Raw genomic sequence first — 70,986 nt, forward strand, 5'->3', positions numbered from 1 at the left:
CAACCCTCAAAATCAGGAAATTGACATTGACAGAGTTTTACCATTGAAACCTTAGATCCCGTTCAAGTTGTCCCAAGGATTTAGTCTGGAGTCATACATTGCATTCAGTTTATGTGTCTTTAGTCCTCACTAATCTAGAACATTCCTCAGCCTTCTCTTGAATGTTGTGCCCTTGACACTTTCTGAAGATGAGAGGCCATTGACTTTAGGGAATGTTCCCACATCTGGGTTTGTTCATGTTTGATCTTTATTAGATCCAGGTCATATGTCTTTGGCAGAACTATCACAGTGCCAATGCTGTGTTTTTCTTGAATCTTCCCAAGCGGTATCTGAATTTGATTTGTGCCATTATTGGTCATGTTAACTTTGAATCCTTGAGTATGGTGCTGTCTGCCAGCCTTCTCCACTGTAAAGCTGGGTTTTCCCCCCTTGGATTAAATATGCTTGGAGAAAGCACTTTGAAGTTATGGGAATGTCTCCTGTCTCTATAAGCTTTCAGTGATGAATGAATGAATGAATTTATATCAGGATGAACTGATATTTTCCTGTTATACTCAATGAGACGGACTATGTTACTATCATTACTTATTTTGATGCCCAAATTATCACTGATTTGATTGGCTATAGAAAGTAACATAGATGTAAAGTGAATGTTGTATGTCCGTGTGTGTACGTATTCTCAAACCTTGTCATCTGGGAGATTCTGGGAGCAGGGACACCCCGATAGTTATAAGCACCAAGCATTGGCTCCAGTTGTGGTAATTTCTTTTCTTTCTTTTTTTTTTTTTTAAGATTTTATTTATTATTTATCAGAGAGAGAGTGCACAGGCATGCGGACTGGCAGGCAGAAGGAGGAGGAGAGGCAGTCTCCCTGCTGAACAAGGAGCCCGAAGTGGGACTTGATCCCAGGACGGTGGGATCATGACCCGAGCCAAAGGCAGACACTTAACTGACTGAGCCACCCAAGCATCCTTCCGGTTGTGATCATTTCCATATCTGTTTATATATTTAAAATAATGAAGTCACAGTGATATCTTTAATTGATATGCAGCGTCCATCTAGTTTCCCCTTTCTCAACAGTGAGAAACCGGGCTCCTAGTATTTTTTTTTTTTAAGATTTTATTTATTTACTGGAGAGAGACAGAGAGAACATGAGCAGAGAGAGGAAGAAGCAGACTCCCCACTGAGTGGAGAGCCTGATGGGGGGCTTGATCCCAGGACCCTGAGATCATGACTTGAACTGAAGGCAGAGGCTTAATCGACTGAGCCACCCAGGAGCCCCCGTACTTTGGATATACTTACTTATTGATCAGTGATTCAGTAAGTAACAAATCTGTCATCACTGTCAGCCTCCTCTCCTCTCCTCACGGGTGCATTCCTTACCCCACCTGGGTTTCAACACCTGTGCTGGGCCACATACCCACCTACCTCCCCCTCAGCTGACACCCAATGCTAAGCGCCCCGCTTTTCCACAAGCGGTGGCTCTCTTGAGATCTGGCACACTGCCCTGAGGCCACCCTTCCTCCCAGCCTGCGACTCCTGGATGGCCACGCTCCTTATCCTGCTGGGACTTTGACACCCCAAACGGGGACCATCCCTCAGTGTGGATGTCCTCCTCAACCCATGCTTGTCAGAAAGGCTCTTGGTAATACGCCCCATTATTTATAAATTCTTCCTATGCTTATTTGCATATCTATCATGCAATTCCAAAAGCAACCATCATCCTACAGGCGAAGCACCTCGGTGGAGCCATCCCTTTCCGCTCGGCAGTTCTCTCCCTTTGTGGGTACCTTATTCACCCGTCATCTTTTGGTTTGCTCAAGGTGTCCCCCTGCTTGTTCAGGGCCCAGAGGTTTCTGCCACCCCTACTGTGGCAGGTGGAAGGTAGAGGTATTGGGAAGGGTGGGGTCAGGGGGAGAGTGCTGACTTGGGGTGTCCTTACATAGCTTTGTGGCCTCTCAAATACAATAGTCCCCCAATCTTCTATTGACTGACCCCTCATTTTCCCTGTTCCAGAAGGTGGCATCTTGATTCCACTCAGTTGCCCAAGACAGAAACCTGGGAGTCATTCTTAATTCCTCACTCTCCCTAACTTCTCTACCCAATTCTTCACAATTTTCCCTACAGCGTCTACCTAAGATCTGTCCCTTTACCTCCACATCTCGTTGGACTCCGGTAACAGCCAACCGACTGGTCTCCTTCCACTCTGTCCTCGGTATAGCAGCTAAGTTCTCTTTCAGAAATGTACAGAAGACCATGTCATTCTGAGGTTTCAATTCCTTTCTTTGGGTTCCCACTGCATTACATGAATAATCGAATCTCATTACCCTGGTCTGAGTCTTGTCGCTTCTCTCCAATGTCATTGGCTTCATTGTATTTCTCCCCATGGCACCCGGGGAGTGATACCTGGGGTCACTACTGGGTGAACACCTGGGTTCAGCTACTCCAGATACCAATTTGTTTCATTCTGGATATAGAGCAAGCTCTCTCCAGTCTCTGGGTTTTTAGAAGGTGTTCCCCCAATGGATGGGGACACTTCCCCTCACCCCCGCTGCACAGCTTTTCTCGTGGGTCATAATGATAAGTGAACTTATTTTCTTGTCCATTGTGTCTCATCACAGTCCTACGTGGATTGATCTCCATATGGGCAGAGAGCTGTCCGTTTTCCTCACCAGTGTATTCTAGATGCTGAGCACATAATAGATGCTTAATATGTATTTTTAGAAGGTGTGGTGAAATGGTACTGTGAAATACTGTCACTTCCTCTCTCCCCCCCACAAATACATCTTTGATTTAATTTTTAATTTTTAAATTTAAATTCTATTAATTAACATGTACAGTATTATTAGTTTCGGAGATAGACGTCAGTGATTCATCAGTTGCATGTAACACCCAGTGAAGACACCATCAGGTGTCTTCCTTCATGCCCGTCACCCCATTACCCCATCCCCCACCCAGCTCCGCTCCAGCAACCCTCAGTTTGTTTCCTATGCTTAAGAGTTTCTTACGGTTTGTCTCCCTTTCTGATTTCATCTTTATTTTTTCCTCCCTTCCCCTGTGATCCCTGTTTTGTTTCTTCAATTCCACATATGAGTGAGATCATATGATAATCTCTGATTCAGATTGACTTACTTTGCTTAGCATAACACACTTTAATTCCATTCACAACATTGCAAATGGCAAGATTTTGGTTTTTTTTTTTTTTGATTGCTGAGTAGTATTCCATTGTACACACACACACACACACACACACACACACCATATCTGATTTATCCATTCATCTGTTAATGGATATCTGGACTCTTCCCATACTTTGGCTGTTATAGACCTTGCTGCTATAAACATTGGGGAGCAGGTGCCCCTTCAGATCACTACATTTGTATCTTTTGGTTAAATACCTAGTAGTGAAATTGCTGGGTCATAGGGTAGCTCTATTTTCAACTTCTTGAGGAACCTCCATGCTGTTTTCCAGAGTGGCTGCACCAGCTTGTATTTCCACCAACAGTGAAAGAGGGTTCTTCATTTCTGCATCCTCTCCAACATCTGTCATAGCCTGCTTGTTAATTTTAGTCATTCTGACTGGTAGGAGGTGGTATCTCATTGTGGGTTTGATTGGTATTTCCTTAATATGGAGTGAGTTTGAGCATTTCTTCACATGTCTGTTGGCCATTTATATGTCTTCTGCCTTTTATTTTTTTACGATTTTATTTGTTTATTTAATGGAGAGAGAGAGAGTGTGTGTGTGCAAGCTGGGGGAGCTGGAAAGGGAGAAGGAGGCTCCCCACTGAGCAGGGAGCTCAACTTGGGGCTTGACCCAGGGATCATGAGAGAATTTACATTATCCCCTAGGAGTGAAAAAAGGGTGTGAGGTGTGAGAGAACTTCATGCAGAGGGAGTGCCAAGTGCTGGAGGGGAGGGGGGTGAGCTATGTGCTGTGAGTTAGTGTTCTGTACCTGCCACAGCTGTATGTTTATGCATTTGTGGGTTTGGAGTCTTGGAGATGGTGGACTCTGTGCCTGCTTTCTGGTGTGGCACAGGGACAAGAGCAGGGTCCTGGGTTGTCCAGCACGGGGCCAGCACGGTGGGGTTGCACAGCAAGGGGGACACGGGACTGCCCGACGTTGTCGAGCAAGGAGGCTTGAACAGTGCCCAGTGGGGTGAGGAAGTGGGAGCCACACAGAAAGGCCCTCTGCACTGGCATGAGGAAGACCCAGGGCTCCTGGAACAGAAGAGATTTGCATCTCCACTGAGGCCTAAGGAGATCTCCGCCCGCAACTGAAGACAGGAGGGAGTCACAGACTTTCATGGGCAGATGCCCACAGAGGACCAAACACCTTTTCCTCTGGGGCTACAAAGTTGCCTTCCACGGAACATTTAGAACGGGCCTTTGCTTCCTAGGCAGAAGGAGAGGGAAGGAAATGTTGCTATAACTAATTTTAAGCCTTCAGTGACTAAGTCTACAGTTCTTCCACTAGGCATCATGAGAGCTCAAGGTAGAGTGTAATCGAAATTCTATAAATACCAGAAACCATACCTTTTGTTTTGTTCACCCAGGTTTTGTGGCTTGAAATTGTTGTTCAGACTACGAATGAGTTAATGCCTGACACTTTTGCAGGCAGAAGACCTGTGCTCCCTGAGAGTCTCTCTCTTAGAAGCAACTCTTGCTATGCGTGTTGGATGGCTAAAGGGGATTAGATATACACCTGTGAGTTTTTTGTTTCCATGAATTTCTAATGTGTTCCCTCTATGATATGACATCTTTTGAATTCAGGAACGGTGCCTTCTACGTGATTCAGAAGTGTCCACAAAGTCTTATGTAGAGGTCTTCCAAAAAGGCATGGGATGCATTTCTTCATGTCTACTCGGCTTCCCTCGATGCTTTTATTCTTCTTTCCTCTGTCTTTGTCTTGGGGTTTCTTAGAGTTTCTTTTTGATTCTTCTTTTTCTAAAGGAAAAAAAAAAAGCAAAAAACCCCAAACAATAAATTTTACTCTGGTGTTGACAGCAGGAGGGGGTCTGAGGTGGTAGAAATGGAGACTCAGTTCAGCACTGACTGCGGACAGGCTGGTTTGGCTGCTGACACTGCCACGCTTGTGGATTGAGACTCGGTTTCCCCACACAGGACTCAGCAAACTCTGGCCAGTGCACAACGCTGCTCACTGTCTTCAGGTGCTACCTGTTTTCCTATGGCCTGTCAGCTAAGAAAGGTTTTTACATTTTTTAAAAGATTTTATTTATTTGACAGAGAGAGATGACAAGCAGGCAGAGAGGCAGGCAGAGAGAGAAGAGGAAGCAGGCTCCCCGCTGAGCAGAGAGCCCGATGCAGGGCTTGATCCCAGGACCCTGAGATCATGACCTGAGCCGAAGGCAGCGGCTTAACCCACTGAGCCACCCAGGCGCCCCGGTTTTTACATTTTTAAATGGCTGAAATGAAACAAAAAGAAAACACAGTATTTTGGGACTTGTGAGAATTACATGAAATTCGCATTTCAGGGCCTATAAATACGGTTCTATTGGAAAACAACCACTCTCATTTGTTTGCATACTGCCCGGGACCGTTTCCATGCTGGAATAGCGGAATTATGGGCTCTACTCTCTGGCCCTTTATAAAAACGTTTGTTCACCTCTGCTTTATCTAAAAAAAAAAAAGGTGGATAATGCCTCCTACATCAGAGGGTTGTTTTTGTGTGTGAGGATTAAATGAATACTAGAAATAAAATATGGGGTTGCACCTGGAATCCGCAGGTGCCTGAGAAATGATTCCCTTCCAGCAAGCCTGATAATTGAACCTTATCACATTCCGTAAAACAGTGACTTTTGCATTCGAGATGCTTCTGAAGCACGGCACAGAGCACTCGCTCAGCCAGATCCATGGACAAACGACATGTACTTTGTATTCTGCGTAGAAATACCTCTCCTTAATGAACCTCCCAGAAGTGCACAAGGATTAATTTAAACCTAAATGCTTCCCCATTAATTTGATAAGCCTCTAATACACAGTATACAAATTACACAGTGGAGTTTAATAATTTAGAAGTGTTGTATGGGCTGCAACACAATAGTTGGAAAAGGCAAGTTTGCTTGTAAAACGTTCCCGTGGGTCCGGGAGATGCCGGTTGCACTAGAAAGGGTTTCTACCCTGCCTTTCCAAGACAACTGTAGATTTCTGCATCCTCTCCCCAAGTATGTCCTGCGTATCAGAAGTTTTATGAGCATCCGGCCACTAGAGAGCACTTTGAGACTAACAAAGCTGAGGCCGGGCACCGGGTCCTCCATTTGAACCCCGTTCCTTGTCCCCCGTGGCGGTGGCTGGTGGCCGAGGGGCCCTGCGCTCGCTCGCTGCGCCATCTAGCTACCCCGATGACTTACAAAGGGCCATCAAGGCTGATGGATGCATTTTGTGAAGCTTAGTGACCCGTGGTAGTGATAATGAAGTATTCTGCAGCCCAGATAACATTTTATTCTGTCACTTTGGTTTTCTGCCTCTAGTGACATCACCTAATTTGGACCGCTTTATGGCGTATTTCTAAGGCGAGGGTTTTAGCCGGGGTCCCAGTTCCCTTCTTGCTCGGCCTCTTTTCTGTCAGATTGAATTTCTCTCAAAGAGAAAATATTGCTTGATATTGATTCCAGTGCATGAGATAATTTCAGGTTCTCACTCTGCAGCTCGTCCCAAGCCCTGTTTAAAATCTCGAAGAGGTTTTCCAAGGCTAAGAGGCGCTGTTCAAAAGAGCAGTTCTTAAATGTGTTTAAAAGACCCTTGGCTACATTTTCTGATGTCTCATCAGCAGTTTGCACTGATACACTTTCCATTGTTATTACAACTGAACCATATCATAGGGAGCTGTACCAGCAAGACCATCAAGTTTTCTAAAAAGCTATAAAGCTTTGATGTTTTCTGGCCTATTTCTTACTGTGCTCTTAAAAATGTTTAGCTGCTGCTGAGCCAAATGTGTACCTCTAAAGGCGTATGCAGTGAAAAACTCTTCAAGCGTCTCAGTGACGGCTGTAATATCTGTCTCTACAACGGGAGGAGGAGATTCTGTTTTCTGAGCATGGGGGGAGTTCTTTGTGGCTTGCAGCGTGAATGAATACCACCGACCTTCGGCTGTGCTTGGGCCCATCAGCGCTGGGGTCCGGCTGTGGAGACAGAAGAAGAATGTACTTTCTTGGCCACTGCTTATGAGCCTTCTGCAAAGCCATTGCATTCTGGTGTTATTGTTTGCATCAAAGAGCAATCAAAAAGCATTAGTTCTAGCCCCGTTTCCTAAACCCATTGAGGTGTTTATAAGGATCCGTGTGCAGGGGACTTCTTTGATGTTTGCAAAATTCTAAATAACGTTTCCCTCTTTTGAATGACACTCGGCTTTCAAGTAAAGCATATTTCTGCATGCGAAATGTCGGCTCTAATAATAACCTGCTTAATGCGCCACTGAAATCATTAATAGAATTTGCCACCGTTTTTTACAAAAAAGAAGTCCTTTGCTCTATCCGGGTGCCTGGCTTCAGGACCCCGGCTAGCACAGAGGCAGACTGTTGCAAACAAAAGGACCGCTTCGTAAGGAAATTACCCTCTAAAATATAAACTTGCTATCTCCCCTTTTGCCAACACATACTGTTTGCGAGACGAGCAAGGGAGGGGATAGGCTATTAACAAAGACTTTCAAGAGAAAGATTCCTCTGGGTTTCACAGGGAGCCATGAACATGACAACATAAAGGAGTGGAAGGCAAAGATAAGGCGTTCACACGGGGGTATAAGCATTATTGTGAAGATATTGTTGGTTCTCAGCAGCCAGACTTAGTTGTGAGTGATCTATATTTTTCCTGGATCCCGGCACCTGGCCCGGCCATCCTGGAAGGTCTTCCTCCCGTCGGCGCTGGTCTATTTCATGTGATGCTTTTTGTGGGGGATGAAAGAGAGTAGAACACTATCGAAGAGGTAATGTCGTCCCTGGGATTTCACCAAGGACTGAATTAAATAGTACAAAGCAGGAAGATTGTATGCTTTTGGGTACGGATCTATTTTTGTTTGCCTAAAGCTTCTTGGTTCTCGGGGGCTACGATTCTGTGGGTGACATATGCCCATTGGATGTGTGGTGAGTGCAAGGAGGTGACACTCACTCTTCCCCGTCTGGGCTTCCCTACAGCTCTAGGAGGAAATTCAGATTTCCTCAGATGGGATCTTTTCCCTCTGTTGCACAGGACGACAATTAGGGCCAGCTTTTCTGCTCAAGGGTGAGATGCAGATGCTTCTCTATGTCTGTGCAAACTCTCATTTTTTTTGGGGGGGGGGCATCTTGTGGATCTTGTACTTCTTCAAACAAACAAACAAACAAACAAACCCAAAATGGGTTATACACAGAATATTGTACTAGACGGAAGTAATATGGAAGGGAGCAGGGGTACCGCTGTGTCCCTAAACTACCTCACGAGTGGGCAGAAAGGGTTTTCCTGGAGGTGGAAGACACACACGACAATTCATGTCCGACCTGGGGACAGCTCTTTTATTGTTTCCTACCCACTGCTTCATCAGCGAATGTTGGTTAACCCGTTACGCGGTTTTTACCTCCTCTCTGGCAAACACTCAGAGAAACCTGGTTGAGCTTTTTATTTTTTTAGCAGAGTGTCTTCTATAGAGGCTCTCCACAACACCGGTGGTTTCATTCGTAGGCTCTAAGACGGGGGACGGATGTGTGGTGCAGAGGAAATCACGGCAGATCAGCTGTGTGAATGAGGGCATGCCAAGTCATCTTTCTAGGCCACTATTTCCTTATCTGTAAAAAGAAGGGGCTGGACTGCGTGATGGCCAAGGTCACTTCCAGCTCTGTCAATTCTATGTTTTTAAAAAATACTCGGATGCTGAAAGGAGAACATCTTCTTGGGTTTCCGGACAAAAGAGCCCAGGGTGTGCTCCTGCTTGACCTCCTACCACCTCCTGACTTTCTACTTTAATGAATCTGGGTTTATTCTTCAGTGAAATGGCTCGACTCCAGGAGCTCTCGGTGTGATTCTAACACCGTGTCTGTATTGATTTTTCTGCAGGCTAGTGGTTACTGTAACCACCAAACTATTCAATCTCTCTCCTCCTCACAAGGATGACTTCACGAGTGTCATTCTACTCCCTTTGTTTGATATTTAACTCAGTCCAGGGCTAAGCTGAAGACAGCATCACTATCAAACTCTCTCCAAACGCTTTGTGGTTGACAGCTCTCTACCTTTCTCACCTCTGGGTCATTGATCGAACACTCCAGCCGACCGAGGTTGATAAAAAATGGGACTTTTGGAGGACTCTGACCTTGCTCTTGCCATGTTGTTCTCTACCGTCTCCTGCATCAAAGCTTGGCATTTCTTACTGTGAACAGCGCTCATACTTATTCAGATAAGATAGGCTTTCTTCCTTATTTTGTTCGCAAGTACAGAAGATAAAGTTTCATCTCCTGGCCTTGATCTTTGTCATGGCTGGATCCTAGATGGCCCCTTGCATGTACCTGTACCTAGGGAGCTGCTGAGATGTTCATTTAATTCTTGCTTTCCCGTTTTAGAAGTTTACCCTCCATGAGCTCTCCGGTTAGCTGAGGGAAGACACACCATGCCATGCGGGTTATCATATAGCCATTGCCTCCCAAAATTAGTTCAACGGCAGCTTTCATTCACAATGGTTCTTGGCCACTCACCTTGTTACATTAGTTAGAACATACGTGACAAATTGAGCCATGACTTTGATGTCAATAAAGAATTCCACATCCAGCACCATAGTACCTTGCTGATTCCTTTTCAATAGAGTCCATGGTGACCCCCGAGCAGAGGGACAATTTAATGAGGTCGTTAATATTTCCATAAGACCAGAATCTGATAAATTCTCTTCTGGTAGGCACTTTTGCAGAACTAGCGTAAGTGACTGTTCCACACGAAGCATTATCTTTTCTTGTACAACACTGAAAGCTTACATGCTGCTTGACAAATTTGAATTTTAAAAAGTAAGAATGATTGGCACTTGGTAACTTACACAGAAATATAAAGTGGTACAAGAAAATTGCCCATTTCTTTTAGATTTACATTTTATGTATTTTTTTTTCTTTTAAGAAGTGATAAGACATGTAATTTCCATCAACTTCAACCAGTTATGTATGAAAGAGGCTACAAGTTCAGCTCTGTAGAGGAAAAGCAAGTCGTGGGGAGAGCTGACATAACCACGAAAAAGCAGACAGCCTTCCCAGCTGCCTTTTATTCTTGTTCTAGAGATGGTTATTTGCAGGGTAAGACCAAAATCCTAAGACTGAGATACTACATGACTTGAAAACAATTCTGCTTGCCCTTGCTTCCTGATCTACCAGCCCCAAGATGTCGTTTACCGAATGTCTTCCCAGGTCCATTAAATGTAAGGAGAAAAAGGAAGCAGATAATGAGGTATAACTAGAGTTTATGGATGAAGACTTCTCTTTGTGTGTTGGATGCTCCAAAATTTTTGGCATAAGGCAATTATTGTCTGTTCCTTAATTTGATCAGCTAACATTTACTGACCTACAATCACAAAGCACTCAGCTCTGGGCATTTACCAAGTCAACGTCTCCTCCTTGAGCTTCATTATAATTTTGAAGATGTGTAGCAATAAAGATAATCGGGCACCAACTAAGAACAAAGATCTCATTTAGGAATCTTGAATTTTTAAACATTTAAAAAAAAAAGATTCTATTTATTTATCTGAAAGAGAGAAAGAAGGAGGGAGAGGAGTGCGAAAGAATCTCAAGCAGATTCTCTGCTCAGTGTGGAGCCCGATGAGGGACTCGATCCCGTGACCCCTGAGATCATGACCTGAGCTGACACCAAGAGTCAGATGCTCAACCAACGGAGCCACCCAGGTGCCCCAGGAATCTTGAAAAAAAAATTTTTTTTTGATGTTTCAATCTTCAGTCTTTATGTTTTCCATTGTGAACTGCTGACCTCATATTCTAACATACATACATACATATATATATATATATATATATATATTTATATATATATATTTTAAGATTTTATTTATTTATTTGACAGAGAGAGAGAGATCACAAGTAGCCAGAGAGGCAGGCAGAGAGAGAAGGAGAAGCAGGCTTCCCACTGAGCAGAGAGCCCAATGCGGGGCTCTATCCCAGGACCCTGAGATCATGACCTGAGCTGAAGGCAGAGGCTTTACCCACTGAGCCACCCAGACACCCCTAAAAAAAAAAAAAAAAAAAAATATATATATATATATATATATATATATATATATTGACAAGAACACATATGTCAGTTCTTTTCTAGAATTTTCATTGATTCCTTTTGTGGTTTACCAGGTATTCCGGTCATCCCCGTACTTAAGGTTTATACAGTTCTCTCTAGTTTGGACTGCTTCGTAGAAATATAAACAATTATTCATCTGAAACACAGAAACCTTGGTGCTTTGCCTCTAAGTGTGGTTGTGGAGCTATGAAAAGCAATTTTTGACCCAGGTGACTATTGGATTAAGAACCAAGATATTCCAACAGGAGACTTTGATCATAACATTTTGTGTTCACAAAATTCAGCATTTGTTTGGGTGGGTAGTGGGGGGTAAGTCCTGTGAGGGCCAGGGCTGGCTTATCTTGTTCAATGTTGGTATTCGCAGCACTGAGCATGGAGAGTATTAAAAAATGATTGAATGACTTTGTAGATGAGGACACAAACACCCTGAGAATGTGAGTGTCTTCTGAAGGTCCTTTGGGTAGTGAGAAATGGAGCTAGAGTTCAAACTCTGGTTTGAGTCCAAGTGTGCCCTTCTCCCATGACAACCCCTGACGCATACACGGGCTGCTCCCCAGGCGCCCTGGCTGTTTCCGGGCTGCAGGTCACACCCTTTCCTGGGCAAGGGGTAAGCGGTATCGTGGTAGAGCAGACGTCCACGGATGCCATCAGAGCCCATTGGAGGGAACCCCCAAAGAATCTCACCTTGACTTTAAATTTTTTTTTTTCATTGGAATCCCCCCACCTTCAAGGTCCTATAATATATTCCAGGTTATGCTACAGGTGAGGCATAGATATAACCCACAGTCTCATAAGCCGAGGAGCCAGGCCCAAACTGGACGATGGTCCTTCCAGAGTCTGCCTGTGTTCACCCCTAGGGGAAGCCCCCCTCCCCTTGCTCTTGATTGGCTGAAAACGGAGTGAGCCTCTGCGTCTGTGGTAGGTGGACAAAGATCCTCAGTTATGAACCAAAATACAAGGTATTAGCAAGAGAGACTTAACACTTACACTCACACTTGGAGTTACAAGGTGTTAATGAGTAAGAAAACCATAGAATGCATTTTTCTTCCTCCCCGGCTGCCCGGGTTGGCTGTGGGAGCCGAATAATGGAAACCTCAGGCTCTGAGACTATGAATCAGGAGGGTTTCCTGTGTTATGAATGATGTCATCTCGTAAGATGAGAGACTTGCCGTGAAACGCAGGAACATTCAGGATAATGTGTTTGCAGCAAGCAGGATCTTGAATTTATTGCCAAGGGGAGTGTGTGAGCTGACCAAAATGGAGAATGATGAGAAGTAACTAAATTATGTATGACAGTCTTTACAGAGCAGAGGAAGGAAGAAAGCTTAATGATGTTGTGGTTGAAGGACCAGCAGCAACTGGTGATGTATTGGCTGGAGATTGGTAAGAAGAGAAATGGATCTATGAAGACTCAAAGACTATAGATGAGTGTGACAAAGACCAAGCAGCAGATTTGGAAGGGGCAGGGGAAACCAAGGGCTCGTATACAATACGTTTTAGTGGCAACAAGCCGGCCAAGTGAAGTTAACTTGACATTAAAAATCATCATCTTAATCTATGTAGCTCTTTCAAGCCTGACTCTTAACCAAACCAAACCAAAACAAAAGCTATAGTTAATGATGAAGTCTTTTTCTCTTTGCTTTCCCGGCATCCACAAAACGTAGTACATAATTTAATTATTGACTCTACAGGCTGGACCTTGGAGACAAGAGTGATGTGTCTGTGGTGGTGAGAAATTAGATCGAACCAACTGTTTATTCTCATCATTCTTCCCCCCTTTGGCAAAATGAATATAGTTAACAAGCTTTTGTTTGGATTAGTGGCTCAGATCTGGGATGTGCCAATCAGAACTCCTGATTATTACAGTAGCTATTATTTACGGAGTGCTGACAGTGTCTTCAAGCCCTGTGTGTGACACAGAAAAGATTCTTTTGTCATTCTCTACTCGGGAACCTGTGTTCAGCCCGGACGAGGGGCTATAGGTTTCAATAGAATATTGAACTTCGAGAAAATCTTATTTACTTCCTTGGGGCCTATGGCTTCAGAAATCTCTCTGATGGCCTTTCCTATTGACCTGCGCCCCCTTTCTCTGATTTTTTTTTTGTGGGGTTTTTTGTTTTGTAATCAATTGTAACTGTGCGAAATTTTGCACCTGGCCAACCCAACGGGGGAAGGCTAAGAGGTGTGTGTGTGTACACCGTGCTGGGGTTAGGAAAGGGTAGCAAGCTTCAGCGCACAGCTCTGGCCCTTCCACACCCTTTGAGTGGAAACTAAGCGGGCCATGCAAAGCACAAAATGCAAATGTAACTTCGAGACATTTGTGCCTCTCCTCGCGTCCTGCCCGGTCCAGTTTCACGGCACTAGACTCCTTCAGGTCGTCTTTTAGTTACGTGCAAAGAACAGAGATTTACAGAGAGAGCGTTAAGGGGACGGCAGATCCGGGGTGAGGGGTGAGGGTCGGGGTGAATGGTGGTAGAAAGAAACTCCCCACCAACAACGAAAAGCACCCAACCCTCGGATTCACGGATCTGAAAAATGCAACGATGATCAAGTCAGAGCCCTGGGAGCCGCCACGCGCTTCCCCCGCGGGGCCCAGGCTGGGCACCGCGAACGCGGGCAGAGGCTCGGGGAGCCCGGGGCGCCGGCCGGGGTCGGGGGGACCTCCGGGGCGGAGCGATCCCGCGGGTCCCAGCCCGGCGGCCTCGGGGGCGGCCTCCAGGGCACCCAGGAGCCGGCGCCCGGCCAGGATCAAATCCCAAACCATCCGCCTCAACCAAGGGAGGCCGCCAGACCGGGAGGAGTCCTTCGGGCGCTGCCAGTCCTGGAGGTCGCCGGCCTGATCGCGGGTCGAGCGAGCCGCGTGCGGGGCCCCGGGAGGCGGAGGCGACCTCGCCCGGGAGTTCCCCGCCCGGTGCGCGCCCGCCGGGACCCCCTCCCTCGGGCGCGCGGCCGCTCGGCCGAGGTCCCCTTCCGGCCCCGCGGCGGCCCCGCCTCTTCTCCCGACTTCCTTTCCCGGCGCGCGGCGGCGGGTGGCAGCGGGTGGCGGCTGCGATCGCCCACCGGGAGCCGAGGACCCGCCGGGGCCAGCCCTGCGGTGCGGGTACGCGGCGTGCGCGCCACTGCGCGGGGCGGCCCGAGCGCTGGGCGCGGGGGTGCTGGTCGCCCGGCTCGCGGCGGGGGCTCGGGGCGGGGCAGCCCGAGGATCCCCCCCCCGCTCCACCCCTCCCAGGGCAACCTCCTGCGGGGCCCGCGGGCGCCGGCTGGGCGGGCCGGATCTCTGGAGACTCGCTCCCCGCAGGAAGCCGGGGGAGGATGGGGCCGGCAGGACTTCCTGCGCCCACGTGGAGGCTCGGCTTGCGTCGTCTGGCTCGGGTGGGGTCCGAGGGGGCTGGTGGGCGGGGGGGGGGGGGGGGACTGGATTCTGTCCCGGCGGGTTACCCGGCGTGTCCTCCCGGGGCTGGGGTTCGGGGCTCCCCGGAGCGTTAAAGCTGAAGTTGGAGTAACACCTCCCTTTCCTCTCTGCGTCCCTCCCACCTCCTGTTTAGTGGCCCGTACCTGGCGCCCGACCTCGGTTACGACCGCTAACCCTGGAGCCGGTGGTAAAACCTGTGCAGTCCAGCATGGCCGGGTGTTCAGAGGGCTTACAGAGTTTGGGCAGCAGAATCCGGGGATAATCATGGGTCCCAGGAGCGACTTTTTCACGGTCTCCCAGTCTGAGGCGCTGACCCGCGCAAGCCACGGGCTAGAGCCTGAAGCCCAAGTGCAGGGAAATTCACACACCCCTTCCGCCCAGATGCTCAGGAATGCTCGGGGAGACCCCACGCGGTTCTGGTGTTCCCTCCTCCCTTGTGCTGTTTAGTTTCCCTTGAAAGGACCCCATCCCTTACTGGAAGTTTAGGGGCTGTCCCTGTTGTAGATCAGCTTGTGCCTTGCCCCTTGAGTGAGTAGAGCCCACGGTACTAAACCTCTGCCTCAGTTGTAACACCTGACGCTTTCCATCCTTTCTCCCCATTCGATTCAGTACTCAGACGTGATGCTCAGGCGTGATAACATCTGTTTTCATTTGGGGACGCTAAGGGGAAAGAAAAGGGACAGACTATCCGGTTAACATCAGAGCTGGGACAGCTCCAAGGAAATTTGGCCCGGATAACAATCCTGCGGGATTTAGGGGGGTCTTTGCAAGATGGGATGGTACTACCTTTGCTAGGAATGAAGCTTGAGTAAGATGATGTGTATAACCCTTCACAGTGTCTGAAAGACAGCAGATGATGGATAATCCCTCCCTCCCCCTTGTGCTGGCTCTTATTTCGGAAGGGGGGGAGGTGGCGGATGAGAACAATTTGTGGCAAAGGCATTTGTACCAGGTTGACAAAAATCCTATGAGAAAGCAGTTCATAGATGTAATATTTGGGAATGCAGAACTCTACATGCCAAACCTGAACTTCTGGAACAGTAATTTAACTTGATTTTTTTTCCTCAAGGCGAGACACTGTCTGGGACTCCGTGATCTGTGATTTCTGACGGGGTAAATGTCACAGAAATTGTCTGACTTTGCAGCTCCAAAGTTGACATGCGGTTGCGTTGATCTGGAAAGCCGGGGTACCAAAATGCTTTTCTCGACCGCTGTTTTCCTTCTAGACCCAGCATGAGTGAAGTTCCCTGCAAAAAACGTGATGACTATTTGGAATGGCCTGAGTATTTCATGGCAGTGGCCTTCTTATCGGCACAGAGAAGCAAAGATCCAAATTCACAGGTAAGTGAGTTTTCTAGAATGTTTGGACACACAGAGACCGAGATAACCTGGAAATGAACAAATCACAGCCGGAAGCGGGTCCTTGGCAGCTTAAAGGCAGAGTAAAATCTGTCTTTTGTGCTGCTTCCCCAGGTGCTTACCTTTTTCACAGGCCACCATTCACGGCCTCTTGGACCCGCTCTGGGATTTGGGGGGTCTGCTTTTTTTGGCTTGTGGGAGCTGCCACCGAAAGCAAGCGAGGGGATAGAGAACCCTTCACAAGCCTTCACATGCTCGCTTTGGAGCTCTGCCAGCTTCTGGTTTCATGCACTGCCTGTCCAGGACCTCGCCAGGTCACCACACCTTCCGGCACGTTTCCCTGTAGGTTGGAGCCTGCATCGTGAATGCGGAAAACAAGATCGTGGGCATCGGGTATAACGGAATGCCGAACGGGTGCAGCGACGACCTGCTGCCTTGGAGGAGGACGGCGGAGAGCAGGCTGGACACCAAGTACCCTTACGGTAGGGCCTGGGCTGTGTTTCCTTCTGCTTTTGTGGCTTGGCCTTGCGGGTGCTTAAGTACGCTCTCTTTTAAGTCATCAACAGCTGGGCAAAAGAAAAATCCTACTCAACTACTTTAGCTTGCTGCCCCCGACCCTTTATGCTTCAGAGAGGGTCTGTGATGGAAAGTATGTGAGTGGTCACGCAGCCTGGCCCGGAGCTCCAGGGATCTACTGAGCTCTACAACCCCCGCGCGTGGATGGGTGGCGGATGTCTCTGCAGAGGGCCCCAGCCCCTGGCTGGGGCGGGGGTGGGGTATGTCAGAGGATGTGCACGGTGCCTCCACAGGTTGTTTCTTGGCCACCAGAAGCAAAGCCAGCTTACCAAGGACTGGCCAGGGCTTCGCTCTGATGAGAAGCAGGGTTCCTTCCGCCCCCCTCCGGCCTACAGAGGAAATCTCAGCTCCTCTCTGAGAAGGAGGAAATGACTGTGGGCTGTGATGTGGGAAACAAAGGCAGAAGAGAAGTTAGTAAATTTCCTTAGACTTCCAGCCCCTGACGAGTCCTTGAAACCGGTGGAGTGACCTTCCTCTAGAGACTCAGCTGCCTCCGTGATGATACTTTGCTAAGGGGCACAGGCAATCCTAGCCCAACCCCAGGATCCTGTGAGTCTACTTGAACATACAAAAATTCCTTTGGAAATTTCCTTTATCTCTAGCCCCCCCAGGGTACATGTTGGCAGTTGTCCCCCAAGCATATGACCCTTTGATATACATCTGAAGGGTCTCGTGACTCGGGTTTTATTAGACAGCAATAAGTGACCTTTTCCTAACAGCAGCTAGCCCCGCTCAAGCTCCTGGGAACCTTTGCTTCCAAAATTCCTTAGAGACTATTGATGCTCTCCCTAATCCCTTCGCAACTGGAAAATACGTAATGGGCCACGCCTCTTGACCCCATGGCAGCTTTTTCTGCTCATGGGTCCTATCCCCGTGCCTTAACCTTTTTGTGCCGAAGACCTCCCAAAATTTTTTCCTTGGCCAATAGCTTCGAACCCTGACATCTTTCCTCCATCAAGCTGGGCATTAAGAAATGGATGGTTTGGCATCTTCCTGTTCTGGAGACCTGGCTCTGTATTCCCAAGGCGGCTGGTAGTCAGACCCCAAACCAGACGCGTGGAACCGAAAACCTTTGGCCTGGCCAGCTCTGGTGTCCAGCTCTGAACTAGGGGTGGGTGCTTCCTATAACCTGTTGAGTATCTGAGCCCCAGGAAGAACCACTTCAGCGATTGGGAGGAACAAGCCACAGCCTCGCTTAACTTCAGTTCCCTGGAGAAAATGCATCCAATGTTCTAAAAGAGGGAAATGGGCCTACTTAGGCTGGTTGCAGATTTTTCATAACACGAGGACCTGTGTTTCTGAAATGAACGGAGTGCCTCTGTTGGGAGTAAAGCAGACGAAGCCCATCCAAATGGGAAAGATCGGGCCTTTAGGAAGCGAGGGTCGAGGAGTGATGGTACGGTCTTTCTGCTTTGTTGACTCTTCTGTAGTAGGCTGGCCTCTGGGGTTTTCTCTAGAAGAATTCCAAGTCTACACTTAGCTGAATATATATATTTTTACTAATGTTCTTGGACCTTAATCATGTTAAATAAGCCTCTTGAGTTTCTTTTTAGATTGCTTAGGGCAACCGCTCCATTTTCTAAAGAAAAAAAAAGACTGCTTGGCAGTGGGGAGGAAACTGAGGATTGGGGGTGGCGTGGGGGTACGGGGCTGCCCAGAGCTCTGGGTTTTCCAGGAATAAAACGTAGTTCAGTGAGTAGGGGGACTTAATTGTCAATTTCATCCTTTTAACTCCAGCACTGGCAGAAGTTCGAACCGTCTTCTCAGCCTTAGCGTTGTAGCTGAGTGGGGTTCCTGAAATGAATAACATGCTAATGTATTTTAGAAACTTTTATGTCATCCTGATTGTGATTCTGTAAGCTTTCCATGGCAAGGAGGAAGGGAAACCGTCTGTTGTTCGCAGGTACATGGCAAAGGTAGTTTGGCACAGTACGGTTCAATGTCCCACGTAGAAACCGTGAGAATGAAAAGTTCACTGTGTTTCTGGTCTACACTGAGACAAAGGACAACCACAGTGTTTTTCACCCAGTCCACACGGTGAACCCTCGGGTCTCCCGAAGGAAGGAGTCTGTAGGTGTCAGTCTTGTAAAAAGCGGAGGCTTCTTGTAAAAAGATTTCAGTGTTTGGACTGGCGTAGACGGTCTTCCTTGATTCCTCAGCGGCTCTCAAGGTGGGACCTGTCCCTTCTTCTTTGATCACTGCGAGCCCTAGGCAGATCATGGCAGTGACCTAGAGGCCAAAGGCTTTGCCGCCTACTGGCCACACCTGACTTGGAGGTGTTCTTCTGTAGCTGATCCTGTTTGTTCTTAGACACTGCCTTTCCCCAGCCTGGAGGCAAATGCCTTACAGAGCTCCTTTCCAAAAGGAATTAACAAAACAAAACCAAACACGTGGAGGCATTTGTCCAACTTCAATGATTTTTTTTTTTTTTTTAATTGAGTAGTTGCTGAGTTTCAGGACACTGGTTGTCTGCATTATTTTTTACTCTCCATACGCTCCCTCTTGGTTTTCAGAGCTCTTTGCCCTTGCTTGCCCATTATCCATTTCACATGTGGAATGTAGAATGTAGACAATTTCTTTCACTAGAGTAGACTTGTCCTTTGATGTACTATAAAAGTCGTAGATGGTATTAAATGCTTTCTAAAAGACATTCAGTGTTACTACCATGATAAGACACGTAAAGATGGGCTTTAAGTCTAAATAATGATGACTAGTTTTAAACTGTACACTCAGTCTTGTTTTATCAAGGGATTTCGGGCCACAGGGAAGCACATGTTTGGATCTCCTTGGAGGTGGTGATAGAAATGTTTGGTGGTAATTGGCCAAAATGCAAGTTTTTTGTGCGTTTTTTTTTTTTTTACTTCCATGTTAAGATTAAATTAATCTGAAAGATCAGCGATAATGTTGGGATTGGGTGGGCTTGATTTGAACCCTTTCTTTCCTCACCATCTTTATTGGCAGCCGAGCTGCTGAGGAAGGATAGATGATGTGCTAATCCCTGTAAAGGAGCCTTAGGGATCATCCAAAATTCTAGACCAGCCATGTCTTTGTTCTTTGGAATACATGAGGATCCTCTCTCAAATGTCAACAACACTTCCCCAACCCCAGTATAATGCTAGTTAAACTCCCCTTATCTTTCTTGGAGATGTAATTGACATGCAGCGTTTTATTAGATTTCGAGTGTTACAATGTAATGACTGGTTATTTGTATACATGGCAAAATGATGGCCAGTGGACATGGATCACCTTATGTCATTGCAAAAAATTTGTGTGTGTGTGCGATGAGAACTTTGTAGATCTGCTTTCCTAGCAACCTTCAAACATGCAATACAGTTTTCCTCACTGCAGTCACCATGCTGTATGTCACACTCCCCAGGACTTGTTGATTTTATTCCTGGAAGTTTGTACCTTGTGCTCCCCTTCACTCGTTTCATCCGCTCCTACCCCCCACCCACCTCTTGCAACCACCACTCCGTTCTCTGCATCGGTGAGCTTTTTTTTTCTTTTTAGATTCCATATATAAGTGAGAACATTAGCATCTTTTCTCTTCTCTTCTCTTCTTTTCTTTTCTCAGAGAGAGAGCCTGTTGGGGAAGAGGGAGAGAAAAAACCTGAAGCGGGCTCCACACCCAGCATGGAGCCCCATGTGGGGCTCGATCTAATGACCCTGAGGTCATGACCTGAGGCAAATTCAAGAGATTGAGGCCTCACTGACTGAGCCACCTTGGGGCTCCCATTGGCATATTTTGAGTAGAACAATCCATGGTTGATAAAATCTTCTCGATGCCAGTAACCCTTTGCATTACTCTGAGTTTTACGAACCAGCATTGGTGTTTGGAGAAGGTGTATGATGTTTCCGCAATCTGGGGATCCTGCTTGGACCCCTTGCCAGAACCGTAGTAGTGCCTCGGGGCCCTGTGCCCACAGGGTTTGAGCCTGCCCATTTTTATGGATGGGAAAAGAAAGGCCCAGAAATGTGATGTATCCTTCTTAATGTGATGCAAGCAGGGAGACATCTCCAAACTCTGAGATCTGTGCCCTCTGCTACCCAGCTGCCTCCCCCATGGGGCTGGGGAATTCAGTTTTTCTGAAAGGCTGTTTGGGTCGTAGCCCAGTGGAGCACCCGTTCTCTCCCCTTTGCACCGTGCCCTTGAGCATGCAGAGGCTTAGGCAAAGTAACCCCCCACCCCGAGCTCGGGGGCTTGCATGGGTGCCCTCACTTCCCATGGGGCGGCATGCATGGGGCTTGCTTCAGCGCTTCCCCGACGTGGAGCTTGGGAGCCACGTAAGTTTGGGTTTACCAGCAGCATATACACCTTAATTCTCCTTATTGATTCTGTTAAGTTTAGCGTCATTAGTCTTGATCGACACTTTGTGGAGAGGAGAGAAGGTTGGAAGACTTGTAACATAATAGGAAGATGGAGCTTTTTCCGGGCTGTGTCTCTGGAGAGGCATTTTTAAAGGGTGTTTTTGTTCTTCCAACCTGGGGATCAAAACTTCATGAAACTATTTGATTATAATGTAGTATGAGTATGGAAAATGAAAATTCCCCCTGCCACAGAAACTGCCTTTTATCTCATTCTTTTCCTGAAAAATCCAAAAGCTAGGGTGCTGTCAGTAACACGAAGTGGCAGGAAGAAGTCAGCGTTAAAAGTGACACCTTTTCACGTGAGTGACAATTAAAAAACTGGGAAGCAGCAGATTGATCTAATTTAACCGTATGAAAAAGCTTTGGAAGATTTTTATTTTTAGGAGGGAGTGGTTGCAAACCCGGGATGAAGTATTCAGCTGACATATTGAGTTCCTTTCTCTTTGTGAAACTCATTAGAATGAAGCACATTTAATCAAAATACCAATTTTATAAAATGGAGGTAAAAATACTCGTGGTAATTCAAGAGATCACACCTTCCTTGGGGCTCCGTAACCAATGTTGTCGACGTAGTTTGCAGACCAGGGAGCTGGAGTGGAATCATCTTCCTTCATCCTGGAGAGCTGTTGTTCAGAACTTGGCTTTAATTTATTTATTTATTTATTTATTTATTTTTGAGCTTGGCATTTTTTAAGTCGGGTTCCCTCTGCTCCTCCAGCTCGCCTATGTTTTCCTGTCGTGCGGTTTCCTGTTGGTGAGGTCTGTGTGGGTGAGGGGGCCCTCTTTGCTTGGCCTCCTCTTCCGTCCTCATCAATCCAGAAGCCCGGATGGCTTTGCCTGCTGTTTCCCAGATGCCCATCATGGGAGGACCACAGGTTCCGATGTCCCAAGACGGGTGGCAGCCTCATTCTTCATGCGTCCGGCAGAAATGGAGACGTCGGGCTCCTTCCAGGGTTGGTTCCTGTTTCTGCAGGAAAAGTGGAAAAACGAGGTAGCGCTGGGGAGGACACTGCTGGAATTCATTAAGGCATTCTGTTAGCCTGGCAACTTCCAACCGTTTTACCAGTGTGTGGTGGTGCTTCTGTAAATTTCATATTTAAATCTAGTCTTTATTTTTTAGAGTTAGCATATTGCTAAGCATGCATAGATGTCACTTTAGCGATCACTTAGCCATTTACCTTACCCCCTTGAACACTGACATTTTCCTGACTGCCACGCACGTGATGTATTTCTTTGGCATCCAAAAGGTTAGTCTTGAGAAACTAATTTATCAAGAAGTTAGGCGGCTGATCCTTTTTGAGCTGTGACTTCCTCAAAACTTGTAAGAGCTTCTTTGTAATTAAGATCAAATTTGTTCCTTCAGCCAGCTGAAATTGAACGCCCTCCGGTTTTGTTCGGCAGATCCGTGAACTTGATGACTTGCTGTTTCTTTGGCTGCAGAATTCTAATTTCACTTGCAGATTCCTGCTGTCCCTCCCTGCTCGGCCTCCTAGCAGTGGTGGCCCTGACGGTGTGCCTAAGGAGGACCTTTTGTATGAAATAACGAATAAAATCAATGGAAAACCTTTGAGCAAGTTTATCCCAGGAAGAAAGAAAGTCCATTATTCATATGAATCAAGGGGCAAACTCAAGTTTCATTGTGTGATGCTTTAGGCAATCGGGGAAATTCAACAGCTTATGTGTGAGGCCCCCCCCTGGAAATTAACCAGCTTAATTTAAGGATATTTCATGATCAGGGATAACTGTTTATAAATAGTCTTAAGAAAAGAACAAATCATGATGAGGGGGTTGATTTATTTGATTTTTATCTGTATTTTATTTTATTACAGATTATTATTTTTTAAGTAATCTCTACCTTCAACGTGAGGCTCAAACTCATGACCCCCAAGTCAAGAGTCGTTTGTTCCATCAACTTAGCCAGCCAGGTGCCCTTTCGTCTACGTATTTGAATCTACAGATTCAGGGTTAATTATTTTTGACGAGCCAAAGATTACTGTTTCACTAGGAATATCTAGAAAGCACATACAGAGAGTAGCATATTCTGCAAAGCATATATAGAAAAGTCTGTAGAAAACCTAAAATGCTCATCTGTGAGGATTCAGCCTACTCGTAAAAATGCGTTTGTCTGGGTTTTATAAAGACCCAGTTTACTTCATGGAAATTTGTAATACAAGCTTACCTAAGTAATCCAAGGGTAGCGATTTCCAAATTAATGAACAGGAAGTGAGCTCAAGTTCATCTTTGTACTCTCTCTCAACATAAAAGGTTTGTTGAGAAACTTAATAGTATCAATAAAATTTTAGGGTCACATTCAACCCATTTTATGTTTTAGGTATGGGAGCACGTTAATTTTCTGAGTGCAAGTGGATATTCCTTATGGTAAATAGAACTTCTTTAATTTTTCAATTTCAGTAAGTCTTTGGCCTGGAACTTTGGGCTGCCAGGCAGTGGGGGTGCAGAGAGCAGCTGACAACGATGGGTTTTGTTAGTCTTTGTTCTGCTGATCTATTCTACATCTGTTCTTGCTGATTTGGGCCGATCGTCTCTGAAATCAGCCTGAATGACTAAGATCTTATTTTGCATTTTTTTTTTCAATGTTCAACATTTTCAACATTTCAACGTTACCCTTGTTAATAGTGGTAGAAAAGTAGAATATGTATATACTGTTTGCTCCTGGAAATACGGAATAAAACTGGGTTCCTGGAGATTTTTGGACATATTTATATTGCATTTTGCTTTGACTTCTTAGGACCTTTTAAAATATTTGGATGAGATTTTATATATGTCTTTGCGTATTGGCTAAGAAAGACCCCACAGTGCTTAAAACATCAGTGACCAGATTCCAGGGCAGAATCCCAGACAGGCTTCTGGAGCCTCGGGTCCAGGTGTGCCATGTTTATACCCAGCGACTGTGGGCTTGCTAAACATAACTTGACATTTACTTCTCAATATCTTTATGAAATAAATGATACTGAGAACTCCATTCGTGCTAGAATTCTAGGGAAAAATTAAACATATAGCTTTTTTTTTTTTTTTTAAGATTTTCTTTATTTTTTTGACAGAGATCACAAGTAGGCAGAGAGGCAGACAGAGAGAGAGGAGGAAGCAGGCTCCCTGCTAAGCAGAGAGCCCGATGCAGAGCTCAATCCCATGACGCTGGGATCATGACCTGAGCCAAAGGCAAAGGCTTAACCCACTGAACCATCCAGGTGCCCCTAAACAATACAGCTTTGATTGCATTTGATTAGGGACTCGTTTCTCTGCCTGTGGGGCTGAAGGAGGTTCCAAAGCCGCCCTGGGTGAAAGCTTCCGAGCTGTAAAAAGCTGTTGGTGGCAGTGACACAGAGAGGATATTCGCATCTGTGTGTGTGGATGAATTACTAAGGGGAGAAGCAGGGTGTATTCTCTCTGTGCTTCCAGTGGTCAAAACTTGTGCCAGCTCTAAGAAGACTCCAAGTTGGACAGAGACAGGACGCACGAGCAGGAGGAGGTGGTTGAAGTTACAGGTTACCCCACAAACATGGAGATTCATAGACATTGGATGAAAAAAGGTTGGAGGGTAGAAAAAGACCCCACGTCGAAGTCCAAAAAAATATAGACTAGAGGAGGCAGGTGTAGAACTCGAGGAGATAAGAAGGTGTTCTAAGACCAAACCAAACGGAGAGGAAGGATTTCAGAAATCCTTTTGTGAATCAGTCAGCACGACAGTGTTTCCTGAAACACGGTATCAGGGAATCGTGGGTTGAGCGGAGAACTGGTGAAACGAGGGAGTTCGAGCTCAAGGGAGCGCTCACTCTTCCTCCTGCTCATGCTCTCTGGGGGGTCGGTCCTGGCCAATTAGCAGAGGTGTAAATTTTATCTCCGTGCTTCTTCCAAATGATAGATGCCGTAGTAAATTTAAAATATTGAATGTGATAACGGAACATGAATTTTTTAATTCTGCAATTAAAAGACTTTGTTCAAAACGCCATTAATTTTGAGTTTAGGTGAAAGAGGGAAGTGGAACTCCTCCCTGTCGTTGCTCCTTCTCCAAGTGAGTTACAACTTTTTAGGAATTGAAATACTCACGATCCGTTACGCGCTGTCTGTTGGTGATGGGGGATCAAGACTGTATGTTCTATCACAATACAGTTTTCAGACGAGGTTCACTTGTGGTCATTCATTCACGCAGCGTGTCGCATGCCAGGCTCTCTGCAGTAGTGAGCGAAATGTCCAGGATCTGTGTTTGCAACTCAGACTCCGTGATGGAGGTAGACAGGAGCGAAATCAACAGATGCTGTTGAATGTTCCTTTCTGAGGAAGTGACGGTTGGGCTGAGACCTGAAGGACCGGATGGGTTCCCAAGAGATCAAGGTGGGCTGGTCAGTGTTTGGGGGATGGGAAGGACATCCCTTGCTGAGAAGAGTGCCTGGTGCAAGCCCTTGGTCAGGAAGGTGTTTGGAGCATTATGTGGGAGGGAAAGGAATTGGCCACGCTTAGTGGTGAAGGTCCAGGTCGGTCAAGGTCACGGTTGGAGTAACGAGATGAGGCTGGGGACTGTAGGATAAGGAGTTTGGATTTACGAGATTGAGCTGGTGTGTAGGGGATGTGCGGATGGTTCGGGGCAGGAATGGAAACAAGGATGGCAGCCCTGAAGTGACTGGCACGTGTGTCTCTCTGGTGACACTGGTAGGAGTGTCGGAGATGGGTCTGGGTGTATTCTAGAAGCAGCCTCAAGAGGGCTGGGCGATAGCGGGTCCTCGAGGGAGAGGGACTCCCTCAGGCAGTTCCAGCTTGAGCACCTCAGTTTGGGGGAAGATTTGGACCCTGGAGTGTGGGGCATCTGTGAGTCCTCCCTGTAGGGGTGTCACCTAGTCAGTTGGGTACGCGAGTGGGGACAGAAGTCTAGGTTGGGGACGTCCGTGGGGGCATGTTTGGCATTCGGGTGACATTGGGCCGTGGAAGTGGGTGAGCGGATGGAGGGTCGGTGCAAAGGCTGGACTCTGGGCTGGTCTCTGAGGTCTGGCACGCTGAGAGGTTGGGTGGAGGCGGCAGACAAGGTGGGAGCCCTCAGGGACCTCGGGGCACGCTCTGAGGAGGAGGAGGGAGCCGTCAGCCTCCGTAAAGGCTGCTGAGAGGTTTAAGAAGGGCAACAAATGTCCTCGGTGTTTAGCGACCTGGAGGTCATTACTGACGCTGCCGCGGGCAGCTGTGATGGCACGGCAGACGGAGGGCCAGCAGCAGGTGAGGGGCCGGGGCCGGCAGGGAGAGATGGCTTGGAGCTGTGTTTGGAGACAGAGGACGACCACGCGACGGGACCCGGAGAGGGGTCTCTATGTCCGGGAGACTGAGGAGTCCAGAAAAGGAAAAAGAGGAAGGTCTGCGACGGTGTGCGGGGACGGCCTCCCAGGCAGGTTCGTTAGCGGTAGAAGAGGGTCACTAGGTTTTGGGGTAGGGGTGGGGGGGCAGCCGGCAGCCGGCGCAGAGGTCCACGGAGTTGCAGGGGGGTGTGATCCACGGCAGCGTCTCGGTGAAGGACGCGGCAGGGTTGTCAGCCGCGGGGAGGGAGGAGGAGCGTGAGCGGGCTTGGACACGGGGGATCGGGGAGGAGGTTGCTGTGCGGAGTGGAGAAGGCCTGCCGGAGTCACGTCCTAGAAAAGTAGGGCAGGGTCACGGCTCCTGTCTCATCTCAGAAACCGGAGGCAGGTGGGTTAAGCCCCATTTTCTGCACGCCGAAACAGGATCAGTGAGTTGCCTGAGGCAGGCCCAGTAGAGCCGGGATTAATTAGAACACACACGTCCTGACTCCTCTTCCAGTGCTCACTGCTCCGGCCCAGTTTACCCTTTGTAAGCTATTAACGCAAGAGGGAAGCTTGGAGTTTTTATTGTGTGTATTTGCATGCCACAGCTGTCCAGCAGTGATTAGTGTTCTGTTTCAGTTCATGTTTCTGGAGTACGTCTTAGGCATCAAACACGCGTTCCCCGTGAGCGGCAGGACGCGAGCGAGGCAGGGCTTACCCACCAACGAGATGCAGCATTTCCGCACCCTCCTCCCTCTGACCTGATTGTGTGCCCTCAGCACATAGGGAAGCAATGTAATTAGAGTTCTGGGGGCTTTATTGTCCATAATGGAAACACCACAGTCAGAAATCTCTTTAGCCCTAAGCACTACCATTGGGGCTAAGTGGTTCCCCCGGGTGCCGTGCGTCGCTGCCAGCAGCCTTACTTAGCAAGAGGCAGAGAGGAAGGGGGCAGGGGATGGGGACCAGGGTAGGACAGAGAGAAAAAGAAACGTCTGCTCTCCCCCTGCCCAGCCGAGCAGCCCGGGGCTGCCGGGTCTCAGGGACACAGCCCGGGCCGGAGAGCTTCGGGAGCACGAGCACTGACCAGGCTGCAATTCTGTGCCGCGCTCTTCACAGACCGTAGTCACGCTAACGGGTCTTTTTCTCTCCCATTTCACAGGCCAGGAGACTGAGGCTCCACAAGGGGGGTAGGGTCCTAGAATCAGCAGGTGGAGGGGACGGAGCCCGTGAGGAGTGGCCGAGGGGTCACCCTGGGAGGAAGCGAGGGGAAGGCAGAGCCAGGCCCCGGGGGCCTTTCGTCCAGCCCCGAGGAACAAGGGGGAGTGGAGATGGGAAGTTCCAGCTGCCCCAGGCGGGGGCCCCAGGATTCAGGGCTTCACTCAGAGCCTGGAGGGTTTGGCCGCCTTCGAAGTGAGTGACTCCTCTCCGTCTTCCTGGGCCTGGCCAGAAGGCCTTTCCGCTGTCCTTTTCTTCTACAGACCTCCTCTCTGGACACAGTGCGGTCATGGAACAGACTCCGGACGCTTCCCGGGGCGAGGCTGGCTTCCTCTGCCTTATCGCTGGAACCTGTGTTTATTTTCACCCGCAGACTTAACGCGGTCATCATCATTAACTCTCCACTGGGGCTGTGTGTCCCTCAAAGCCAGAAGGTTGTGAGGCCCAGTTCCTTCCATCCTCCGGATAGAAAGACCACCCACTGCCCGGGGTGGGGCCGGGGGCAGCGGTGTCTGATTCTGAGCAGGTGGACATGGGCAGGTGAGGCAGACGGGCTGGCCCCTGTCCCCCCTCCACCTCTCAGCCCGTTTCCTGCCTCTTCCCGCTGCTTTACCTCTTCGCTGCTCCTTCTCTGTGTCTCTGGCCTCTTGCCTGGGGCTCAGGCATCTCCTGCCGGGCAGGGCCTGAGCTCTAGGACTGGGCTCCTCTGTTCCCGCAGTCCTAGGAATGCTGTCCTTGTGAGCGCTCCGCCTGCGACCTGAGCTCCTCACTCCACGTCTGCGGGACGCGCCTACAGCTTAAAACTGTCTCCTCTTCCTTCTACCGCCCAGTGCAGGGGGATAGCTCTGCCTGAGAGGCCCTGAGAGTGAGATCGGCTTTGGAGCATGCCAGGAAGTGTCGCCAGGAAGACTGGGGGTGGGGGTGGGGTTGAAGGAGTTGGAGACGCAGAGGCTGCACATGGTCGACGTGGTCCATGGGCCCGTGTGCACGGGATTGTCTCCAGGACGTGGTGCGACTGTTGTTTCCAAGTCGTCTGTCCCTCCCCCTGCCCCCACCTTTAGTTCAAATCCTTCGAAAACTCAGATCCTGAATTCAGTAGCTGCTTGACCGATATGGAAAGTTCAGGAAGGGGAGAGAAGGTACTAGAGCGTTGACCTTGCCTGGGGGCTAAATTCTAGCAATGCTTTGGGTTTGGGGGAAGCCCCAGTAGTGGACTTTGATAACGTTGGGGGTAGTACTCCAGGGGTGGCGGGAGGCGGGTGGGGGGCTTCAATGCCGAGGCCACTCTGCTGTTAAATTATTGACTTGAAGGATAGTACTTTGGAGGCTGGCAGTGATGTACGAGGCCCTGTCAGGACAGCTTTCAATAATTAAGAAAAAAGTAGTTGAAATTCCATTTTAGCTCCCGAAGCCCCAGTTGCTTAAATGATCTGTTCCAGGAGCAAGTTCGCGCCCCACCCCTCCATGGACTTTTCGCGTCTGTGGGGCTCCGACCACAGGAAAGAGGGTGCCCGCGCCCCAGTAGACAGACGCGCCGGGGTGCAGTGATTGACAGCTATGGGACCCTTGAAATAAAAGCGCATAGATCCTTGTTTCAAGAGGCGATGATGAAAAGAACAGAAATGAAATATCTTATAAAAATTAGCTTCGAGTTATTTTAAAAAGTGCTCAGGGTCAACTTTGAGCTCGGGCACCACACGTCGTGTATGTTGTCGGCTGCAGGGTAAAGCCTCCCACCTTTCCGTTCTGGAAGTTCGTGAGCAGATGCTTCCCGGCTCTTGAGTCCTGTCCCTCCGGCCTGTCAGCGAGCGAACCATCCGTGCTTTTCCCCATGGGTGGCCACCCAGCCCTCGAACCTTCAAGGTCAGGGGCAGAGGCACATTTCCCCAGAGACTTACTGAGGCTCCTGTGGTCCAGCCTGGAGATTGGTGGCAGAAGGTGGTGCAGAAACCGGCTATGTGACCTATGTGACCCTCCAAGCCGCCCCTCATTTAATAGGCTGAGGGGGGAGAGTCTCACCCCCTAAGGAAGTGAGGGGTAGAGCCACACTGTTACCCCTTAAATTATTTGTGCCATACTTGGCCTTTGTTTAGAATTATTCAAGATGCTTGCTTTCTTTCTTTCTTTTTTTTTTTTTTTTTTTTTGGTAAAACCTATTGAAGTAACCTTAATAATAGTACTAGCTAAAATAGATGTTGTCTTAGTCTTGTATCTAATAAGATGAAAGTCAAATCTATAAAATGTTGAATCTCTTAAATCTAGCCAGGATGGAATATATCCTGTTAATTTGTCAAACTTTGAGAGAACCACCTACCTGAGACAGTAAGGATTAATCAAGCCCTAGTAAGAGGGAATTTGAAAAATACAGTTTTCTAATTATACAATCTCTTCTCAGTGGTCCAAGGTTAATGCAGTTCTGAATTCTGACAGTTAGTAATAGAAGAGGAAAAAAAAAAGACCAAAGCATATGAATTGTCTTATAATTACCTGAAACAGAGGTTCTCCTTCTAGCAATCAAGAACTTTATATGCATGAATCTGATATTTTCAGCATTTGATTCTTTTCATTTTAAACAATGGTGAGAATAATTGATAGATTTGGTGTCATTCTTTGCACTTATCAAATACACTTGTAGTACTTGGAGATGTCTTTTGGTCATCGCTTAGTCATAGATGCATAATTCTAGGTAGGTAATTGGCAAATGTGCCCCAAAGGGGACACTTTAGCTATCTTATGAATACTTCCTAGGGACTGTGTACTTTGAAATACCTTGTCCTATGCTTACTACAGATGTAAAAACTGTGTGCGTGTCAAGGTCGTGAACAGGACCACTCCTCGTTGGTTGGTTTTGGCTCTTATATATTTGTAGCTCTTGCTTTAGTTCTCCCCAGGTGACACGGGAAAAATGCTAGCACTAGAAAAAGATAAATTTATTCCTTCATTTATTGCTGTCAGATATCTATGGAGTCTTTATCATAGAGAGAAAAGTCACAGCGAAACCTCAGACCATCCAGTGCAGAGGCCGGTGGAGAAGACAGGACACTGGGTTTTATGACATCGATCTGCTTTCTGAGACTCTACAGATGCAGGAAGACTTAGGGACTGCAGGAGAAAAATGAAAGAGCAGGACTGAGCTTTGGAAGATCCCCCGAGAGGCAAGAGAAAGAAAAGGACCCACGGAGAAGTAGGAGGCTCCATGGTGTCTAGTGCCTGAGAGGGTTTCCAGTGGAGAGCTGTTGCTAACTGGGGGCCCGGCAGGCAGGTGAATCCAAAGATTCACCCAGAAAGGCCTGGGTTTGGGTGAAGATCAGGCCACCCAGGGGTGTACATGGGAGCTCGCTCCTACCAGCGCACTTGAGCAAACCCTGCGTCTCTCTTCCCCACTCTCTGTCGTGCCCGGACCTTGAAACTGGCATGTGGGAGCGGTCACACTGAAATCCGCAGATTTCACAAATCAAGGCCTTTTCTCCCCACCCCCCGCTGGTTGTTGTAAATATTAATAACATATTACAGAAATCAACAGTTTTCCATAGTCATGCTTTTTAAAAAGATTTACTTATTTTGAGAGAGAGAGAGAACGCACAGGCGGGAAGGGGCAGAGGGAGAGGGAGACTTAAGCAGACTCCATGCTGAACGTGGAGCCCCGCACAGGGCTGGATCCCATGACCCTGCGCTCATGACCTGAGCCAAAACCAAGAGTCGAGGCTTAATCGACTGAGCCGCACGGGTGCCCTACAGTTACACACTTTTTATATGGCGACCCAGCAAACAGTTCACACCTAAAGCGCGCATGCGTGCGCATGCGCGCGCGCGCACACACACACACACACACACACACACAGTTTTTAGGAACTCAGACAGTTTTTAGGAACCGGACTTAACCTTTGCCATGTAGGACTCATTCTGATCTCATCTGTTTTCATTCCCCTGCGTTAAAAAGAGGGAACAAGCTGTTTGGAACTCACTAAACTGATTTCTTGACCTACAGTTTGAAAAGTATTGGTTTAGCAAAAACCAGAGGTTGTAGATGCATGATGAAGTCAAGAGATGATTGTTTAAAAAATAAATTAGTCTTGCAGTTGGAGACAGGACGATTTCGTCTTGAAAGGAAGAAGAAAAGAGATCTGAAGTGCCGAGAAGGTGGCGTCTTGAGAGTGGAGACCAAGGACATGCAGAATGGAGACAGCCTGAGTCGGGAGGGGCTGGGGCCTCCAGCGGGCTGGGCCAAGGCTGCCTCTTGCCCTTGGCCTTAGGAGAGAAGGCTCAGGATTTGCTGTCGAGAGACTGTCTTGGAGAAGGTCAGCTGTTCTAGAGGAAGGAGGGAGGAAACTGGACACACAATAGGAAAAAGCTGGGAATTAGATGACTTGGTATTTCAAAATTCATTTTTATTTAGTTAGTTGGAAATGCACTTTGTTGGAGTGGGAAATACAGGAAGGACACGCCTTATCTAGGGTCACATAGCTTCGCGCGGCAACTGGGCCTTGAGTACACTGCTAATTAACTGAATTTAAGTAAAAAAATAAAGATCAAAAGGAAGAATTTAAAACTTAAAAAATAGAGTCTCCCATGTGTCCGACACTCGGTTGTTCATACAGCCCAGTAGGCCGTGTTTCTAACAAAAAGCTTTGTAGTTTTCTTCTTGTTATTTTGTAGCTAAGAGAAGGGAATTCTGTTGATCATTCCAAGTTTCATTTCTATCTGCTGCCCTTAGTACGGGGATGTCGGGGATGTCGGATGGGGCCCAAGAGAATCGGTTTCACGTGGTAATTTTCGTGAATGAATCCAGACCATACAATGTTCAATATTATCCCAAACTGCCTGGGATGAATCGGAGGAAGACAGTTGCAGTCAATAGGACCATTCTTCAAAAGAAGATGGTAGTAAACAGACTCAGAAACTGTAGTTCTGGAGATTAATACCAACACCATCAAAAAATACTTTTTGATGGGAAAGCCTCTTCTCGATATTTGCGTTTAAGAGGGCTTCCTGGATTTCCCAGCATCACCACCAACAGTTGGAGTCTGCATCTCCTTCTTTATTCATTCAATAAATATTTCACCCCCATTATGTTCACGGCAGGGCATCAGACTCTGGGAAATTTACAAAGAACCTCGAAGACCTACTGGTCTCTCCCCTCAAGGGGGAAATAAGAGAAACCATTACATCTAATTGTTTTTAACAGGGAGCAAGTGTTAATCCCTCCTGGGGTACATCTTGGTCACCAGGGAAGTGAATGGGGCTGAAGGGGGCCTCTCTGAGGCCAGTGTCCTCAACGCCACCGAGCCGGGGAGCTTTTCTTCTCTCTCCTGCCATCCCCAGGAGAGTGGCTCAGGTGTCTCTGTGGCCAGCCGGCGGGGACTATTCTCTGATGGGCTGTGATCTTAATAAAGGCTCGTTGACTAAGCAAGTACATCAGGGCTACAATGTCCAAGAACTGTGAATCTAAGCTACTCTTCATTTAAGGCTCCCGTGCTCCTAGAAGAAGCTGTTCAGGGCAGAAGGTTGGTCAGTTGGAGAGGATGGCGGGTGGGGGTCCCCTGGAGGCCCTCCATATTTATAATTCCAGCAGTTTTGTATGATTTGGACCACGGCCAGATTGTCATTAATTTGTTCAATAAACATTGACTTTGGCACTTGTGCGCTTAGTATGTGTTAGGTCTCTTGGGACTTACTAGAGGGTTCTGCAACAAAGTGTTTCTGCAATGCATCTGCGTGTTGGAATCAGGCGGGAAATCTCTTCATCCCAGGCCACACCCCCGATGAGCAAGGACAGGTTTGCAAATCACTGCCAGGGAGAGGATAATGCAAATCACTGCCAGGGAGAGGATAATCGAGTTTTAGCAACGCACCCAGAAACTTAAATACCAGTGTAGGAGAGCAATGGGGCGGCCTCCCAGTGCGAGTAGGGGATTCCCAGCTCAATCACAGCAGGGAGGACCACTGCCTTGAGAGGAGGAGCGCCCTTATGAGCTCGTTAAGGGATGGCACACCTTGCCAGCGCCCGGGAAGATGGCCGGGCTTACAGGTTTGCAAGAGAGGAGAGGAGGCTGCTCCCTTTAACTGCGTTCAGGCAGATCTGCGAGTGACCTCAGATCACTCTGTGGGGATCATTGGTGGAATGGGCCATGATAGCCAGAACTTGGCTTTCCAGTAAGTAGAGGAAACTTTTTCTTACGTAAGACGAACCACTGGTTATCTGCCAGCATCCTTCTCGTGTGTATGGGGGTCGAGAGCCGTGAGGAGAAGGAAATCCCTTGGTATAGAAATGCTCTGCTTCACCTCCTGACCCTTGCTCTGGAAATCACACCCTGCCCTCTTCACGGTCACGGCCAAGATCCCCGCATGTGCATATCAATAGGCAAATGAGCCATTTTAGGTGCGTAACCCCGTACCCCAGGGTCTTGTGGAACCTTGAGCTATTGCCCTGCTCAGGGTGGGCGAAGATACTTGACCTTGGCCTCTCCTGGCTGCTGGGGTGCTTGCAGACCGAAGGCTGCCAGGGCGAACAGTTTTGCGGCTAATCACCAACCTGTCGGGCTGCGTGGCCCTCATTTGGTATTCTGTCCTTCCTCTTCCCGGTCAGTTTTTAAGGAATCGAGTCTGTTATACACGTTTTTGTTTTTTCCCAAAGAGGGGCGAGTGGAATGCTTCAGCCGCATTAGTCAACTCCTCGGGAGTCACGATGTTAAGTTTTCCTTTCCTTCTCTCTCAAACCCGCAGTGTGCCATGCCGAGCTGAACGCCATCATGAACAAGAACTCGGCCGACGTGAAGGGCTGCACGATGTATGTCGCCTTGTTCCCGTGTAATGAGTGTGCCAAGCTCATCATCCAGGCAGGTAGGAGGGGCCCCCTGCCATTTGTCACATTGCGTCGCCGCAGACGGGCTTGATCTGAAATCGCTGTTGTTTAGATCCAAATTAATTGCACTAGCAACTTCGCAAGGTACTTCCTGTGTTCTGTTTCTGACTGGTGCCAGGTAGTCTAAGACTAATTGTGTCCTCTGTGATTCTTAGCATGTTTTTAATTTAGTTTGCAACTTCTTAAACTGCCGGCTGCCGAGAAACAACACAGGCAGTGCATATAATTACTGCCAATTCACCGTTCTCCGACACGTCGTGCATAGATTAGGGGGAGGGAGAGAAATGAACTTCTGTCAGAAGCAAGGTCAGCTGGGAGTCTGTATATGAAATTTTAATTTTTATTAATATATGGTAGAGGTTTTAGGACGCAAACCTATCTTTGCATATAAATGTCATCAGACTCGAATGGTACTACTGTAAGTTTTCCTTACATTACAGTTACCGTAAATCTACGCCATTGTATTCTGAATATTTCACCTTTTTCATGCTGTCACATCTGAGATTCGGCTGCACTTTGTCTCCATAAAACTCTCAGCTTGGATTTAAAGACTTACCATGTTAGCCAGATACGTGGTTTAAAGGGCCTGTTTATCAGGAGCCGGCGGGTCTCCGAGGGGAGGAGGTCCGGTGGCAGCAGAATCAGGGGCCGGCCCCTGGTGAAGAATGTTCTGGGCTCCTTCCTTGGTGGTGCACGACCCTCTGGGAGTTTTCTTCCTCCCACTCATACCCAGCTTCCCTGCAGTCCCCCCGGAGGCTGGGGGAGAAGGAGGGAGGTGTGTCCCTCCGGCTAGCGCGGCCCTGGGGGACAGGAAAAGAAAGCGGATCTGCCGTCCATGGAGCTGCCTGGAATCAGTTCTTAGAGCCATTTTCAGAAGCAGGGAGGGCATTTACCTCAGATTTTTGCCAGCACGCTCCACTCCCCCTCCCCTACCCCCAGCCTCATCCACTTGTGATACGAGTAGTCGCCCTGTGAATAAAGAAACCGGATTGCCCACAGTAAAGAAAATTTGTTAATCGGATCAAGACTTGACTACTTGACATGTTTTCACCTTGCATGTGTTTTAAAAAAAAAAAATCCATAAAGACTGCAGGGCAGATTAAAAATAATCTGTCGTCTGCTGCCTCGGAAGGTGGCAGAGACGGGTGGCGGTAAGTGGCCGTTGTGGGCGAGCAGGCTCGGGAAGGGTAATTCATCACAGACACTTCGGGGCTCGGTCTGCCCCCGCGTGTCTGTCGCAGTAGCTCTGTGTGTCTATACTAACGGGGCTGCTTCTGCTGCTGTTGCCTTTGAAGGTATAAAAGAAGTTATTTTCATATCTGACAAATACCATGACAGCGATGAGATGACTGCCGCGCGGCGCCTGTTTGATATGGCTGGGGTGGCCTTCAGGTACGCGGGAAGAGCTCGGGGGAAGGGTGGGCGGAGGCCGGATGAAGAAACGCATTTGACCTTGGCTGACATTTAATTTCTTCTCGAGATGCCTGACTTCCACACCTGGAAGCCTCTTTTTAAGTGCCGTGGGCTGAGGATCTCGAGATGGTGTGGGGAGTGGATTTTTTGAAAGCAGGGACAGGAGTATCAGAAGATAATCTGACGGATGATACTGCGCTTAAATGTTGGGAGTTTTCCGGGGTTCGGGCTAAATTACTCCAATAGCGAGAAATTGTGAAATTCACAGGTTTCGTAATAGTAACATGAAACCTTGGTAAATTTTGTAAATATAACAACTCTGACATTGGGAATTTAGGATGAAAGGAACCTGCAAGGTTGAAACACCAGGAATTCTTCTGACAGCAACATTTTAAATTGACATTGGAAGTCATTTCGACTTCTGCGGTTATCTTTGCTAGGCAAAGATTGGGAGGTATGTTCTCCGGGCAGGTCCCTTCAACCATCTTCGATGCATGGTGGAAACTTCTTTTGGGATTGAAAGCTTTCAAAGCAATTCCTTTACAGTAGCTGTGCTCATCACTGGGGACAGGGGTTATACATAATGAATCTCTTGAACTGTTGTGCCTTCTGAGACTTTAAATCCAGATTATTTACATCATAATAACAATTAGGTATTAACCTTTTCCCTGCTTTTTACAAGAATGCGATTAGTCCCCAAATATTTTCCTTTGAGCTGTTTTAGAGGCTACCTGAGTAAATTTTTACATCTGCATTTTTTTGAACGTGACTTTAAAAATTCCTCGTCACTAAAGCTAATTTTGTTTGTTTGTTTGTTTGTTTTGCTGTTTGTACAAGACACAAAAGAAAATTTACCCTTTTTTGCTTTTGAGCAATTCCAAGTTGGCTGCAGAAGTTTCCTAGGAAGGAAGAGAAATCTGTTGGGAAAGCTAGTAATCGGGTATCATGTTGTGCAGCTAACTTGTTAGAAATCCTTTGACTCCCTGATAATTCGTGAACTCAGCTAGCTGGAGAACATACAGACGGAGCCACCGCATGCATCTTTTTTTTTCTTTTTTTGTCTTAGTCTTTTCGGGTTTGTGTTCCTCTCGGTATGGTGCACTGTAATTGGCTCCTATAGAGATAAGATATCAAGCGAATCCTGGGAAATTTTTTTTCCTCCCCACAGAAAATGCAGGTTAAGCCAAAGTAAACAAATTGCTTTAACTACTCGCTGGATAATATCTTGATATATTTTGTTTCTTGTGTTTAGGAAATTCACACCAAAGTGCAGCAAGATTGTCATCGACTTTGATTCAATTAACAGCAAACCGAGCCAGAAGTTTCAGTGAGTTACATCTCATTAAATCTCCAAAAGATTGGGATTATCCTCTTCTAAGAAGCTGCTCATACCTTTCATCTTGAAGTTACACATAACTTTTTAATAGCCAGTACAGCAAAAGTAGATATCTAAAGGATGTAAAGCCTCAAATCTTCCCGACTGCCTCTCTGGTCACATGGAATCTGCATCTGTTTAGACTGTTGATTTAGGGCTTAAAACCAAGGAGCCTGTAAATGGCCTTTCTCATAGGGCTGGCCTGGGGTGCCTCCTGCTTTGTCTCCTGGTTTGCTGGGATGCTGGTGGCTTTGGACAGCCGCTCCTCGCTGCTATAGGTGCGGGACGACAAATCAGTAATTGTTGTGTTCCTGGTAGGATGAACGCATGCACTGATTTAAACGTCTGACCCAAATGAATCATGAATAACGTGTAGTGCCCTTGAGTGGGGCGGGGGGTGGGGGAGTAGGACCCCCTCCACCATGCCAGGAGCTAATGGGGACGTATTGGCTTCAGGGCATTGAGAGAAACCGCCAGCCACCCACCCAGGCTCTCCTGAGAAGCCATGAGCACAGCTGAGCCCGGGCCACCTTCTCTGCCTCTGCAGTCCCTGCTGCCCCCGGCGGGGGGTGGGGGGAGGTGGCATGTTTTTCTTCCGGAAGTGGGGACCCGGGTTGGTTTACACCACACACGGAGCTCTTACGTTACTTCAGCTGAATAATGAGTTGTTCCTGGAGCAACAGAGACAGCCTGTCTCCCCTTGTCGACCCCCAAGACCATGGCTGGGGCATCAGGGTCATGTGGCTGGAAGTGGCACGTGCACCTGCTTCTTTTACCCTGTGGAAGCATCGCTGCTTTTCCACGTGCCAACCCGGTTCACGTCCAGGGCTGCTCGGCAGTCAGGGGGTCACGGAGCTCCTGCCCTGTGCGTGAGACGTGAGGGAATTCAGACTCGAAGTTGAGTCCAGATCTGTGGGTAACGGGAACCCACGATGCTGCCGGCACAGTGTCTTCACCTTCCCAGTCCTGGTGGCTCGGGGCTGTGACTGTGAGCCTCGTCTCTAATCTCCTTTCATTTTTATGAAATGTGCTCAGTAGCTTTGTTGAGAAAATGGGTTCTTTATCCTAAAGATGATTACCGTTCTAAAGTGCTCTTCTGATTTCATGAATTTTTATTTTGTCTCTGAGGTTTTGTGCTCTGTATTCTCGGGTGATCTGTAATTTGGTTCCTCACCAATAATATTAAAATCTTATTAAAATCTACCGCACAGAAGTATGTTCGTTTTTATATTTTCACTAGAGGCTTAACTCTCCATTTCTGTCATTTCTGTACTGTCTGTGCGACACATCACATGTGTTTTCATGCTCAGAGGACAGTTTGAGGGACAGGCCGGGTGCTTCCCTGGGGTTGATGGGTGATGCGTCTCTCGGGACCGGGTTGAAGTCTCAGGTGCGGGCCATCTCATGGGTCATCTTGTCCCCCGGATGGATCCCAGGCTCCCCACTCCCATGACACTTCTGTCGCCTTTTTCTCTTTCTAAATCTCTCTTTTCTTTCTCTCTCTTCTCTACCCCCCCAGCCACTTGGCTCCCTGCTCTCAAATGCATAAGGCAAAAGGTACGTAGAAGAAAGAAATTGGTAAAGATACTTAGAGAAAGAAAATATATTGGGTTTTTCTGTAGCTGCCCATTACGCGTCATGAGCCCTGTTGGCAAGGAGTATGTAATTTTTTTTTTAAATATAATTTTTTATTTTTTATAAACATATATTTTTATCCCCAGGGGTACAGGTCTGTGAATCACCAGGTTTACACACTTCACAGCACTCACCAAAGCACATACCCTCCCCAATGTCCATAATCCCACCCTCTTCTCCCAAACCCCCTCCCCCCAGCAACCCTCAGTTTGTTTTGTGAGATTAAGAGTCACTTATGGTTTGTCTCCCTCCCAATCCCAGATTCTTTCATTTATTCTTCTCGTACCCACTTAAGCCCCCATGTTGCATCACCACTTCCTCATATCAGGGAGATCATATGATAGTTGTCTTTCTCCGCTTGACTTATTTCGCTAAGCATGATACGCTCTAGTTCCATCCACGTTGTCGCAAATGGCAAGATTTCATTTCTTTTGATGGCTGCATAGTATTCCATTGTGTATATATACCACATCTTCTTGATCCATTCATCTGTTGATGGACATCTAGGTTCTTTCCATAGTTTGGCTATTGTGGACATTGCTGCTATAAACATTCGAGTACACGTGCCCCTTTGGATCACTACGTTTGTATCTTTAGGGTAAATACCCAATAGTGCAATTGCTGGGTCATAGGGCAGTTCTATTTTCAACATTTTGAGGAACCTCCATGCTGTTTTCCAGAGAGGTTGCACCAGCTTGCATTCCCACCAACAGTGTAGGAGGGTTCCCCTTTCTCCGCATCCTCGCCAGCATCTGTCATTTCCTGACTTGTTGATTTTAGCCATTCTGACTGGTGTGAGGTGATATCTCATTGTGGTTTTGATTTGTATTTCCCTGATGCCGAGTGATATGGAGCACTTTTTCATGTGTCTGTTGGCCATCTGGATGTCTTCTTTGCAGAAATGTCTGTTCATGTCCTCTGCCCATTTCTTGATTGGATTATTTGTTCTTTGGGTGTTGAGTTTGCTAAGTTCTTTATAGATTCTAGACACTAGTCCTTTATCTGATATGTCGTTTGCAAATATCTTCTCCCATTCTGTCAGTTGTCTTTTGATTTTGTTAACTGTTTCCTTTGCTGTGCAAAAGCTTTTGATCTTGATGAAATCCCAATAGTTCATTTTTGCCCTTGCTTCCCTTGCCCTTTGCGTTGTTCCTAGGAAGATGTTGCTGCGGCTGAGGTTGAAGAGGTTGCTGCCTGTGTTCTCCTCAAGGATTTTGATGGATTCCTTTCGCACATTGAGGTCCTTCATCCATTTTGAGTCTATTTTCGTGTGTGGTGTAAGGAAATGGTCCAATTTCATTTTTCTGCATGTGGCTGTCCAATTTTCCCAACACCATTTATTGAAGAGGCTGTCTTTTTTCCATTGGACATTCTTTCCTGCTTTGTCGAAGATTAGTTGACCATAGATTTGAGGGTCTATTTCTGGGCTCTCTATTCTGTTCCATTGATCTATGGGTCTGTTTTTGTGCCAGTACCATGCTGTCTTGATGAATGGAACAAATAATTCTAAAATTTATATGGAACCAGAAAAGACCTCGAATAGCCAAAGGGATATTGAAAAAGAAAGCCAACGTTGGTGGCATCACAATCCCGGACTTCAAGCTCTATTACAAAGCTGTCATCATCAAGAGTATGTAATTTTTATGTCACATTCGTAAATACGTCTAAAGGCTAATAAGCCAATAGTGCAGCTAATTTATTTCATGTTGGTACTGTCTTATCTTGTGTCCCACTGGTTACATGGAATTTTAGTGGGGGAAAAACAGTTGTTTTTTTCCCTGTTGGGAGGAGCTGAACAAGGAAAGATCCTCGCCAAGAAGGAAGTATGTCCACTGACAGTCAGCGGTTGGTTGTTCACGGGGTGGTGATCCTCTCAGTGTGGGTATATAAGGCTGCCACACACACACACACAGTGCCTGGACTTGATTTCCTGGTGACGGGAGAGTAAGTAATTATGTCTTAGTTTCTGGTATCACTGCAGGAGTGGTGGGATCTTCCCATCCAGAGAATTCCACAGATGTCACTGTTCCAGTTAATAGAGGTTTGCTTTGAACTATTGCCTTTGGGAGAAGCATTCCAGAAGGAAGGAGTTTAGAGCCGTCTTCTGCCTTGCAGGCATTACTAGATAATTGTGGCAAAGGGAGACTCTATCTGAGAGCCGTGTTGCTCCCTGTCACGGCTAATAAATGACAATAAGGAGACGATCTTTCACTGAACTGTTGGCAGAAGAACTACATTTAAAAGGCAAAATTTGTGAGTGAAATGATGGGAGTTCCATTTCCCTGACACATTTCACGCTTTTCTTCTTCTTCTTCTTTTTTTCTTCTTACAAGTCTGTCCTTAAAGATTTCTGAAGCCCAACAAGACCCACGTATGAGCCATCTTTTCCTAAGTTACAAATGAGGTAAATAAAGGCACAAGCGAATTGTGGAATTGAGAGGAGCTTGAATAAAAATGTAGGCTTGGATGACCAGTGATCTAAACTTCCCGTGGGCCGGGCATAATAGCTGATCTGACGTCCATATCCACCCAAGGATTAAAAATATTTAGGTCGAAGAATGGATTGTTGCAGAAGGACGCAAGAATGCAGAGGAAGTAGTTCTATTGGTGACATTGATAAGAAGTTTTAATATTCATAGTTCAGTCGTTTCTGTTTTTAAAAGTAAGGGCACTTAAAAAATGGTAGTGTCAGCAAGTCATGGACTGTAGGAGGCCTTGCCTAATACTCAGTGGGAAGACCAGAGCTCCAGAGGCCAGAGCCCCCTAATGGGCAGAATTACAGATCACATTGGCGGAGGCGGGCACAATATCCCTGGGCCCAGGACTTTTTGGATCCAGGATCACATTTATAGAAAAAAGCCTGTCATATTTAGACCAATTGATGGGTCCCCATGAATTCTGAAAAGACCTAGAGCTAGTCCAATTTTTCCTTCATAACTGTTGGAAGGGTCGAAAGCCATTTTACCATTAGAATATATGCATCTCCAAGTAGTTGCTGAATGTCTTCTGGGCGTGAGTTGGATTTCCTGGAGGTTTCCTAGTTTTCAGTTCAAGATGACCTCCATGGCTAGGTGACAATTGTTTGTTTGATGAAGCTCAATTTGGCTACCTTTTTTTTTGTTTGTTTGTTTTTGGCCTGGTAGTCAGATTCATCATTAGTTTTTGACTTACCAAAATGGCGCCTCTAGAAGAAAACAGTATTTGGGCTTATTCGTATTTTGAGTGATAAAGTAGTTCTACACCCTTACTCCCTGAAGACTATTTTGATTAGAAGTTAAGAGTGGCTATAAGGAGTAAATCCTTAAGCAGTGATTGAAGAAAATCTGTTAACTAAACAAGTTTTCTTATTCATGTGTCCTTAATTACCACCGACCCTGTTATCAGCCCAGGAATTTCCACATCCAAATATTTCTCATAATGGGTCTTAGCATTGACATTTTCTACACTTTGTCACAATACACGTAATCTGAAGAATACAGACATAGTTTGATTTTTCTCATGTAATGACGAGAAACACAAATGCTGACTTGACATACATCCATATAAAATTTTTTCCTCTCACGTTTAACTCAATGTCTTGGTGAATCCAAAAGAACCACTTTAATCACTTTATGCAACATGCTGTATTAGTATTTCCAAAGTTTGTTCCAACCCATTTCTTCTTTTATGCTCTAAAACATCTTCATTATGTTGTTTGATGCGATGGAGCCACAAGAAGACAGACGGGCCCAAGGTCAGTTTGACTTCCAACCGGTTGTGTTTGCCATGTGGCTCTCAGACACAGGCCTTCGCCCAGCTGAGGAGCCACTCAGGGGCCCAGCCAGGCCAGGAGCCCAACCAGGTGCAACAATGCAGATGGCGCCATCTTGCCGAGCTGGCTCTGGCTACCTCTTTGCTAAGCTAGATAGTACACTGTCCATGTGCCTGTGCACTTTCCCTGGGGTTGAGTGGTCTACTTTTGTGTCCATATTCTCTGAGAAGGGCCAGTGGGAAATGGACAGGGGGCAGAAGAGCATGTCTGCGGGTATCTGGCTCTTCCAACGTTTCCGAGGTCAAGAGATTTTAAAAGATTTTAAAGGTCCTTTGTTAAATTAAATTGAGTTCAGTATTTCCAAAGAAAATGGGGAGGGGGGTTCTCTATCCCACCTGCTCACCACTCAGTCGTGGAATTCCTGGGTGGAGCCCATGGTGGGGGTGCTCACAGGCCTGGAGCTTGGGAAAGGCGCTGCCCCTGTTTGTGGTAGCCAACTGCCAAATCTCTTCTCTCCACCCCGCGCCCCTTGAACCCCAGTCTATACCTTCACTTGCCTGCTGCTATTCTATACTCCTTAATGTGGTATCATGCATGTAAACGTACCATCTTCAGTGGCATTAAGTACATTCCTATCTTGCAGCCATCACCACCATCCATCTCTAGAACTCGTTCCATCTTGCCACGCTGAAGTTCTGTCGCCATTAAACAGCTAACTCCCCATTCCCCCTTCCTCTTAGCCCCCAGCCAGCCATCATTCTTTCTGTCTCTGAATTCAGTGACCTTAGGTACATCATAAAAGTGGAATCGTGCAGAATTTTCTCTTTGTGATTGGCTTATTTCACTTAGCCAGCAGCGCTACCAGGGTTTATCCATACTGGAGCGTGTGCCAGAACTTTCCTTTTGAGGGCCGAATAATATTCCACTGTATACCATATTTTGTTTACCCATTCATTTGTTGGCGGACACTTGGATTGATTCCAGCTTTTGGCCAAATTTTCTCTTGAATGTTCCAGTGTTTCTTTACAACCTGGCGTCATCCACTTGGGCCCCTGAGTGCCTCCTTTCCTACACTAGTCACCTAAACATCCTGGAGGAGCTTATGTATATATAGGCATATGTATATATGTGTGCATATATATGGACGTAATTGTGTATATACGTAGTTTTTTTTAAAAATCCTTTCTAAGAGGCCCTTAATATGTTTTCTTCGCTCTACATCTCTCGAACTGAGCTGGGATCCTGCCTTCTCCGTAAAGTCTCCCTAGGCCTTTCTCAGCTCAAAAGGACTTTTTTTCTTCAAATCCTGTGCAGCTATTGTCAGCAACAATCTTTCTGGCAATGAATCGTGCGCTGTTTTATGACATCTCTTCTACCGTCTAGAACTGTTATTGAAACACTTCATTTAACTTTCCACGCTGCTTTCTTCCTGCTCTAACTAGATGATTCACTCCCCTAGAGTAGGTGTTGTGTATCTTTGGGCCCCACTGCCCCAGTGTGTGTTTGCACTGTACCTCACACACAGGTATTTAATACACACATTTAATACTTCTACTTAAAAGTTATGAACCTGATTGCACTTTAATGCAGGGAAGTAGAAGATCAAGAGCCAGCTTCCAAAATTATTTTTTCTGTACTGATTTCTTTGTGAATGTCTTACAAAAAAATGATCCAATAGAGTGTAAGAAATCTTCCTGTTAGCATCCAGGGTTAATGGGCACATTTATCTTTCCAGAGAGAAAGGAGATTACTATTTAAATGTCTTATTTTTAACTTCAGCGTTTCAGATAAAGCATTCTTATATATGGTTTTGAATTAGGAATTTGGCAATAATACACACTCTTGGCAGAGCACCCAGAGATGATGTTTCCATTTAAACCCATCTGATTAGAGGCCGTCTTGACCTCTTCAGGTCTTAAATCACGACAGAATGCTTGCTGTTGCAGGGGTTCTTTATTTTAACTTTTGTTAATGAAATTTGTTACCTCCTCGGTATTGTTAAAAAATGCCATTTGGCCCTCTTTTTTAATGGGCCTTTTGTTACGGGACTGCTTTCTCCATACAGCGGCTCGGGGTATACAGCCTTTCCTATTTCTTCTCCTGCCTCTTCCCCGTTTTCTCCTGAATAAGCAGGCATCAGGGGTACGTGCAGCTGGAAGGGACAGACCCCTCTCAGCGGCTTAAACAAATGGTATATTTTTTCCTCGCATCATAAGAAAGAACAGAAGTAAGTTTTCGGTGGAGCTGGTTCAGCTGCTCAGCAAAGACTGGGTTTTTTTGTTTTGTTTTGTTTTGTTTTGTTTTTGAGATTTGTATGTATTCATTTGACAGACAGATCACAAGTAGGCAGAGAGGCAGGCAGAGAGAGAGGAGGAAGCAGGCTCCCTGCTGAGCAGAGAGCCCGATGTGGGGCTCGATCCCAGGACCCTGAGATCATGACATGATCATGATCATAATCATGACCCTTTGATCATGATCAAAGCCACAGGCAGAGGCTTTAACCCACTGAGCCACCCAGGCGCCCCAAGACCCGGAGTTTTTAAGAATTTTCACTTGACTATCCTTAGCATTATGTCTTCAGGTTTGTTTGGTCAAGCTCCAGGGGTCTCCACTCCACCTGAGAACAAGGGGATGGAGGATGGGGTGGGCGGGTCCTTTTAGCAGGAAAGCAGAGACCTTCCTCTGCAGGCCTTCGCTGGTGTCTCATTGGTCGTGCGCAGGTCCCGTGACCACCCTCCCCGGCAAGGGGAGGCCGGCAGAGCACTTGCGTTCCAATGTCTCTAGCGGAGGTTGCGGGGTGGGGGGCGGTTCGCAGTGGCGGCTGTTAGTGATGACGTTGGCCGCGGTGTACACCCTGCTTGGGAAATGGCATCTCAAATTTCGCAGTTTACCTAGCTGTTTTCCACACGTTAGGTGCTAAAATATTTGTTGAGTTGGAGAGTGATATCTGCTTCCTGGGAATTTTGTGGACCTTTGTGCTGACTTTCAAAACTCCTGCATAAAAAAATTATTCATTTCTTAGTTGGGAGGAGCTATAAAAAAACGCAGGTGCACCCGTGTGTGCACACACGTACACACAGGCATGCACACACACACACACACACACACACACAACCATTTGTGGGCAAGTTGTAAAATGGAGTTTGTGCCCTAAACATTGTGTCTTTCCTAAGAATGGAGATATCTTCCTCTATAACCACAACCTATTTATGACGTCAGCAAACTTAGCATGTTACGATACTTTACCCATTCACATTCCAATTTTGTCAGTTGGCTTAAAATTTTTCTTTACGGCACAGAAGCACGAGATCAGTCTAGAGGGTGGAATTACATTCCGTTTTCCTGTCGCTTTAGCTTCTTTGACCTGGAACATTTCCATAGTGGCACTGCTTATCTTAGGAGAGCCCTTTCCTCCCGCTGTCTTACACTAGGTTTCCTTAGAAGCAGCAGTTTTCAAACTTTTTGGTCTCAGGGCTCCTTTCCACTCTTAAAAGGCCCTTTTCCACTCCCTTTATTGGGCAAGATTAAAAACAAACAAAACACCAAGAAAACAACTATTGGGCGAGATATATAAGTACCAAGGATACAATGCGCAGCATGACCATAGGTAACGCTGCTGTAGGATATATAAGAAAGTTGCTAAGAGAGTAAATCCCAAGAGTTCTCCTCAGAAGGGAAGAAAATAAGAATGTTCCTTGTTTAAAAAAAATTTTGACCCCAAAGCACTTTTGTTTATGTGGGTTATAGCTATGGATATGTACCATGTTAGTGATTAAAATGAGTTTTTACAATGTATTAATTCATTTTAAATAGCAATAATAAACCCTTTGTATGTTAACACAAATACATCTTTGAAAAACAACTGTTTTCCAAACAATAAATGATATTTAGGGAGAAGAGTAGCACTGTCTTACAACTCTTTTTTTTAAAGAGTTTTAATAGAAAACAGATTCTCGTTTCTGTGCGTACTTGCTGTCTGGTGATATTTTAGTTGAAGTGTGGGAAGAAAATCTGGCTACTCACGGAAACATAGCTGGAAAAGGGAGGAGTATTTTAATAGCTTTTTCAGAAACTGTAAATATTCTTTTTTTTTTTTTAAGATTTTACTTATTTATTTATTTATTTATTTATTTTTGAAAGAGAGCAAGAGAGATCACAGAGTGAGGGGGAGAGGGAGAAGCAGACTTACCACTGAGCAGAGAGCCTGATGTGGGGCTTGATCCCAGGACCCTGGGATCATGACCTGAGCTCAAGGCAGATGCTTAACTGACTGAACCACCCAGGTGCCCAGTAAATATTCTTTGTAAGGACACCACAATTTGATACATGGTACTTCCCTTAAGATGAGTTGCTATGTGAAATCCAAAACCGAATCAGTGAACAATAGTGACACGAAAATCCAGTGGTCTATCTTCTACACTAAGTCCATGTTTTACCGGTGTGTGATGCAACATTGGTCATTTGGAGAGGGATGGTTCACTGAATTAGATAGATCTTCTAAATGTTAACACATTTCATTATACTGTATCCCCAAATCACATTTATATAAATATCACAGCTGATCTTGTTAGAAAAGTCTTTGAAGTATTGGGAAACTGTCAAGCTCACAGTGCCAGATAACAAATTTTCCAAAATTCTAACTTCAATTTATCTTCAAAGCTTGAGTTTTATCATTTCATTTGCCTTGAGGTGATAGGCTTACTTCATTCGTTTTTAAGAAAACATTTTCGTATATGCAAACCTGAGTAACCATGGTCTGTCAGTCTTTCTGGTAAACATGTTCCATGAACCAAGAGGCAAGTTCAGCTTGCAACTCAAACAACCAAGAATGCGCTTTTCCTGGAGACAATCACCGACCACTACAGGTGCTTTGTGCCTGCTCCTCATCTCATGCAGGGAATGTTAGAGAGACTCAAGGGTTAAGATTTAGTACAAATAATACCTTTTTTTCAGGCTTCGCTGAGAACATTCTTAAGTGAAACAGGCCTGTTTTCTCCTTTTTTCCTTCTTGTCTGCCCCTCCTGTGTGAACCACAGGAACACAGGTTGGTGCCTGCCTTGATTCAGCAGCACTTTTCCCACCACTGCTTTGTCTCATCCATGTAAATATCAACACAGTGAAAAGAGCAAATCACATTTCATTTCAGTAGTGCAATGAAAATAGTTAAGACAATATGGAACCCCTGAGAGAGTCTGGGGGACCATGCTTTAAGAACCACTGCCCTCCATGACAACGGGCGCTTGGAACTGTCTGTTAGCTGTTGGCTTGGCCCCTTTGTATTTATGCATTTCTTGGCTTGGTGACATGGGCTGAGTTTTTTTTGTTGTTGTTTATTTTTTTTTTAAGAATTGATCCTTCTTCCCCTCAATTCTTCCCCTGTGATTTTATCTCCTCTAATATCATAGTGAGTATGCAAGATATGATTAATATCTTCAGTATAAGAGAAGGAAAAAAAAAAAAGACCAAACCTTGATACACATACCAGGCTAGCTTGGTTTGCTGCAGCTCAACCAAGGAAACAGTCCATGATGGTTTTGCAAATTAGAATATCACATACTCTTTTCTAATTTAATACCCCTGTGTTCAAATGTTAATAAAAGACAGTGCATTGAATCGAGTAACAACATCGTGTTTCAAGAGGATGGAGGTTTCCTCTGGAGCTTAGCAGCCATCCAGGCAGGCTACTGGAAAGGTGGGCTCTGAGTTCTCAAAAAAAAACCTCAGTCCTCTCCTGGGGCCCTCTTCTTTCCTGCTTCCTTTTCACTGAGTGGGGACAATAGTTTTTCTAACTCCAGATGAGGCTGATTGGCCATCTTTGAGGTGGAGTTAGGGCTTTTAATTATCTCTGGCAGCCCATGAAGAGGCGAAAAGCAACAGAGCCATCAACACTTGAACAACACATGTCGGCGCTGATTAGCGCAGCTGGTTAGAGCGAGGACTAATGAGGCCGAGGTCACGGATGCAGCCCGGCAGCCCAGGTAGCCCCGCCACCCTCCAAACTGCGGCACCCCCCCCAACCCCCCCAGGCAGCTGTTCACAGATGCTCATGGCCTTCTGGAAGGGGGCCAGGCAGCCAGGAGCTAGCAGTCAGCACGGGCTCCTTTTGTTTAAAACCAAACAAAATAAAAACAGGTTCTCTAATGTACCACCCTCTGTGATCCCTCTCTAGGAATATCAGACTTAATTATTCAAATTTAATTTGTTAGCCATTTGGTGGTTAATTTTTAAAAAACCTAATGATTTATTAGCATTTTTATAACAAGCAACATTTAATATCTATTAATGAGAGTTCAAATGGATCAACTATTTAATTTCTTAATGAAATGAATCAGAAAAGTATTACTTAGAAGAAACTCCGTACTGTGAGCATGTTCGCCGCCTGCTTTGTGACCTTGATTCCCTCCTCCTCCTGGAGGAGTCAGGAATGGAGGGGAGCCGCGAGCAGATGCAGTGCCACCCCCCGGCTCTCGGCGCTGGCATCTGAGAGGGAAACTCCGGCTGGGGAAGGGCACAGTGCAACCCTCCTTTAGCCCCCCCCCCCCCATCCTGACTTCACTGAGTGACGCCCACGACTCCGTGTCCCTTACCTCGCTGTACCGCATCCCCGGGATGCTGAGTGAGGCAGGTCCGGTGTTAACACCCAGGGCGGGTGGGAGGAAGGTGCTGTCCGCGGTGGGAAAAGTGCCTGGCAGGAATACGCCTGCCCCTGACTCCAGCCCTGTGCTGCGGGCGCAGTCGAAGGGGGCAGGGGGTGGAGATGCATCTCTGTCCGCCCTGGCATATTGTGATGAAATAACTACTAATATCTTTAAAAGCGGAAGGAAGCAGGGGCTGGGTTTCCAAATGGAGCTCCGGCTTGTGGCAGGCAGGAAAGAGGTACTGAGCCGCCTTGGGACAGGTGCTACCCCTCCCTCCCCGGTATAGGGTTCTTTATCAAACAGCAGCGGAACCCCGATTTCAGAGCGGCGCGGCGCATTCGTGCTGAGGGCTAGGCATGTGGCTACAGAGAGGACTCACTGCGGAGCGTGCCTCCCCCATCTCAAGAACACCCCAGTTAAGCCCGCCCGCTCAGGAGCGAGGAGGGAGGGGCAGAGCGCCGGGGCCTAGCAGGTGCAGGCCTGGGGCGCAAGCTCCAGACACCCCCTCACCCCCAGGTTTGCAGCCCGGATGTGGGTCTCCAGGGCAGAGCAGATCTAAGAGTCAGCCCCTGGCCCCTCCGGGGAGGGCCAACATGCTGCCTTGGAAAGCCCAGTTTAATTGAGTAAAGGCTTCGTTGTTTCAGCCCCCGGTGGCCGTGACCGTGAACTGAGGGCTTCGGAACGCTCGAGGTGCTTTGGCCCAGTTAGGAGGCCAGCTGGAACCTGGGCGCGGGCAGCCGTGTTACCTGCTGTCTGATGTCGTGCCAGCCTGCTTTAGTGCGATCCCCCTGCCGAACTGGGGTGATGTTTCAATTTCCAGCCCCGCGCAGTCAGGACTCTTAAGAGCCTCATTGTCTGCGAGTGGGCTTGCTGCCTGTTTGCTCGCTCCTCCTGCCTGTCCTCTCTTGGACACGATGGTGACATTGCTCACCGGCCAAGTGAGTTGTTAGTGTCCCTGGACGACGCTTGGCAGGGTTCCACCCTCTCGGGAATGGCAGCAGGTTTGCAGGGAAGATCCTAGGCTCTGGAAATGCAAGCAGGGCGCCTGGACAGAGCGCTCCTCTGCGAGTCCGCGCTGGGGGCTGCGGGGGCGCGGCACAGTTGTCGCCTGAGGACAGGAGAGTCCAAGCCTCTGGTCTTGCACTTTTTCTCTGTGGGTAAGGGGCGTGCACTTAAGGGGCCTCTTGGGGCTTGCACAGCTTGGGAGGTGGAACCAGAACACGGGCTTCGCAACTCGGAGGCCGGTGCCCTGGCGGGGAAACTGGGCTGTATGGTGCCTTGAAGCTGGCTCTGCGGCTGAAGCAGGCAGTAAAGACCCAGTCTGGGGTTCTCCTCCACGGCTGCATATTCAGCCTCCCTTCTACCCTGTTCTTGATGCTCCAGGCTTGCTATTTTGTTTCTTGACGCTCTCTCCCAGGTCAAGGCTGCTGCACTTGGAATTTCTCCTTCCTGCAGGGGCACGGCCAACGCCACACTTAGTTCAGGTCCTCCTCCTCCGAGATGCCGACCCTGCCTCCCAGCCCTCCTCGCAGCCCCACACCCCGTTTCTACTAGAGCACCCAACTGCCTTCCTTCCGCATTATTCTGTGTGTTGGCTTATTTTGTTTTGTTTTCTACTTGTCTCCCCCCAAAACAGGAGGGGCCAAGTCTCTCTACTTCTCTGTTGACTCCCCAGTGCCTAGAATAGGGCCTGGGCGGGGAGCAGTTCTGAATAAAAAGGTGTTTGTTTTTTTTTTTTTAATATTTTATTTATTTGTCAGAGAGCGAGGGAGCACAAGCAGGGGGAACAGCAGGCAGAAGGAGAAGCAGGCTCCCCATTGAGCAAGGAGCCTGATGAGGGACTCCATCCCAAGACCTTGGGATCATGACCTGAGCAGAAGGCTCTTTAGGTGATTGAGCCCCAGCCACTAGGGCAGGGCCTGGAGAGGGGAACTGCCGGCGAGAGGGAAGGCTACCTGTTCTCCAGGGGCTGGGTTTTCAGGCAGGTAACATGATAACCAGGACTGGGAAGGGCCAGGGTATAACCCACACTAGTTGGGGCCAAGACCTGGGACTGGTTCTAAGACAGCAGGATAGAGACATCTCCCAGTGAGTCTTGGAGCTGCTGCTCAGAGGAAGGAAAGCAGAAGGGCTTAGACTCAGGATCCAGGCCCAGGAAGGCCAGGGGAGAGCTGATCACAACTGAGACCTGTATGGAGAAAAAAAATTCTGATCATCTAATAGCTTACATACAACCATTTTCCAAATAACAAACATTTCTTTCATTACATTGTTTTGGAATGGTGTGTCAGAAGAAGACATACCCTCCCCGTTTTTTGCAATGAACAATCTTTCTCAATGACACAGGAGAAATATTTTCTCAATGACACAGAAGATTTGTAAGTCAGCTTTCTGCTCCAACCTCCTGCTGTGTGGCCTCTCAGACAGAAACCTTGGCAGGAGAACTAGAGTTCACTCTGTCCCATCAATGCCCCCTCCCTTTTTTTTTGGATTTAAGCGAGGACACATGAGGCCAAACATATCAGAGACTATTAGCAGCAAGTCTCATGAAAATTGTTCCAAAGCCATGTTAAATATGGCTGCTGCTGGGGTTCAGAGGGAGGGAGGAATGAATAGGTGGTTAAGGAATCTGGGGGTGGGCAGCGAAAGAATTCTGCGTGATACTGTGGGCTACGTGTCATTCTGTGTATGTCAAGACACATAGAACGTACAACACAGAACGAGCCCTAAGGTAAACCATAGGCTTTAGTTCATAATAGTGTATCAATATCGGATGGTCGATCGTAACCAATTTGCCACACCAATGCAAGATGTTAGGAATAGGAGAATTTCTCGGGGTGTGGGGCAGAGAATCAAGGGGATCATGTGGAGCTTTCTGTAAAACTAAAATTGCTCTGAAAACTCAGATCTGCTAATTAAAAAAAAATCTGAAAAAAAAAATGTGGCTTATACCATAATTGACAATTTGAGTGAGAAGCCACTCAGAAAAGTGAGTTCCAAGGGGCCAGCGAGAAAGAGCACAGGCTCCTGGCTTTTTTTTGCTACTTTTCATTGTTAGGCAGGACACACGTTTCGGGTGGGATTTGCTCAGGTGAGAAGGCCTCCGTGTTTTTGCAGGACGGTAGTGACAATGACTTGTGAGTTTTCCAAGGGGGATAGGTGTACAAATGTCTAAACAAACAAACAAAAAAAACCCAAAACACCAGAAATGCTACCATCTGTTTGTCTGTTGGGATCTGTTGGTCCCTGGGTGTGAGATAGATAAAAGTTAGACAAGTCTGCCTTTCTAGTATATCTAGAAGAGGATTTTGCGGTGGACAACATTTGTAGAAAAACTGGGGAGAGGCAAGGCTGGTGTTTGGTGAAATTCAGCAGAAGGGCTTGGTAGTGAAACAAGCAAGAGGTGGGGAGTAGTTTTAAGGTTAAGGCAGAAATGGAAAAAAAAAGATAGTTATTCCTGAAGGCCAGAAGGAGGGGGGAGATGGGGTCATATGGAGGGAGCCGTGGAGAGTAAGAAGTCAGGACGAAGCTGATCAGGGTGTAGGGAGCTTGTGCCAAGGGCAAGAAATATTAGGAGGAGAGAGTGGCCAGTTTTCTAGAAGGAGCCAAAATGGGGCCCCTAAGTGTTGCTATAACATTTGACTTGTGTCCTCTCCCAAGAGAGTCATGTGCTAATCACAACAGCCAAGAAATGAAAGGAACCCGACAGTCCATCAACAAAGAAACAAAACACGGATTAGCGATACGGTGGACTGTTATTCAGCCCTAAAAAGGAAGGAAATCCTGATACTTGCTACCACGGATGAACCTTAGAGTGTTTTGCTAAGTGAAGTCAGCCAGTCACTAAAGGGGGAACACTGTTCGGTTGCCTTTATACAAGCTCTCTAGGGTGGTTCAAAGCCATAGCGACAGAAAGTAGCACGTGATTACCAGGAGCTGTGAGCGGGGGAGGGGGAGAATGAGAGCTGTTCAGCAGATACAGAATTTCAGTCTCACAAGATGAAAAGTTCGGGAGATTGGATTCAGTAACGTGAATGTATTACTGAATTACATACTCAGAAATGATTAAAATGCCAAATTTTATGTTTTGTGTGTTTTAACACAATAAAGAACAAAAACAAAACCGGCCACCCCCCTCTATGTGCGGTCCTCAGGGGCCACAGAGAATTTCTCCTCTGTTTGGGCAAAGTTCTGAGCTGCCCCACCTGACTTCACCCCCATCCTTTCCCCCACACACTCACTCCCCCGACATCCTTGCTCCCAACTCGAGAACACCCTTGCCCCCAGCCCAAGAAGTCAAAGAAACACGCATTCAGCACCCTGTCTCATGCTTCGGTTCCTCCAGATGCCACTTCTCCACCCGAGTGCCTTGGACGGTGTCAAGGGCACCTTTCTCGTTTCACCCAGCTTCCGAGGACCCTGTGGGGCAGACACCTGCTAAGACGCCCCCTCCCTCCCTGCCCCGGTCCCGGGGCCTTCCACCCAGGGCTTGGCCGGATGTCTCGTTCTCATGGCAACCGTACGATCATCACGGGGCTGTACACGGGACCCGGGCTGGTTCTGGACCCTGACGCTCCAGAGAACTCCAGGCAGAGCAGCTTTTCTATTATCACTTAGTAATTGGAGTTTTCCAGGCTTGGAATTACTGCTAATGGAAAGCAAATGGGCTAAGAATCAAGAAGTAAGTACTTGAACAGCCAGCACCACGCAGTAAAGCGAAGAGGCTATTACACCAGTTTATGGGGATAGAGAGCATTGTTTGTAGGAGGAGCCACAAAAACCTCACCAGCCCTTAGAGGTGACACCCCACTAAGCTTTTCGGTGGCTGGACCCTCCCTGCCCAGGGCAGCTAAGTGGCCATCCAGGTAGGAAACCCCCTCTGTAGCATGATTGCTGCCCGAGATCCAGGCCCTCCTCCTTGGCAGGAGAGAGATTTAATTTTATCTTTCGATCTCCCTGGTACCGGAACTGCAGAGAAGCTCTCCCAACCCAAACCACCTTACCTACGCTCCCGCATAGACTTCCTTGGTCTTGTCACCAGCCACGGCCCGGAGAACAGGCGGTGGCAGGCTTGCGATGAGGCTGCCGGGGCCGGGACCTAGGACAGTGGCTCTTGACTCAAGGAGAACAAAGTGACTGTAAAGAGTGACATTTCCTGGGGTTGGCTGACCCCCGGTCTCCAAGCCCATCTTGCCCATTCTCCTCCGTGGGGGGAGTGTCAGCCATCATCCTCCGTTTTCTCCACGGATCATGCTACCCCCTTTCCAGTGGCTAAAAGGCAATTTAGTACTCGGAAGCTCTGCCCCGACGGAGTTAGGTTATGACAAGAGGAAATGGGGGGGGGGACAAAAAAAACCCCGAAGTCCAAGCTCTGCCCTTCAGGTGTCCTGAGACCGCGGGCTGCCCGTGGCCAAGGACAGAGAGCTGTGCGTGGTTCTCGGGCTCAGCCAACAGGAGGAAAACTGAGCCAACCTCGCGGTTTGCAAAAGCCCGTGTGGAGATGCTCGCGAGTTCTCAAGTTCAAGTTGGCCTGTGGGTTCAGGGGCTCCGGGGTGTGGCCCCAGGGCGTGGCCCCAGGGCGCGGACGGGTGCCGGGGCTTCTCCTGACAGCCTCTGGGAGGGGACACAGGAGGGAACACCGGCTCTACGACTTAGCCCTTCAGAAGGGTGTCTCCACTCACCGGGGACTACCTCACTTAGCCATTAAATGTCACCAGCCCATTCCCACAGGGGAGAGAATCTACGTTGAGCAATAAAAACGGGGATGGAATGGAAGAAGTTCTGAAATGACATTTTTTTTTTTTCCAGCAGGTTTGTCATATCTCCTGCGTGGAGGGAAATTGCTTTCTGTAAATCTGGGTCCAACAGAACAAAACACCTATTTCTTTCCAGTTGGGGGAACAGCTGTTCTCATCGGCATAATGAAGGTATTGTAAGCTGTGACTTTTACATAGTCTGAGGGAAACCGATCTGCAATCTTGACAGATATGATCTTTCCGGGACGCGCTGTTCGTTTACGGCGGCGAGAGACCTCAATTAATTTATGAGTGGGGACAGCAGGATGTGACCCCGTGTGTGTAGTCTAGGTGGAGCTGTCCCTGTCTGAATTTATGTTCTGGTAATTTAAAAAGATTTATATTAAGCTTTTCTTTCATTTTGAGAGTAGATTAAAATTCTAATGGAAACCATTTGTATGCATTTGTTGAATTGAATAGTATTTATGGCTGTGTTAAAAAAATGCTGGAAAATTCTTACGATAATAAAGTCAGTGAAGCAAGAATAAGTGTAAAAACAGGAAGGAAATACTCAGTAGAAGCTATACTGTATTATACAAGTGTAATGAGGGAGAGAAGCCGAGCAGAACGGGGCCGGGATTAGGCCCCCGGATGGGATAGTTTTCCTTATTTAGTGTAAGGTTTTTATAGTCCTTTTATGACTTAAAACCAAATTTAAAATTTGAAGTAAGTCAGATTTGTCCTCGCAGACCCTATGGCCATTTGCACTTTTCCCATTGTTCTTGAACTCCAGCCAGACGCCGGTACCCACGGACAGGAAGGAAAATCTAAGCAGTATCGTGGAGAAGATGCTGATCCTGGGGAAAGGAGACATAGGATAGCAAGTAAGGCACAAATCTGAGCTCAGGGGCGTCGGGCAGGTGGGCAAGACCAGGGACGTCCCAGTGTGTGGATCTGTCAGTGTCCCCAGGACCCACCTTCACTGCCACAGCCACTGGACCAGTGCCTGGATTGGAGAGCCACTGAGGTCCCCTCCACTGCCCAGGGCAAGGTGCGCATGTCTCAGCTCTGTCACAGCCTTTCACTGGCCGGCTGGAGGAAGGAGTGCCAATGACACTGTGGTCTTGGAACACAACTACACCAAGAGGGCAGCATCCATGCCAAGGCAGTCAGAGAGGTCTCTCCGTGTGACCTTTCCCCAGGGAAGGAAGCAGGAGGCAACCCTGGAGCCCCTTACCTTGTGGGAGGGCAGAGAAGCTTGGCATTCTGTCCACCTCCAACTCAGAGTCCAGAGAGAACTGCATGGGGGCCCTGATAGCATCTCGGAGTCAGGAACCCCCCAGCATGGTGGTTAACAGCGCTAAGTGAGGAGAAAATGGAAATTTCCCGGGAGCCCGTGCCGCTCTCTTCCTGGCTGGTTGTTTATTCCCCCAGTTGTGAGCATGTTCTTTCACAGCGCTGCACGGATGTCATCAAACGCCTTGCGATGCATGAGAACAGAATTGTGCATTAGCAAATTTCACAGATGCAAAGTGGTACTGCTGTCAACAGAAGCCTGCGTGGAAAAAAGATGGAGTGTCTTAAGAAAGCCCTGTCTTTTCTCAAAATCACAGCAAAGCTGGAAATGCAAGACTTCCGGCCGAGGCGTTTTGGGAGGCAAATAACAAGCCGGTACTGCCCCAAAGCACAGGTCCTCCCGGCCGTGGGAGTCTCCCCAGCCTCAGCGTCTGGCCCTTCCATGCTGTTTAGTGCATGTCTGTTTGTGACCCAGGACATGGGTCTCACGGGTCAACTATGTACCCTCAGCCGCTAGCACGGTTCCTAGCATGCAGGTGGCATTCTCTGTGCTTGTTGGGCTGACAAATACGTTCTTGGCCCCGTGGGGGAGACAACACGCGAGCAGGTTCCTGTGGGTAACAGGCCAGAGGCATAAGCCAGTAGGGAGTGTCCACGCTCCTCTCAGAGCCTCATCTTAAAGTTCAAGCAACGGGTCGCAGGTCGTCAAAATAAACTTTTCTATTGGCTGCTCTTGGCCTCTATGACAGCACAGCTTTATAGAATTGAATGAAACTCTTTCAAGCCAATCGCTAGTTCTAGATGGGTTCCCGGATTCATCCTAGAAGGCGAGGGATGTTGTCATCTCTTTCACAGATGGGAAGGGAGTGGTGGGGCGGTCTCATACCTGGCCCGCTGGCCGTGGAATGCTAAGGCGGGGTGTGGCAGAACTGGGGGTCACACTGGATTCCAAGTTGAGTTCCCTCTCGTTTCTGTACCTGCTCTGCAACCATTCAGTGGACCGTGCCTGGTGCTGTGCTGAATGGAGGAGGGCGGGCGGTCACAGGACATGGACTCTGCCCTGAAGAGGGTCATAAGCTCTTAGGGAAAGCCCACCTGTACACAAACGTGATCACTCAGGACGCCAAGCATTATGGTGGTGGGAATATATGGAAATGCTCTTGGCCACACTAACCCACCGAAGCAGTGGTCGATGGAGTCAAGGTTTCCAGGGGAGGGATCCTTGAACAAGTTCTTGGAAAATGAATTATTAATTAATTAATTAATTAATTAAGGCCAGGACAACCACAGGAATGCTGAGAGTGGTAAGATCCGTGCTCGAACGTCACCTGATCAGGGAGGCTGTGCCTGACTCTCCCCTAGAAAGAAAAAACTCGTGACTTTTTCTCCACATCACTTTCAGCCTTTTATTTTTTGTTTGTTGACTTGTTTTCCAGAGCATTCGACCCATACGAATGCACACCACATGTGGTAGGCTGAGTCCTGGTCCCCCCCCACAAAATGTTCATGTTCTAATCCTCGGGAGCTGTGACACCTTAGCTCATACCGTAGAACAGACTTCGCTGATGTGATCGAGTTAACCATCCTGAGATGGGGACATGCGCCTGGATTATCTGAGTGTGCCCGACACAAGCATAAGAGTCCTTGTCAGACCGACACAGACACACAGATGTTCAAAGACACGAGAGGATGCTCCCAAGCTGGCTTTGGAAATGGAGGAAACCACTAGAACACGCGAGGACACCGTCGCCACTAGAAGCTAAAAAAGGCAGAGAAATAGACTCCGGCCTGGAGCCTCCAGAAGGAACCAGTCCTGCAGACGCCTTGATTTTAGTCTTTTTTTTTTTCCTTTTAAAGATTTTGTTTGTTTATTTGAGAGAGAACGAGAGCGCACAAGTGGGAGTTAGCAGGGGAGGGGCAGAGGGAGAGGGAGAGAGAGAGAAAAATCACAAGCAGACTCCTTGCTGAGGGTTGGGCCTGATGCAGGGCTCCATCTCACAACCTGGAGATCATGACCTGAGCCAAAATCAACAGCTCAATGCCTAACTCACTGAGCCACCCAGGCGCCCGGTCACCACTGTATTCTTAGTGCCTAGGACAGAGGCTGGCACAGGAACAGCCCCAGCCAGTGTTTGTTGAATGAACAAAGACATAGTGGCAGTGCAGGAAGAAGGACCTACGGGGTAGGCATGTGGGGAAGGCCCCGAGGTAGGAAAGGTCACGGTGTGCTCTGCAGTGGTGGCTGAGCTCAGACGGCACAGATGGGGGCTTGGGAACATTGGAGGAACCAATTCTGTAGCACGGATGCTGCAGGGCAAGAACCGGAGATGGGTTTTATATAGAATGGAGCCTGATCAGGGGTGCCTGGGTGGCTTAGTGGGTTAAGCCGCTGCCTTCAGCTCGGGTCATGATCTCAGGGTCCTGGGATCGAGTCCCGCATCGGGCTCTCTGCTCGGCAGGGAGCCTGCTTCCCTCTCTCTCTCTCTCTGCCTGCCTCTCTGCCTACTTGTGATTTCTCTCTGTCAAATAAATAAATAAAATCTTTAAAAAAAAAAAAAAGAATGGGGCCTGATCGAAAGCTTATTGCTTTCGAAGTAATTTTTGAAGTAATTTTCTCTGTTTATTGTTAATAATTGGAAATCTATAGGAGCATGGGCAAAAAAATAAAAATCACTCCTACTCTCACTGTGTAGAACTAGCCATTGTTAACGTTTTGGTGGGCACGCCTGTATGTGTGTTTCTCTCTTCCAACTTGAGATGATATTTTATGTGCTGTTTTGGAACTGGTTTTTTTTTTTCCTGTAATGTGAGCTTCCCCGTGTCTTATTCTTCTAAAAATATGGCATTTAATGACTGCATAATATTCTATCATGCAACCATAACTAAATTTATTTTATTTAACTATATTTTATTTAACTATACATATAAAGTTATTTAATGACTACATAGCATTCATATACCCATAAATGATTTCCACTAACTGGACAGTTCTTTTATTTCCCCACTATTTTGTTATTAAAAGTAATACTAATAGTGCCTGGCAGATAACGGGCATTTAATATTCTGGTTGAATAAATGGATGAACGAGTGGTTCAGAGAACACTGTGAGGCGTACATCTATTTCTCTCTCACTGGTTCTTTAGGGAAAAGATTCTTCTAACTCAAAGAGCTGGGTCAGAGGAGGTACTATTTTTTTAAATGGTTTCGATACATATTGGCCAAATTGCCTTTCAGAAAGGTTATAAAAATTACAACCCCCCCCCCAGTAATATATGAATGCATAATTTCACTGCATTGATGGGGGTATTGTCGTTTTTTTAAACCCTCCCTTGCATGTTAGAAAAGTTTCCATGGGGGCCGGAAGGTAGTCGTTAAGGGGTCTTGCGAAGTTCAGGCAGGCCATGGTGAGACCCCCAGCATCAACCATGGAGGATCTATCCGCGAGGAGACAGATTAGAGCATTCTGTAGGACAAGGAATCAGTAGGACTTGAATGCACAAGGTTGTAAGGGTGTTGGAATGAGTCTCGGGTTTCTGCCCCCAGTAGAACATTGTTTTGGATTCTGTGTTGCCAGTGACAAGAAAGAACTCTGATTGAGTTAACAAGGCTTATCATTTAAGGCCGTGAAGCCAACGACAGAATCAGAGCTAACACACAAGGCTCCGCAAACACCAGGATCCCAGCACCAGTCAGGAATCCAAGAAAAAGATAAGGATGCAAAATACCTCCTCAGGACCCGACGCTCAGGGTCATGTCACTTTTTGTATCCCATCGCTGAAGACTCCAGTTCCGTGAAGGTTTAATCTGGTCTACTTTGGGTCAACGATCCATCCTGTGGCCAGAGGCAGAGGGACCCCTCCCTGGATAGTCCTACCAGAAGACAGAGGGGTCTATAGAGCTCCCAGGAAAAGACCATTTAAATGAACGCCAGGCGCATAGAAGTTCATGGCTGACCTAGCAAGGCGCATAGAAGTTCATGGCTGACCTAGCCTTATGGGAGTGCGTTCATGGCAGCTGGCCGGAGCTAACCACAGCTCTGCTTCCTGCGTTTAACAATTCCTGATCCTGTTTCAGTCTCTCATTGAACACCATAACTCCCTTCTAAGGAGACAAGATGGGCAGAGAGAGAGAGAGAACCCCCTTCTTGACCTTGTTGAGATCCTGGCTCAAATCTTTTGCCCTGTGCCCTCTGGCTGTGAACAAAGAGTCTTTACTGAACCCCGGTGTGGCAGTCAGCTGATCCCCACTATTTCATGCTCCTTCTATCACACTGCAAAGCCATTTCGGAGAAGCAGCAGCTGCCCACCCAGAGACAACAGCCCCACTTACACTGGGATGGAACTATGAGACTAGTTCTTGCCAATGGAAAAACCTGGAATAGTGGTTTTTAGAAGCAGATGTGCTTTCTCCACGCCCCCTGACCCTTTCCCTTAGCTTCAAGCAGAAAGGATGTTTGAGCCACAAAATACAAGGATCCTGGGACACAGAGAGACCACGCACGGAAGCTGGCTGTCGACCAGGAGCCCCCACATTAAACTGTTATGTGAGAAGTAAATGTTGAAAATGTTATAACATTGAAATGTTGGGGTTTATTGTGACTACCGCTAATTAATAACCTCATAAACACCTCTGGATACTTGTTTAATAAAAGGCTGAGAAAAATTAAATGAGCAATAGGGCCAAAAAGTAGCACGATTCTTAGAAACTTTGGAAATAATCCAACAGTCCTGTTTCTGGGTAAGTACCCTAGAGAAAGGAAAACATGTGTCCACACGAAAGCTTGTGCGTGAATGTTCATAGCAGCCTTACACATAATAGCCCCAAAGTGGAAACAACCCAATGTCCATCAACTGATGAATGGATAAATAAGATGTGGTCTCCCTATACAATACGATTCAGCAATAAAAAGAAATTAAGTATTGATCCATGCTATAATATGGATAAACCTTGAAAACACTATGCTAAGTGAAAGAAGCCAGTTATAGAAGACCACATATGGTAGGAGTCCATTGTTAGGAATGTCCAAACCAGACAAATCTACAGACAGGAATAGATTAGCAGTTGTGGGGCTGGGGGGTGCGGGGCTGAGAGGAAAAGGGTTGTGGCTGCTAATGGGTAGGGAGTTCTTTCTGGAGTGATGAAACAGTGATGAAACTGTTCGGAAACGGACAGTGGGTTTTTTCCTCCACTACTCTGAATGTATTACAAGGCACAGAATTGGATACTTCAAATAGGTGAGTTGTGTGGTGTGTGACTGTATCTCACTAAAGCTCTTACTTTTGTAAAAAAGAAAGAAACAGGGACTAACCACCCGATGAGGCCACCATGAGAAGAAACAACTCCCCTGACACCCAGCAGCCCAGGGTCTCCCAGGGCAAAAGAGAGCCAAGCGCCAGTTTCCAGAAGGCAGAAGGGCCCTCTCGCGGCTCCCTGTGAATAAACCCAGGGCTCCCTTCACGCAGAGGGTGAAGACTCTGGTTTCCACAGGGTAGCCAAGCTTTGTTTCCAAGTGATGTACAAATGTGAAGCCCAAAGCCGAGCTGACCAAAGGCCAATCCGGAAAGGGCTCCGGGGGGGGGGGGGTCTGTTGATCTTTGCTGGCAAAAGTATTACAAATAAAACGGCACCTGCAGAGACCCCCTGGGCAGGGGCAGCGATGTAAAGCTGAGTTGCATTTGGCGGTATCCAGGGTGCTGTGATGGCTCATGGAAGTGTGTAACCAGGTTAGAGACAGTCGAGCTGAGAGCAACTCAGACGCCTGTCAGAGGCTCTGAACGCAAAACCATTCTGAAAAGCATAAAGCCCTCTCCATGGGAGCTATTCCTGGGATGGTAAAACAGTATTTTCATTTGAATGGAAAGAGAAAAATAAACAAACAGAAAGAAACCGGAAAGGCTTTTCAAGTATTTTCAAATATTTTACCGTGAATTTGTACTTTGAAAGGAAAGGAAGAAAACTGAATTCATAAATGACTGATTAAGGTTTCTGTTTGCCAACAGAGACCAAAACCTGACAAGTTGTGGTGCCTTAATCTGGGGGTGGGGGAGGGGAGCTCTGCTGGTGCCAGTCATGAAATCAGGGACTCCTCAACCCTCTGTTGTCAAGTCTGCTTGGAGCCTGAGCCTCAGTTTCCCTCCCGGGCAGCCTGTAGCCCCTGGTTTCTGAAGCCGGGGGGCGGGGGGTGGGGGCCGAGAACCCTGCTGAAGACAGGCTTATTTCAGAGAATTTCTGCTCAGTGTTGGAAGTCCTCATGCGCTCCCTAAATTCCGACTGAGTCTAAACAAGGAGACCAGAAGGATTTCTGGCGGAAGAGAGAGGCACGCAGCGCTGAAAGGGAAATTCAAGTTAATGGAAGAGAAGAAAGACTGGCTTTGTTCTAAAAAGTACACAATTTTATTAATTTTGTCGTCTTTCCTCTAGAGGAAACACTTCCTGCTGCCTTTCTTGGGGAAGAATTCCTCTATTTTATTACGAAAGAAGGAGGGGAGCCCAAGACTGGTGGCCCTTCCCGTCCTGCTGCCGCCGGGCAGGTCTGCGGTATTTTATGGATGAGGAGACTGGGACGCAGAAATGTTTATTAGCTCTCCCGGGGCCCCGAGTCAGACGCCGCTCCGACCTCCAAGTTCATTCTCTCCCCATGGCTCCCCGCAGCCTCCCAAGAAAAATGGCTTTCCCCTTGTCCCTCTTGTCCAGAAAAAAATGAGTTTTCTTGTTTCCTCTGGATGGGAAATGGTGGGAATAAAATTACTATGTTCTAGCTGAAGATCATGCTGCCAGTTACACTATTATTTTTTTTAAGTTTATTTATTTTTATTTTTATTTTTATTTTTTTTAGTAATCTCTCCACCCAACGTAGGGCTCAAACTCACCACCCTGAGATCAAGAGTTGCATGCCCCTTCACTGAATTATTTTAATCCAGTCTCTCAGTCCCAGGCCTTCTGACTTCCGGAGACTCTATTTCTGGCTTCCTTTCTGTTGTGAGCTCAGAGTGAGGCTGGTGTCCGTGTTCTGTGGTGACCTCAGATATGGAACCCAGCAAAAGCTGGAGGGAGGCTTTGGCGTGGGATTCCAGCTCAACTCTTGCCATCCTGGGTCCTTGCTGGGATAGAACGCCAAGGGACATTTGAGATTTTTACAAGAAACCAGGAGCCCTGAGATGACTTCTCTCCAGCAGCTTCTCCAGGACTCAAGTCTGTGTTAGAAGAACACCGGTCATTGGGAGCTTAGTCACCCGGTTTGAGCTGGTCCATGTGCTACACACAGGAAAGGCTCCTCGTGCGCTGAGACCCAGAGTGTGACCAGCAGGTCTCTCAGGGGCTTTCCAGTCTTCACCTGTCCTCACACCACATCTCCAGTGTGGCTGTTTCTTTGATCTCTCCTAAGCCACTGAAGCCTGCTGTCACCATAAACACTTAAAAAGTCTTTTTTTTTTTTTTTAAGCGTGGTTTTAAAGCAGGGACTCTTCAACTTTTTTGACGGGGCCAAGGCACCCCTCTGGCAGCCAATGGGTCCTTTTTCAGAATAATATTCTTAAATGCATAAAATAAAATCCACAGGATTACAAAGGAAAGCAGTCATATGGATACACAGTTATCACAGTATTTTTTACAACTCTTTTGGGATGGAGTAAATCCTGGTTTTTAATTAATGAGTTAGATAAGATCCAGCCTAGGCTTAAAACCCACCTTCACTTTGAGGTTATGCGAAGGATAAATAGTATTTTGAGATCTCTGTAGCAATGTGCAACGGAATATGAACGTGTCTGTGATTTCTGTTGGGATCAAACCACGGCCACTGCCAATGCTCCTGCGGTTCAGGGCCCAGATTTGTTGTGAAAGGAAATGGGGAGTTGCAGGTGGGGGCTTGTGACCAGAAAGATGGTTTTCCTGCCCAATTGAGGGGTCCCCCTGAGTTCACAGATCTCTTTCCAGGAAAGGGAATGCCTCGCTTTTTTCCCCTCAAGATTCTTTAGGGAAACATTAATTCATTATTGTTGTTCTTGGTTGGGCTTTTTTTTTTTTTGCTTTTTGTTTTGTTTTTCTTTTTTTCTTCATTTTTTCTTTGGCCTTTTTAGTTCTTTCAATTTCCCGATCACTTTGATTTCTCTTGTTCAACCTCTCTGCCGTCTCGGATTCCTTCCTCAGTCTTTTTTTAAAATTTTTTTTAATTTTTAATTTTTTATAAACATATAATATATTTTTATCCCCGGGGTACAGGTCTGTGAATCGCCAGGTTTACACACTTCACAGCACTCACCAAAGCACACACCCTCCCCAATGTCCATAACCCCACCCCCCTTCTCCCAACCCCCTCCCCCCCGGCAACCCTCAGTTTGTTTTGTGAGATTAAGAGTCATTTATGGTTTGTCTCCCTCCCAATCCCATCTTGTTTCATTGATTCTTCTCCTACCCACTTAAGCCCCCATGTTGCATCACCACTTCCTCATATCAGGGAGATCATATGATAGTTGTCTTTCTCCGCTTGACTTATTGCGCTAAGCATGATACGCTCTAGTTCCATCCATGTTGTCGCAAATGGCAAGATTTCATTTCTTTTGATGGCTGCATAGTATTCCATTGTGTATATATACCACATCTTCTTGATCCATTCATCTGTTGATGGACATCTAGGTTCTTTCCATAGTTTGGCTATTGTGGACATTGCTGCTATAAACATTCGGGTGCACGTGCCCCTTCGGATCACTACGTTTGTATCTTTAGGGTAAATACCCAATAGTGCAATTGCTAGGTCATAGGGCGCTTCTATTTTCAACATTTTGAGGAACCTCCATGCTGTTTTCCAGAGTGGTTGCACCAGCTTGCATTCCCACCAACAGTGTAGGAGGGTTCCCCTTTCTCCGCATCCTCGACAGCATCTGTCATTTTCTGACTGATTGATTTTAGCCATTCTGACTGGTGTGAGGTGATATCTCATTGTGGTTTTGATTTGTATTTCCCTGATGCCGAGTGATATGGAGCACTTTTTCATGTGTCTGTTGGCCATCTGGATGTCTTCTTTGCAGAAATGTCTGTTCATGTCCTCTGCCCATTTCTTGATTGGATTATTTGTTCTTTGGGTGTTGAGTTTGCTAAGTTCTTTATAGATTTTGGACACTAGTCCTTTATCTGATGTGTCATTTGCAAATATCTTCTCCCATTCTGTCAGTTGTCTTTTGGCTTTGTTAACTGTTTCCTTTGCTGTGCAAAAGCTTTTGATCTTGATAAAATCCCAATAGTTCATTTTTGCTCTTGCTTCCCTTACCTTTGGTGATGTTCCTAGGAAGATGTTGCTGCGGCTGAGGTTGAAGAGGTTGCTGCCTGTGTTCTCCTCAAGGATTTTGATGGATTCCTTTCTCACATTGAGGTCCTTCATCCATTTTCAGTCTATTTTTGTCTGTGGTGTAAGGAAATAGTCCAATTTCATTTTTCTGCATGTGGCTGTCCAATTTTCCCAACACCATTTATTGAAGAGGCTGTCTTTTTTCCATTGGACCTTCTTTCCTGCTTTGTCAAAGATTAGTTGACCGTAGAGTTGAGGGTCTATTTCTGGGATCTCTATTCTGTTCCATTGATCTATGTGTCTGTTTTTGTGCCAGTACCATGCTGTCTTGATGATGACAGATTTGTAATAGAGTTTGAAGTCCGGAATTGTGATGCCACCAACGTTGGCTTTCTTTTTCAATATCCCTTTGGCTATTCGAGGTCTTTTCTGGTTCCATATAAATTTTAGAATTATTTGTTCCATTTCTTTGAAAAAGATAAATGGTACTTTGATAGGAATTGCATTAAATGTGTAGACTGTTTTAGGTAGCATAGACATTTTCACAATGTTTATTCTTCCACTCCAGGATCATGGAATATTTTTCCATTTCTTTGTGTCTTCCTCAATTTCTTTCATGAGTACTTTATAGTTTTCTGAGTATAGATTCTTAGCCTCTTTGGCTAGGTTTATTCCTAGGTATCTTATGGTTTGGGGTGCAATTGTAAATGGGATTGACTCCTTAATTTCTCTTTCTTCTGTCTTGTTGTTGGTGTAGAGAAATGCAACTGATTTCTGTGCATTGATTTTATATCCTGACACTTTACTGAATTCCTGTACAAGTTCTAGCAGTTTTGGAGTGGAGTCTTTTGGGTTTTCCACATATAGTATCATATCATCTGCGAAGAGTGATAGTTTGACTTCTTTGCCAATTTGGATGCCTTTAATTTCCTTTTGTTGTCTGATTGCTGAGGCTAGGACTTCTAGTACTATGTTGAATAGCAGTGGTGATAATGGACATCCCTGTCGTGTTCCTGAACTTAGTGGAAAAGCTTTCAGTTTTTCTCCATTGAGAATGATATTTGCGGTGGGTTTTTCAAAAATGGCTTTGATAATATTGAGTTATGTGTCATCTATCCCTACACTTTGAAGAGTTTTGATCAGGAAGGGATGCTGTACTTTGTCAAATGCTTTTTCAGCATCTATTGAGAGTACCATATGGTTCTTGTTCTTTCTTTTATTGATGTGTTGTATCACATTGATTGATTTGCGGATGTTGAACCAACCTTGCAGCCCTGGAATAAATCCCACTTGGTCGTGGTGAAGAATCCTTTTAATGTACTATTGAATCCTATTGGCTAGTATTTTGGTGAGAATTTTCGCATCTGTGTTCATCAAGGATATTGGTCTATAGCTCTCTTTTTTGATGGGATCCTTGTCTGGTTTGGGGATCAAGGTGATGCTGGCCTCATAAAATGAGTTTGGAAGTTTTCCTTCCATTTCTATTTTTTGGAACAGTTTCAGGAGAATAGGAATTAGTTCTTCTTTAAATGTTTGGTAGAATTCCCCCGGGAAGCCGTCTGGCCCTGGGCTTTTTTTTTGTTTGGAGATTTTTAATGACTGTTTCAATCTCTTTACTGGTTATGGGTCTGTTCAGGCTTTCTATTTCTTCCTGGTTCAGTTGTGGTAGTTTATATGTTTCTAGGAATGCATCCATTTCTTCCAGATTGTCAAATTTGTTGGCATAGTGTTGCTCATAGTATGTTCTTATAATAGTTTGTATTTCTTTGGTGTTAGTTGTGATCTCTCCTCTTTCATTCATGATTTTATTTATTTGGGTCCTTTCTCTTTTCTTTTTGATAAGTCTGGCCAGGGGTTTATCAATTTTATTAATTCTTTCAAAGAACCAGCTCTTAGTTTTGTTGATTTGTTCTATTGTGTTTTTTTTGGTTTCTATTTCATTGATTTCTGCTCTGATCTTTATGATTTCTCTTCTCCTGCTGGGCTTAGGGTTTCTTTCTTGTTCTTTCTCCAGCTCCTTTAGGTGTAGGGTTAGGTTGTGTACCTGAGACCTTTCTTGTTTCTTGAGAAAGGCTTGTACCGCTATATATTTTCCTCTCAGGACTGCCTTTGTTGTGTCCCACAGATTTTGAACCGTTGTATTTTCATTATCATTTGTTTCCATGTTTTTTTTCAATTCTTCTTTAATTTCCCGGTTGACCCATTCATTCTTTAGAAGGATGCTGTTTAGTATCCATGTATTTGGGTTCTTTCCAAACTTCCTCTTGTGGTTGAGTTCTAGCTTCAGAGCATTGTGGTCTGAAAATATGCAGGGAATGATCCCAATCTTTTGATACCAGTTGAGTCCTGATTTAGGACCGAGGATGTGATCTATTCTGGAGAATGTTCCATGTGCACTAGAGAAGAATGTGTATTCTGTTGCTTTGGGATGAAATGTTCTGAATATATCTGTGATGTCCATCTGGTCTAGTGTGTCGTTTAAGGCCTTTATTTCCTTGTTGATCTTTTGCTTGGATGATCTGTCCATTTCTGTGAGGGGAGTGTTAAAGTCCCCTACTATTATTGTATTATTGTTGATGTGTTTCTTTGATTTTGTTATTAATTGGTTTATATAGTTGGCTGCTCCCACGTTGGGGGCATAGATATTTAAAATTGTTAGATCTTCTTGTTGGACAGACCCTTTGAGTATGAAAATCTAATTGATCTAAGGATTGCCACTCCTGCTTTCTTCTGATGTTCATTAGCATGGTAAATTCTTTTCCACTCCCTCACTTTAAATCTGGAGGTGTCTTTGGGCTTAAAATGAGTTTCTTGTAGGCAACATATAGATGGGTTTTGTTTTTTTATCCATTCTGATACCCTGTGTCTTTTGATTGGGGCATTTAGCGCATTAACATTCAGGGTAACTATTGAGAGATATGAATTTAGTGCCATTGTAGTGCCTATAAGGTGACTGTTACTGTATATTGTCTCTGCTCCTTTCTGATATACCACTTGTAGGCTCTCTCTCTGCTTAGAGGACCCCTTTCAATATTTCCTGTAGAGCTGGTTTGGTATTTGCAAATTCTTTGAGTTTTTGTTTGTCCTGGAAGCTTTTAATCTCTCCATTTTCAATGATAGCCTAGCTGGATATAGTATTCTTGGCTGCATGTTTTTCTTGTTTAGTGCTATGAATATATCATGCCAGCTCTTTCTGGCCTGCCAGGTTTCTGTGGATAAGTCTGATGCCAATCTAATATTTTTACCATTGTATGTTACAGACTTCTTTTCCCAGGCTGCCTTCAGGATTTTCTCTTTTTCACTAAGACTTGTAAATTTTACTATTAGGTGATGGGGTGTGGGCCTATTCTTGTTGATTATGAGGGGCGTTCTCTGATGCTTGTTCCCTTTGCCATATTGGGGAATTCTCCCCAATAATTCTCTCCAGTATACCTTCTGCTCCCCTCTCTCTTTCTTCTTCTTCTGGAATCCCAATTATTCTAATGTTTCGTCTTATGGTGTCACTTATCTCTCAAATTCTCCCCTCGTGGTCCAGTAGCTGTTTGTCCCTCTTTTGCTCAGCTTCTTTATTCTCTGTCATTTGGTCTTCTATATCACTAATTTTTCTTCTGTCTCATTTATCCTAGCAGTGAGAGCCTCCATTTTTTATTGTACCTCATTAATAGCTTTTTTAATTTCAACTTGGTTAGATTTTAGTTCTTTCATTTCTCCAGAAAGGGCTTTTATATCTCCGGAGAGGGTTTCTCTAATATCTTCCATGCCTTTTTCAAGCCCGGCTAGAACCTTGAGAATTGTCATTCTGAACTCTAGATCTGACATATTACCAATGTCTGTATTGAGTAGGTCCCTAGCCTTCGGTACTGCCTCTTGTTCTTTTTTTTTGTGGTGAATTTTTCCGCCTTGTCATTTTGTCCAGATAAGAGTATATGAAGGAGCAAGTAAAATACTAAAAGGGTGGCAACAACTCCAGGAAAATATGCTTTAACAAATCAGAAGAGATCCCAAATCGTGAGGGGGGAGAAAGGGGATAAAAAGAGGTCCAGAAAGAAAGAAAAAAAGAAAGAAAGAAAGAAAGAAAAGAATTTAAAAAAACGAATAAAGAAAAGTATAGTAAAGAAAAAATATATATATTAAATAGATTAGTTAAAAAATGTTAAAAAAGAAAAGGGTAAAAGTTAAAAAAAATTTAGCAGAAGAAGAGAAAAAAATGAAAAAGAAAAAAAATTAAATTAACTGCAAGACTAAAGAATCATGGGGAGAAAGCCATGAGTTCCGTGCTTTGCTTTCTCTTCCTCTGGAATTCTGCTGCTCTCCTTGGTATTGAAACCGCACTCCTTGGTAGGTGAACTTGGTCTCGGCTGGATTTCTTGTTGATCTTCTGGGGGAGGGGCCTGTTGTAGTGATTCTCAAGTGTCTTCGCCCCAGGCGGAATTGCACCGCCCTTACCAGGGGCCGGGCTGAGTAATCCGCTCGGGTTTGCTTTCAGGCGCTTTTGTTCCCTGAGCGCTTTCCGTAGAGTTCCGGAGGACGGGAATACAAATGGCGGCCTCCTGGTCTCCGGAGGAGCCGAGAGCCCAGGGCCGCACTCCTCAGGGCGCCCTCAGAGAACAGCGCCAGTCACTCCCGTCTGCCTGACCTCCGGCCGCGCTCCGAGCTCACCGAGCCTGGGATCGGTTCAAGGTAACACCGAGCTGTGAGCTCACTGTCGGCTCTGTCTCTGCAGCCGGCTTTCCCGTTCCAATACCCGCAAGCTCTGCGACACTCAGACACCCCGATCCTTCTGTGACCCTGCGGGACCTGAGGCCACGCTGACCCCGTGTGGGCTTCGCCCCGGTTTAGCCTCTGGAGCGATGTCCCTCAGCGGAACAGACTTTTAAAAGTCCTGATTTTGTGCGCGTTGCTCCGCCGCTTGCCGGGAGCCGGCCCCTCCCCCCGGGGTCTATCTTCCCGTCGCTTTGGATTCACTTCTCCGCCGGTCCTACCTTTCAGAAAGTGGTTGTTTTTCTGTTTCCAGAATTGCTGTTCTTCTTCTCTTCGATCTGCCGATGGATTTGCCGGTGTTTGCAATCTTTAGATAAGCTATCTAGCTGATCTCCGGTTAGCTGAAATAGTCTCAGCCTGCTACTTCTCCGCCATCTTGACTCCTCCCCTCCCATGCCGTCCTTTTTTTTTAAGATTTTATTTATCTCTTTGACAGATAGAGATCATAAGCAGGCAGAGAGGCAGGCAGAGAGAGAGAAGGAAGCAGGCTCCCCGCTGAGCAGAGAGCCCAATTCCACAACCCTGAGATCCTGATCTGAGCTGAAGGCAGAGGCTCTAACCCACTGAGCCACACAGTGCCCCTTGAACGCCTTCCTTTTTAAAACAATCTTGAATTGCAGTGTAAGGGACATTGTATTCATTTTAGATGCACAATGTCATGAGTCAATACTTATATACCTTTCCTTAAAAAAAAAAAGCCTTTTACTTCTCTTGGTTCTAAAACACAGTAGGAAATCCCGAGAAATGTCTTGGAAATGCAGAACA

General features: G+C 46.6%; 1 protein-coding gene and 1 long non-coding RNA gene across 3 annotated transcripts; one reads left to right on the forward strand and one right to left on the reverse strand.

Annotated features, from left to right (window-relative positions):
* Nucleotides 1–14,224: 14,224 nt before the first annotated feature.
* Nucleotides 14,225–38,328, forward strand: DCTD (dCMP deaminase). 2 transcript variants are annotated; one of them, XM_082715269.1, is made up of 6 exons: nucleotides 14,225–14,363; nucleotides 15,902–16,016; nucleotides 16,381–16,516; nucleotides 34,199–34,315; nucleotides 35,633–35,729; nucleotides 37,003–38,328. In XM_082715269.1, exons 2-6 carry the CDS (start codon nucleotides 15,909–15,911, stop codon nucleotides 37,079–37,081), a joined length of 537 nt encoding a protein of 178 aa, XP_082571395.1. In that variant the 5' UTR covers nucleotides 14,225–14,363; nucleotides 15,902–15,908; the 3' UTR covers nucleotides 37,082–38,328. The 2 variants fall into 2 exon arrangements, with proteins under 2 accessions (XP_082571395.1, XP_082571396.1); XM_082715270.1 differs by lacking the exon at nucleotides 14,225–14,363 and adding an exon at nucleotides 14,517–14,624.
* A 6,134-nt stretch (nucleotides 38,329–44,462) lies between these two features.
* On the reverse strand, nucleotides 44,463–49,264 carry LOC309855112. The gene is made up of 3 exons (XR_014306627.1): nucleotides 49,099–49,264; nucleotides 47,454–47,532; nucleotides 44,463–45,505 (listed from the first exon to the last, which is right to left on the reverse strand). It is a non-coding gene; the product is annotated as an uncharacterized lncRNA (long non-coding RNA).
* Between the last annotated feature and the right edge of the window lie 21,722 nt (nucleotides 49,265–70,986).

Source organism: Mustela nivalis, assembly GCF_964662115.1.
Source record: "Mustela nivalis genome assembly, chromosome: 20".
In the NCBI taxonomy this organism is placed as follows: Eukaryota; Metazoa; Chordata; class Mammalia; order Carnivora; family Mustelidae; genus Mustela; species Mustela nivalis.

Excerpts from the sequence above, each read along its gene's own strand:
- DCTD (XM_082715269.1), top strand. The coding sequence starts at position 15,909 with ATGAGTGAAGTTCCCTGCAAAAAACGTGATGACTATTTGGAATGGCCT. Across the intron at positions 16,017-16,380 it reads GCAAAGATCCAAATTCACAG|GTTGGAGCCTGCATCGTGAA; the intron begins GTAAGTGAGTTT and ends GTTTCCCTGTAG. Across the intron at positions 16,517-34,198 it reads GGACACCAAGTACCCTTACG|TGTGCCATGCCGAGCTGAAC; the intron begins GTAGGGCCTGGG and ends TCAAACCCGCAG.